Raw genomic sequence first — 61,799 nt, 5'->3', positions numbered from 1 at the left:
AAGACAAGAGTCTTAAGTACGTTCTCGAGTTAAGGAATAAGTGGACGTCGCGACCCCCACCTACCTCACAATATGGCCATGACGTGACACTTTGTTCATTTCGGTTGATTATTTCCAGGGAAGACACAAAGTAACGAAGGTTAACGACATGTTTTCAATTTCATGTGCTGCTATCCACAGCGCCAAATGATATTGACCGACCCAACTAAACTCAGTAATAGTGGAAAATGTTTTTCTTTTATAGGTAATGACAACGGATATATATATTTCTTATATATATATATATATATATATATATATATTACTAAATATGGATCATTAGCAATACTTGTAAGAAAATTATTTGTTTATCTTATATCTAACCAACTGTTATTTCATTCTCGGTTTTGATATATTTTGTGCTGAGTCTATCATGTAGTAGGATCTCTATCACATTTGCAGCATTTCCTTGTACTGAAGTGAGGTTCAAAATCAGAGAACCTTAGCGTTATAAGTATGCCAAGGTATATATATTCCTTAACAGATTCTGATTTCAATGCATTTTATTTTGTGGCATTCTCTCACTGTTCATCTAGAACACAATTATTTGCCCCGTTGCTGACCGAGATCATTCGTTAAGAAAGTGGTGGCATCTTAAGCAAACAACACATCCAAGAGATCCACAAGGAGACATACTAAATCCCATGGGAGGTCAACAGCAAGCGACGTAAACATTATTATAGACGACAGAAGACAGCCATGGCGCCATCTGTCATTAACCGACCCAACTAAAACAAGGCCAACGAGTGTTTTCTAAATGGTAAGATGTTCTTCACGTCAGTATGGATAGTCACATTTCCATACTCTTTATCTTCCTTGGTCATACCTTTCAAGTCCTTTTTTCAATTTTTTTTCATTTATTCTATTTGTTCATTCACTCTTGCACTATTCATTAAAAAACATGTTTATTAGGTTTATTCAATTCACCAGTTTCCTTCTGATTGTTGAACACGTTAATCACTTCACGTTAAAAACCATCCTTTATTAAAAAACCATGAGCCCTCGCATAGGAAATTTATTTGGCTCGCTAAACCCGTCAGAGAGATAGGGGTGCTGAAGGCCATAGCAGGTGATGCAGACAACAACAACCAAGGCCTTCCTGCCTCAAGGACGGACCACTGACAAACTTGACTCTAGAATTACATGGCCATTTTTTTTTTTCTTTTTACGCCACGATAGTTTACTGTCGTGGGAAATACCACACCATCAACGCTCTACTCTGGCGCCACACGCGTTCCATGAAAAGCTAATGAACTTAAGCATTAATGAGTTCAATATCTTCTTTGAGCACAGTTTTGCGTTTTATAGTAAGACTGACCAGTAATAGTATAATCAAAACCACTTTATAAATTACAGTATTTAACCACAGTAACCCTGTTCCCTTCATAACTTACGATATTATTCAGTCAATTACAAGTTACATTTTGGTTACACATGTACCATCTTTTTTTTCGACAACTTTCTCGACTTCCTATCAATTTACTTTGAATTACCAATCACACACACACACCTGCAGACAACATGCATAACCCTTCTCTTATCATCTCGCCAGTCGCTAACGTCCACATCCCACCTGAATGACACGCAATTTACCCATGTGAGGAAATGCTTCCATGAATACATACCACTCCCCTTCACTCGTTTACCTTAACCTCATGCCAGTTTTCACTCAGTTTCTCTTGGCATTTCTACATCCAGGATTCTTGTTCAAGCTCACTCACTCTCTTACATTATTTCCTCTTTAACCAGACCCAGCTCAAGCTAACATGCTCGCCTCCACGAAGAAAATATTAAAATTTCCACCTACCATGCCTCTCTGCACGTTCACACCCACTTCCTTCGAATGCATGTCATTTTACACAAAATCTAATAATACCCATATATATAAATATATATTTTTTTAGAAACAGAAGACGCTACCTCGCAAACGCGGGAGACAGCGACAAAGTATAAAAAAAAAAAAAATAAAAAAAAAAAAAAATAATATATATATATATATATATATATTGGAAAGGATCACAATTTAGCGCGTGATCCAAGTGTATTCCTACGAGTCCAAGGGGAAATGAAACACAATAAATTCCCAAGTGCACTTTCGTGTAATAATCACATCATCAGGGGAAATACAAGAAATTTAAGTCAGTTGATATACAACGAAGAGACGTAGTAGAACGCCATTTGGTAAGCAAGTGTCACTTGTTTACCAAATGGAGTCCTAGCTACGTCTCTTCGTTGCATATCAACTGACTTAAAATTTCTTTCTTGTATCTACCCTGATGATGCGAGTATGACACAAAAGTGCACTTGGTAACTTATCGCGTTTCATTTTCCCGTGGACTCATAGGAATATATATATATATATATATATATATATATATATATATATATATATATATATATATATATATATATATATATATATTTATGTAGGTTCTTCACCTTTACAGTTTGAGTAAGAATTAATTCAACAACAGTTTGGCCATTTTATTACGTACAAGTCATATATTGGCTTACAAGTCTGTCCTTATCTGAAATTAGCTTATGCTACTACAAATAACGTCTGGTCCTTCTCTTTAAATGTGCCAAAAATCCTCTGGCACAATTCTTCTTTAAAATTCATAACATGTAAAATATCAACAGCGTAATAGTATAACAGGAAAAAATACAATAACAGCTTGTTTTCAAGCATTTTAGTTATATGCAACTTTACATTTATATATGTAACCAAAGCTACATGCTCTTCACTAACCGCAAAAAAGGCACATTTCATCTGACATACATAGCTGTAATGTAGAAAATGCTCTCTCCAGTTAAACAGTCAAATGTTTATCACCTTAAACTTTATTTATCTGCAGCAAAATCGTATGTTTCCCACCATCAACTCCCACGCTCGCGTTACAAATCACGTTGCGTTTTCGAATGCTCCCCTCTCTCTCGTCACTACAAACTGATCCATGAAACAGCCATGAATACCCGACTGTAAACGCAGCAGGCTATTAAGACGAGGCTGAATGTCTGCTGACATGCAGTCCACTTCCTACAACCGTTGCGAACAAACACGTACGGCACACCACGACCATCTTTCACAAGTCGACATGGCGGATTCTACCAAACGCTAGTCTTTTGTTTCTATTCGTAAAAACCAGAACATTATTTTATAAGGAAGTTATGGAAAAGTTTGCTGATTGGATGAAAAGGTATGGGCTCTTTTTTTTATGTTATGTACATGATTAAAATTCAGTTTTTTACAACTTTCCGTATTTCATTTACAATTCTTCCCTTCCTGCAAATTGTAACAATATATTCGCAACTTATTACTATAACGGTGTGTGTGTGTGTGTGTGTGTGTGTATATATATATATATATATATATATATATATATATATATATATATATATATATATATATATATATATATATATACTCCCATGAGTCCACGGGGAAAATTAAACACAATAAGTTCCCAAGTGTACTTTCGTGTAATAATCACATCATCAGGGGAGATACAAGAAATATGAGTCAGAGTCAGTTGATATACAACGAAGAGACGAAGCTAGGTGTCTCCCCTGATGATGTGATTATTACACGAAAGTGCACTTGGGAACTTATTGTTTCATTTTCCCCGTGGCTCATTGTAATATACTTGATCACGCGCAAATTTGTGATCCTTTCCTATATATATATATATATATATATATATATATATATATATATATATATATCATGAAGCACTGCTGACAAATTTTACTCCACCGAAAACGACTTAAAAATCAATACTTACAAAATTACCATTGCCTGAATTCTAATTACGAGGCCCCAAGCGATGAAAAATCACTTGGCCACCCAAAATATCTACCACACGGTACTTTCCTATATACAACCGTGGATAAGCTACCAACAATTTAGATATTCCTCCAATAAACCCTGGCAACAACGAACCGAACCTCCAACAGCCCACTATAATCCATGAGAGTTGTATAGTTAAAAATCTTAGCCCAGTACTGATGCCTTGTGTAAGCAGAACTTTTAGCAGTGTCGAGCGTTTAGATTACAGGAACCAGCCACATCATGGCGGGCTGGGTTCCACGCGAAGCTGGATCACATTTTTTTTTCACATGTAGGACATGCAATTATCATAGTTTTGCATCAGCAAATACTATCACTCGTTTAATATGTACAGTATTATCAATAATGCCCCCATTTTACCAATGAGGTATTGTGCTGCTCCCGCAGCATCTATCACATACCAACCCACTCTCTGGCGATGTCAAAACCACAATCCTAGGCTGTACCCGTACGCAACGTGCTAAACCAACTCGTTCATTTACGGCTAAAAATGATCATATAATTCAAGTTTAAGCATTGGTTTTACGCTAATCCTATTAATATATATATTTGATGTTCACAAACAAAGGCAATTTTCTAATAGGCGGAGACCTGTGTACTTCCCCTCGACACTACTGAAGGATCAGCTTCTACATTCGACCCTGTATTAGTCTACGCTACTCAGCAACTGACCACTACGTCCTCAGGGTAGCTCGTCTATGACGGCCTCCTGAATGTCCTTCCTGCGGTGAGTACCGTCGCAGTAAGGGGGCTTGTTGGTCTGCTTGCACAAGCAGAGGGAGGCTTGCATGTCCTTCGGGGCCTTGAACAGCACGGGGTGCTGCTTGATCTTGAGACGGAACCTACTCCACAAATGCGTCCCGTCACAGAACGGCTGAAACATACATACAGGTTGGTATATAAGCATCCAAAGAACACATTATCATCTTATCAATTGACAGGTAGAGTAGTAATTAATATAAAAATAGGCAAACACATAAACAAGTCGAGAATCGTCAAATGTTTTATAATTATTTTTGATCAGGAATCTTTAACGGATGAGTATCGAGTTATAAAAATAAAAACTATATCCAGGATCTTATATAAGCATATAAACATCATTTACTAAACGATGTTTTTAAAGACCGATGTAGTTAATAATGTACGGAAAAAAATCTACTTGGATATCACCAGAGTAGGACAGCAACTTTAATTCAAAGTCGTGTATATCTGGATTTTTTTCCCCAGAAATACGAGTCTTTAACGAGTTGAGCACGAGTTGAAATCAAAATAATATCACCCACACAGACTGCACGAGGTGGCTCACCTGGTTCTTACTGTAGCCACAGGCACACCAGAGGTACCGCTTGCCTCCGACTAAGTTCACTTTGATTGACTTCTTAGAGTGGATCCTCCCCTTTTTCTTCCCTCCCAGCGCTGCCTCCTGCTGCTGCTCCTGCTGCTGCTGGCCTGCTGAGTCTGACGAGGTAGACGTGGCGAACGAGGCCGCAGTCTGTATGGGTTCAGAGGTTTGCAGAGGTAAAGCACATTAATGACACGTTTGGATACACGTGATGGAGCAGCCAATCTCACCCTTACATTCTTGCCTCGTTTTCATGGGCAAGCAAATGCTATGTCTACAAACTATGTTAGACAAAGGTCTTCCAAATAAGGTTACAGGGATATTACGATTATAAAGAGTTGGCTAAATCAATATTCGTATCCGGAATGACGCGGCAAGGGGCAAACACGGCAGACTTGCTATGTTGTAGTGCATTTGCTGGGTTACGGAGGGAAAAAAAAATCGTAGTCAAAATAAATCTACTTGAGAAATTTATGTTAGCTGTATGAAGTAAAAGGATAATCATCCATACAAAAGAATCAATAATGGAAACATTATTCAACGAACGATACAGCAAGAAATCAAAACTGTATTACCTATTTCTCTCTAGCTATCTATACTGTATATTTCCATCCCTGGCTTCAACTAGGAATTTTATCATAACTATCAAGCGCACAGGTAAATTAATTAGGCAATATTAAAAAGGCCAAGTGCTGAATTATAAATTATTGGAATACCTTGACAAGATGGCAATGTAATGGGTTCAGTCAATTACTCCTGAGTGGGGGCTGGTGGAGAGGTGCAAGAGGCCATAGTTAAGGGGGGCCCGAACTACGAAATAACAACACGGGGGCCCCGAGATCTCTCCCGGGTCCTAACACTAACCCCACCATCTATACACATCAAACCAATACACATCTTTACATTCATACACACTATCACGTCCATATAAACTAAAACTTTTCTACACATCAAAATACCGATACTCATCAATACAGTCATAAACATCAGTACTCACATACACGAGAAGAATCAAACACCACTTCATTCATATACATTCATACACATCGTCGACGACATTCACGTAAACCAGAATATCAATGAAACTCAGTAACGTCACACACACACACAAGTACATTCACATACAACAGCAAATTCACTTTTACCAGTACATCCTCGGACACCAGTTCATTCATTCACACCATTAGATTTAAACACACAACTACATTCACACAAACTAGTACATTCACATAAACTAGTACATTCACAAACAAAAGATATCAACATACACCAGTTAAATCACACACCAGTACATCCGCACACCAACACATCCACATACACCAGTACACCCCACACACCAGTACATTCATATATATATATATATATATATATATATATATATATATATATATATATATATATATATATATATATACCAGTACATTCATATACAACAGTAAAGCCACACACATCATTACGTCCACAAAACATTTGTACATTAATGTACATCAGGACACAACTAGTCCTTATAATCGTTAAAATTAACTTTTCCCGTAATAATTATAATGGTCGAAACAGCTATGGAAATAATCCCATTAAACGTCAGTGTAGTCTAAGATGCCCGAGCATACTGCTGTGTAACCATGACTTTCAATCATGATAACATTGAAATGAAAAAAATATAATCAGATTATCACCCAAATTGAAGCACTTTAGCAAAGTCATGCGAAATCTCTTGTGTATTTATGGCTACCACAGTATCATCTGTGGTTATTTCGGGAAATGTCGTATATATCAAGGGAAATACTACAAAGGAAAAAACAAGAAAGGTCTCCCACCACATTCCCCATAATGACTAGTAATATTTCATACCAAGGTTGTGGGGACCCCGGCCATGACGCTGACAACCAGGGATGACTTTCATTACGTGCTAATGTAATTCCTGTTTTTCCAATTACGTTACCATCCAGGACTAAGATATTCGAATCATTTTGCTACTGACAGTCTACTACATGCAAAGCAGTATGAAGCAATTTGAGATGTTTGGCAGTATTCATATATACCTATTTTGTCTTAAAAACGAATACAGTTCTCACAGACGAATCTTACCGAGGAGAAATACCTCGCAGAGGTGAGGGCTGGCAATCTCAAAAGACGCGTCAAGGTAGCCATCCTTCTTACGAGAACCGTTTACAAACCATACCCAGGTGAGACTAACCGTCACCGAAAACCAGCTCTACACGGCTCGTGCTTCTTGGGATCAAATATTATTTAAGGAAGTCAACACAGCCGTATTGATTCTCATGACGGTAGACTTGGTCACGTTTTCAGCTAGTCTATTTTCATTCAGATTTGTTTCCCGTATCAAAGAAAACGGAAATGAACCTATAGCTAACTGTAGCAATTTTGATGAATTATTATTCTATAATAATACTGAAAGCAACTTTTTTTTTATTTCTTTGCTTTGGCGGATTTATTCAAGTCACATATATGGTTACTTATTTCTATGAATGAGATGGGGGCTTTATTCTTTTTTCTGCCGTACGTTATCTTAGACTTTCCTTATCACTTACACTTTTTCTTCAAATAACTTTTCCAAATCATCCGCCCATCTAATATCGTAGAAATTCCTCTTCACATATTTCTAAAGTTGCTTATCACTTGCTTCCTTATTAAAAACAAAGTCCACTATAGACTTTCTCAATGTGACTCAGAAAATTCACATTATATGTCCGACGTTTCATGCTGTACAAGCCCTTCCTAAAGGCTGTAATTAAATTTGTTAATAAGCAGCACTTCCTAACTGATGTCCTCACAAAGATATTTTGGTAATTTGTCTTTGCATCGTGAGAATCATAGCTATTGTTTCAGTGTTTTCCATTTTCAGAACCCGGTATTTTGTTCGGCTTGAAATTCATCGGTCATAGGCCTGACCAACGCTGGAGACTGTGCAAGTTTCTATAGAATTTACTTGTACAAATTTTCTGACGCCAGCCTCCTACATGGAAAGCGTCGTTGCAAAGGGAGGCTCAGGACCTACGACCTAGTAGTTTGAGGGCCTGAAAATGCCACCTTTTCCAAGATGGGGCAGGTAAGAAACTCTTTGGTCCCAGGGTTTCATAATTATAAATACCCATAGGTAATGGAATCTTCTTTTGGAGTTTTCCCCCATCAGTAAATATTTTATCAACCAATTCCGCGGAACATCCTAAATATGTTGTTCGTCTCAGCTTAACTAACGCCATCTATGGAGGAGCCTTCAAATTTTTTGCAATAGCCGAGCAACGTCTCGTTCCCCAACCATCATGATTACCTTCTATATCGTCATCCCCGTTCATGACGTCATATTTCATAGCATGCCTGGTGACGAAGTTATCCGTTTTCCTACATCATATTTGCCATCAACTACATGTAATTAACATTTTAATCATTATTGGTACATAACAGCCCAAAATTTTTCAAGATATCATCATACGGAGGATTCAATGTTTACATTACGTCATAAAGTGGGCGGGGCTATGTCTATTTGCAGGGGAGGGGAAAGTATTGCCAAGTTGTCTATTTTCAAATTGGCTAAGAAGAGCAATCATCAGTGGTATCAATTATTTTTATATTCTCAGAGAGCACAAACTTACTTTTGCAGCCTCTATAGCAAAAACGAAATTTAGTGTCATTCGTCTAAGACGGAATTAATTCAAAGGGAAACATGGCATAATATAGGAATACGATAACGTTCAGACCAAGTCGATAGTCAAGCGAGAAACATAACTGACATCGAAACCTTTTCAGATTATTTCCATTATAGAATAACTTTCGGATGTTTCAAGACAGAAAACAAAATCCTCGGCAAATATCTAAGAATCAAGCAGCATTTCAATATTTGGGAACAAAATGCTCGAAAACAAAGCTTATATTTGTATTAGAAAAAAAAAATCGTACTATATACGCATAAATTATATGCATTTCACCATATCTCCTTTGAAAGGATGACAACATATATATATTGGGAAAACTATATAATATTCATATATCGCCATGTGACAGTTCTAAGATTATTTCCAGAGCTTCCGCATTCTGAATGCACTATATGGTGTTTTCAAACAGCCTACGCAAGGCAACCTAATGACATATGTGTGTCGTGTTGAATTTAGATTAGCTATTAAGATATACATTTTGCCATGAAATTAATACTGATATATATAGAATTGGATAGAGGTCTTTTTAACAACATAGAGTGGTATATGAGACACACTGCTACGTCTAAATAAGTAATGTCCTTGAAAAGTAAAGGTGAAAGTTTTAATATTCGTGCAGACAGAAAAAGTTTTATAATCGGAATATTCAGAACTTACACACTGACCTTCTTGAGGGATTTTCCCCTGAAAACTGGCAGAATTTGACTCCACAGATCTCCCCCTCTCGCATTGCCTTCAGCACTTGAAGACCTGCTTTGAACAGAATAAATATAAAGGTATCATATTAATTCCTTTAAAAAGAACGTCTGTTACACAAGGGTAAAAAGTATTTTGCCCTCCAACGCCACCAGGTCAAATGATATTAATCCTTTAAGCCTGACACTGGCTCTGGTGGGTCAAGTAGGGACGGCACCGGTAGGTCAAACGATATTAAGCCGGTAAAATGCTTTGTTTCATCGATAAAAGACGTCAACTCAACGTCAATGAGCAGCCGTAATATGCAGACATTCTCTTGGTTTTATGGCAGAAACGAGAAATGTGAGACGGGAGGCTAAAGTTGCCTTAGAAGATGGGGAGGGCCTTGAAGAATACGGAAAATGTAAATATGTAATGTACGTTCCACAGACCATCCCCTAACCTACTAGTAACATGGCGAAAATGTACAGACTGACGGGAAATATTGACAACATACGAACGCCATCTTGTCATCCAGAAACGAATGACGTTATGGGATAGCCAAAAGCCGTAAACCGCATTGGTTGAGTGTAAGAAAATTTGGATTTTGTGATAAAATGACGTCAACGAGCGTCTCGTACTGCTCACTCAGAGGGTTTGATGTTCTCTGATATGTTGGTGTCATTCACCGACAATACTGAAGTATGATATGCGCAAACCACGTTGGGAGGAAACAAATTTGCACAGTGACTGCGTCAGCCGCTGTTTGTAGTGTATGACAGCGTGAGGGTATAACGAACACCTGGGCTGTGGTATTTCTTACCTTTTATCTCGCTCTATATTTACGTTACTTCTTGTCCTTCATGGATGAGTTTTTCTTACTTTTTTTGAGCTGCCATCTAGGGCCACACTGACGTGAACTGTGGCGTCTAGCTTAATCATGTATCTATATTTACTGTATAATTCCATTCCCAAGGGTTAATCTCTGTCAAAGAGTCCTGCGGGACCATGGCTGCGCTATTTCCAGCAGCAGGAAAATGTAGACTCCTTTGGAATGAGAAGTTCCATGACGAGACTGTACACCTAATGTTATAGCCTCGCCGAAGTGACCTTTCATTCGCGGTGCAACCACAACTAGGAGGATTTCGATAACACCTGTGTGTACTTACTTCGTGCCCTAGGAGACTCTTCTACCTTTAAGAGGCTTCTGCAGCACCCAGGAAGCTGGCCACGTCTAGCGTTCGAGACCCGAGGCCATGAAGTGTTGTCAAGTGAGTGAGTCTATGTGCAAAGTGCAGGGCAACTGAATAGTAAGTGTTGGGTGTACTAGTTTCTGCTATTCCTCTGACTCCATCAAGCACGTTTCTCTCAATACCTCACTAATTCCTCGCTTCATGTTCTGATGTGGTCATTCCTGGCCAGCTTGTATGCGTCAAAAACAAAATTGGGCACCTACGTTTTATGTCTTTTCCACAGTGCCTCTATGTTGCCTCGTCTTGCTACGTATCTCCTTACATATTGTCCTCTAATTTTCTCAAGTATTATTCTACCATTAGGTGGCTGCTTTAACACCAGTTGTCTGTAGTCCATCATTTAATACATTCAAGCTTTCGCCTTCAAAAAGGCATCATCAGGAATAGTCCAGGAAAATCACAGAACAATATTACTCAAGAGAGTCCATCAGTAAGTATACTGAGGACCAAGCGAGACCGTTATGGTCTGGATGTGGAGCTGAGGTCAGGTTGGGCTCGTTCGATTCTCCCAGACCTTTGTAACGTACTGGTGGTGAGCCTGATGAGGTTTGACTGGTCTAGACCCCAGTTGCTCATGAGAGACGAAGGCTATTCGATTAATAGTAATCGAATAGTCATTTATTGACAGGGGTGATCATAGCCGAGCGGTTAGCATTTTCAAGTACCACTCAAAGGTCCCAGGTTCGAGTCCTTGCTGTAGAAGGGCATTATGTGTTCTATGAAAGTCCGAGTTCATTTGCCCTATATTCGTGTATCTATTTATCTATCTATCTATCTATCTATCTATATATATATATATATATTTTTTTTTATACTTTGTCGCTGTCTCCCGCGTTTGCGAGGTAGCGCAAGGAAACAGACGAAAGAAATGGCCCAACCCCCCCCCCCCTCCATACACATGTATATACATACGTCCACACACGCAAATATACATAACTACACAACTTTCCAAGGTTTACCCCAGACGCTTCACATGCCTTGATTCAATCCACTGACAGCACGTCAACCCCGGTATACCACATCGCTCCAATTCACTCTATTCCTTGCCCTCCTTTCACCCTCCTGCATGTTCAGGCCCCGATCACACAAAATCTTTTCACTCCATCTTTCCACCTCCAATTTGGTCTCCCTCTTCTCCTCGTTCCCTCCACCTCCGACACATATATCCTCTTGGTCAATCTTTCCTCACTCATTCTCTCCATGTGCCCAAACCACTTCAAAACACCCTCTTCTGCTCTCTCAACCACGCTCTTTTTATTTCCACACATCTCTCTTACCCTTACGTTACTCACTCGATCAAACCACCTCACACCACACATTGTCCTCAAACATCTCATTTCCAGCACATCCATCCTCCTGCGCACAACTCTATCCATAGCCCACGCCTCGCAACCATACAACATTGCTGGAACTACTATTCCTTCAAACATACCCATTTTTGCTTTCCGAGATAATGTTCTCGACTTCCACACATTTTTCAAGGCTCCCAAAATTTTCGCCCCCTCCCCCACCCTATGATCCACTTCCGCTTCCATGGTTCCATCCTCTGACAGATCCACTCCCAGATATCTAAAACACTTCACTTCCTCCAGCCTCTCTCCATTCAAACTCACCTCCCAATTGACTTGACCCTCAACCCTACTGTACCTAATAACCTTGCTCTTATTGACATTTACTCTTAACTTTCTTCTTCCACACACTTTACCAAACTCCGTCACCAGCTTCTGCAGTTTCTCACATGAATCCGCCACCAGCGCTGTATCATCAGCGAACAACAACTGACTCACTTCCCAAGCTCTCTCATCCCCAACAGACTTCATACTTGCCCCTCTTTCCAAAACTCTTGCATTTACCTCCCTAACAACCCCATCCATAAACAAATTAAACAACCATGGAGACATCACACACCCCTGCCGCAAACCTACATTCACTGAGAACCAATCACTTTCCTCTCTTCCTACACGTACACATGCCTTACATCCTCGATAAAAACTTTTCACTGCTTCTAACAACTTGCCTCCCACACCATATATTCTTAATACCTTCCACAGAGCATCTCTATCAACTCTATCATATGCCTTCTCCAGATCCATAAATGCTACATACAAATCCATTTGCTTTTCTAAGTATTTCTCACATACATTCTTCAAAGCAAACACCTGATCCACACATCCTCTACCACTTCTGAAACCACACTGCTCTTCCCAATCTGATGCTCTGTACATGCCTTCACCCTCTCAATCAATACCCTCCCATATAATTTACCAGGAATACTCAACAAACTTATACCTCTGTAATTTGAGCACTCACTCTTATCCCCTTTGCCTTTGTACAACGGCACTATGCAAGCATTCCGCCAATCCTCAGGCACCTCACCATGAGTCATACATACATTAAATAACCTTACCAACCAGTCAACAATACAGTCACCCCCTTTTTTAACAAATTCCACTGCAATACCATCCAAACCTGCTGCCTTGCCGGCTTTCATCTTCCGCAAAGCTTTTACTATATATATATATATATATATATATATATATATATATATATTCCAAATATAATGTCCCTTGGTAAACAATGAGCCCTCTCCCCTAAGTAACTTAATTGTAACACTGCATTGTGCTCTGGTCTGTGTTATTAACTTACAATTTAATGGTTGTTGTATTCAACCAACACCCAGAGATTGGCTGTATAAGAAAAACGTGAATCTATCCTACAAACATCACAAGTTATGAGCGTAAATGATTATAAACACATTCATTGAGCAGCAGACGCCCCCCCCCCCCCCCCCGTGCGTTCAAGGTTATATGTGACGATGGATATCAGGAATTCATAGACGAGTGTGGTAAGAAAGTATACAGATGATTTAGATATGAATACCTGTAAACCTTTCACGTAACTAAGGAGGCGGTAATAACGTCAGCCGTGAACATGACGCAACGTATTTATCAATTCTACTTTCAAACGTACCTATGGTGTTGCTTTCAACTACTGGGATTCGTAAGTCATTCATTATGTTAACAAACCTGGTGAAGAAACAGTCCCTCGCCTCACTGGAAGTAGACGTTTGCCCAAGAATTTGTATCCAATACTATCGATGAATTCCTATCAATATATGTATTTCTAAAAGTTGTATAAACTAATTATCGGCGTATGAGCTGACATGCGCCTGTGACTGACCCCTTTAAGTTACTAAGTTAAAATTTTCCTAGCATAAGTAAGTTAAAATTTTCCTAGCATACGTTAAAATTTTCCTAGCATAAGTTAAAATTTTCCTAGCATAAGTTAAAATTTTCCTAGCAATAACATACCAAACAGGACACAATTGGATTATGATGACTGACCTGTCAATCTTGTCAGCTGTACACATGAACTTTAATAGCTTAACTTGTAATCATTCGTTCGCTGCTGGAGAAAAAGTTCCAATAAAAAAAAAAAAATAAATCTAAATGTCTAACGAATTATCTTAATTCACTGTTCCTTCTCAAAATACTTTTCATGCATTATTTTCTACAGTGTCACATGATGCCTTTGGTTTCTTCTACCGTTATGTGAGAAGATAAATTCAAAAACAAAATTCGAACGAGCCAGCGGCATCAGGAGCCAACAGTGGCACGAGCTCACGTTTAGTTCTATTTTGGCCCTGGTCGGGTGGGCCAGCGTCCGGGCCATCTTGTACACTACCCTGCCACCCGTGGGACTTCTCTTGATTAAAAAAAAAGACAAGGTTAGTTGTGAACCTGATATTTTACCAGTTTTTCTTATCAATTAAGGTCATCTTCAGCAGAAGCCTAGGCGCGATAAGGTCTGCGTCAGGTGAAACTCAGTTGGATATGTCGACGTATAAATGACACATCGGGAATATGATTATTGTAAAATGCATGGTAAAGAGATATAAATATCCGGGTAAGGTCATGAATCAGGAATGAATGGACATCTCTTTCATTTTGTGGAACAAATTCCAAGTGAAATACATTATGCAAGCGACTATGTTAACGTTGTATGTATATACCAAAGCAAGGCCACACGATTTGTCTTAAATCTAGAGCTTCAAAGTTTTCAGTGCTTGAAAGTAAATACTAAATTATCGACTTAAGAACATATTACGTGGTAATAATGCGTATAATTTTATTCAACTGACCACGGAAGTATTAGTAAAAAAAAAAAAAATATCGGTACAGCAACACCTTAGCCGACACTGTTCAGCCTAGATTCATGTTTACATTACATAATGTATGGGAATGGCGGGAGACAGCTCTTGGCATTCATGACAATTTCCAGTTATCCTTATAAGATCTAGACGAAACATTTTATACCAAGACAATGATCTTACAGACCAGTTTCTCTACAGGAAAGTCCTTAAAAGCCAAGTTACTTAATTTTTCTTTTTTTTACACTGTTGGCTCCAGTCATGAACAAATGTCCACATCTAAGGCCAGCCTAAATTGAAATATACAAAGGATTATTAAAGGAAAAAATAAAAAACAAGGGAAAGTACTTAAAATTTTGGAGGAAGTGGAAAAACCTGGCTTGAAATGTGCCAGGTCATAGTTACTGGGAAAGACATAAGATATTTTGGAACGGTTTTTGTCGTGTTTATATGAATGAGTGATACCTACAGCCTAGATGGGCCAATGAGACTCGTGTTTGTCTGGAAAGTGTTGCTTTTGGTGAGTGTATGTCCAATGGAATGGAGTTCAGAACCGAGTTAAGAGGGCGGTTGTTTAGCGTTTGACCGGGTAATTTCAGTGTGTGTGCGTGTGTGTGTGTGTGTGTGTTTTGACTGCTAGGTTGAGGAGGTGGGGTGGGATCTGTTTGTAGAGATTGCTGATACGCGAGGCAGGGGAAAGCTTTTAATCTCGACTCCGGAGTTGGTGGTTACTTATGAAGTGGTTTGGAAGGGAGGAGCTTAGTTCTCTCTCTCTCTCTCTCTCTCTCTCTCTCTCTCTCTCTCTCTCTCTCTCTCTCTCTCTCTCTCTCTCTCTCTCTCTCTCTCTCTCTCTCCATACGTTGAAACCATTTCAGCACACCCTGGCCAGCTCTCTCAATCACACTAAGCTCACTACGACACTTGGCTGTTTTACTATGGTTGCCTTACACAACCAGTCCTCCTCACACTAAATTCTGTCCGCTGTTTAAACGAAGGCTAGGTTATCCTTCCACACATTTCTCAGTGCATCCAGGACCACCGGAGCCTCCTTCTCCCAACCTTTCACTCACTTCAGCTCCCGCGTTTCAGTCCACTGCCACGTTGCACCCCCAGGTACTCAAAGCATTCCATTTCTTCCAGGTTTGCCCCTAGTTAAACTCACATTCAACCCATCTCGTCTCGTCCCCTCTGCTACGTCTCATTACTGTACGTTCGCAATAACTTTCAACTTTCTCCTTTCAAACACACTCTTCCACACTCAGGCACCAGCTTCAAAGGTCTTTCCCGAGTTTGCCACCAGAGCCGCGTTATCTGCAGACAGCAACTGGACTCACCTCCCGGGATCCCCCGCCTCCAACTTACTGCACATCCGCCCCTCACCTCCCTCACCGTCCCACGTCAGCGAATAGTTTAATCAGCCAGGGTGACATCTTACATCGTTGACACACACACACCTTACTTCTCGTGGAACCACTTACCCTCATGATAGCAAACACGTTTTGATTTCCCAATAAAAATCTCACACTGCATTTAGTAGCTTTCCTCCTACACCATACATTCGTATCACCTTTGACAAGGCAGGGCTGTCAATCCCTTCATAATCTTTTTCCAGGCCCTTGATAAATGCTACGTATATAGCTATCTTTCTCCAAGTACTTATACAGATTTCTCCAAGTACTTATACAGATTTTTCAAAGTAAGACCCTGATCCACTCCTCCTGTACCACTCCTAGATCCTTTTTATTCTCCCCAGCCTGATGTTCTGTGCATGCCACTACCCTCTTAATCACTACCCTCCCACACAACTTACCAGCTACCCTCAGCAGACTTATGTCTCAGTAATTTGAGCATTCATCTTTGTCCCCCTTTCCCATTTCTTAAGCGCCTCATCTTGGACCATATACTAATAATCCTAATTAACCAAACACTGACATTGTCATCCATGTTTTTTGAGATATTCAACTGCAATCCCATCCACTCCTTCTACCCTTCCACGCTTTGCCTTATGCAAGGCTTTCACAACCTCCTCCCTTTTCACCAGACGGTTTGAATTCTCTCGCTGCGCATATCACCTCGTCTAAAACTCAAAAGGACGCGCACTTTTATAGAAAACATCATGCTCTCCAATCAGCAAGGATTCGAACCCTGTAACAGGCCAATTGAGAAGTAAATGCTCGGTGTTTTCGTTTTGGTAGTTGCACCATGAGTCTTGCGATATGCTGAAATGGTGTTTGTTATCTTGTGGAATGGTTGATGTCCAAAGTATAGACGGGAAAGTGTGACTCGTGTTTGTCTGGGGAGTGTGCATGCCGAGGGGTTTGTCTGGTGGAATGGAGTTTAAGACGCAGCTGGGAGGGCGGTCACTCAGTGCTTCTCGGATTATTTCAGTGGGGTTGAGTTGCATTAGCTGTGGGTAGAGGGATCTGTGTGTAGAGGTTACTAGTAAGGTGTGAGACACGGGTAAGCTTTTTATTTCTATTTGGGGTTTGGTGGTTAATTACGAGGTGGTTTGGGTAGGAGGGGGTCCAGTGCTGGAGTGCCGATCATGTTACGGTGGAGGTGTATTGGGAGGATCTTTTATATCACTGTTGAGGGTGTGTGATTGTTAGGCAGGCCAGTGATTGCTCAGGAGTGCACTCTTTCGTGCAGTTAGCAGCTATATTATATTTGAGAGGGTGGAAGACTTGGACAGGATATCGCAGTAGGGTACACAAAATTTTGTTAAGTTTAATGCCTCCAAGACTCAGTTTTTACCCATCTCTCTAACGACAACTCCTCTCCTCTCTCCTTTGATGGTTCTGTAATTCCACCTCTTGACTCAATGTAATATACAAGGTATTACTGTAACATCCACTCTTTCTTGGAAACCCCTCATTACAGGAATAGCTCAGTCTGTCTCTATGAAACTGGGTGTCCTGTTTAAATGTCGAAACCTTGTCTTCTGAACAGCCGCTCCGTTTATACATGGGACTGATTTGTTCTTGTATGGAGTACTGCTCTGTATCCTTACTTGACAGAGTTGAGGTAACAGCGGTCCGCCTTATAAACTATCCTAGGCTACCTTTCAAACGTGACCCCCTTGCCCTACGCCGCAATGTTGGTTCACTTTCCCTCTTCTATAGGTATTACTTTTGTTTTTGCTCCCGGAAGCTGGCTGCTTGTGTGCCCACATCACTAACTAGACCACGGTAAGCTGCTGCGTCACATGATTATTGTGTGGCCATCAGCAACTCATGGGTGGGCCGTGCTGATACCTGCTTCTTTCCTTACACTTCGAAGCTTTGGAACTCTCTGCCCTCTCATGTCTTTCCCAGTAACTGCGACCTGGCACATTTCAAAAGAAAGGTTTTTTCACCCCCTCCAAAATTCGTAAATACTTTCCCCTTGTCTTTCTTATTTCCGTTTCATAATTCTCTACATGTCAATTAAGGCTCGGCCTTGATGTGGACTTTCGTCCGTGAGTGCAGCTTTCTACATGAAAAAGATATCTATACAGAGATGTTCCCGGACTCCTTCTGCCTGAGGTTACAGCACGAGTGAAAAGTCACCAAATCGGCGATAAATTTGAGAAAGTTGAGGGCTTTAAATACCTGGGAGTGGATGTGGCGGCGTATGGAACCATAGGAGATGACGTGAGCCATAAGGTAGGTGAGGGGACAAAGCTCCCGGGTGCAGTGTGGAACGTCACCTCAGTTTCCATCATTACGTTCTGGTAGTGGAGCAAAATCTTTTATTCTTTTATTTCTGAAAATACAGAGGAAGGAATATAAGTATGTTGGATTCAGTTTAGGGAAAATGCCATAACCTAATAGCAAGAAAAGACATCTGATATTAAGTTGTGATCGACAGAATGGGGTGATAATGCAGAAAATCAAATTATAAGAAAAAGACAATGTGAAATGTGTAGGAGCCATTCACCTGGCTCATGAGGTCCTATTTTTGTTAGCGATGGAAATTTCGGGAATATATATATATATGTCCACTTTCATGCTCTGTCGATGCGTCAATCTAAAAATTGTTTATCTGCAGCAGCATGAGAGATAGCGCATGCGCAGTGTGCGGATGCCCGGCCAGCCAGCGCTGTGGCAAATGTCATCTCACCTTCTACTGCAGTAAGGAACACCAGAAGCAACACTGGAAGACACACCGCACTGAGTGCAGCCCTTATAGGTAAACACACAAGATGTTATTGAGATAAAACAAAAAAAAATGTGTTATTTTGATAAAGCTTATGAACAAAGATGTGTTGTTACATAGCCTAGTCACAAATGTATCCGTGTTCAATGGCTACAAAGATATCTGTGTTCCTTAGCCTAGCACTTTCACACATTACAGTGTCCATGACTGTCTTGTGGCTGATTGGATGAGGAAGTTGGTGTGTGTGTGTGTGTGTGTGTGTGTGTGTGTGTGTGTGTGTGTGTGTGTAGTCCTGTCGCCGTCCTACATATGTCTTTGACCACGACGGTATATGACACGCGGGTTCAAGGTAGCCCGTCGCCTCTGTTTTGACCCTTACTACCCTGCCCCTCCTCCTCGTCTCTTCCCCAAGGGTATGCCAGTCAAAGGAGCTGGGGCGGTACCTGGAGGCGTCACGCGACATCCTCCCCGGCGAAGTTATCCTGAAGGACTCGCCCCTCGTGCTGGGTCCACGACAGGTCTGTTGTCACCTCAGTCCCACATTGTGGTTGACCACAAAAACTCATGTGGTATTATCTGGGTCTAATATTACAATGGCTGTAACTAGAGCTCTAAGATACTACTAACCCTAATTCTAGAGATGAAAATTGACCTTAATTACCCATTCAAATAGCCCTTAACATCGTTAACTTGAATTCATAGTTCATAAATTCGACAGCACTCCACGGAAATAATTCATTTTCTTTATGACATGTAATCTATCACTAAGTCTAGAGGGTAAATCAGGAGCGTTGCACCTGGAGTAATATGTCCGGCAGCCGAGGGCATTACACTTGACTAACTAACACCCTTGTGTTCCCCTGTGGTGCAGGTGACGGAGCCGGTATGTCTGGGCTGCTTCGCCCCCGTCAACGGCTCCTACTCTTGCACCCTCTGTGGATGGCCTCTGTGTGGCCCCGAGTGCCAGACGGTCGTCCTCCACAACCCAGAGTGCCAACTCTCCAGGAACAGGTCTGTCTCCTTTTTTTTCCCCCCCCCATAAAATATGACTGCTTGCGCCAGACTTTCTAAAGTGGCTTTTATGTAAATATGTATTTTACATATAGAACCTGTCATTCCTTTTTACGCTTCGTGTCAACATCTATTCCCATTTCTCACTTTTCTGCAGCCTAATAGTATATTCTAGAAAAGTTCCTGTGATTTATCACTCGTTTTTCTCATCATGTTTGATTAGATACAGTTACTCTTTAAGTTGCATACTGTCACAAACTTAGCTTAATGCTTTACATGGGTTCGTCATTACCTGGCTTATTCAACCAATTACACCATTATAAGTTGCCTGTAAACAAATGTTTTATTCTTTTAATCAATTCACAAGTATAGGTCTGTTATGTGACAAAAAGAGAGCAATGAAATATCACCATTAGTGAAGTCTATATTTATCACTTAATAATGGTACAGTGATGGATATCTTAATCTACTGGAAGCACTCGAACTTAGCATCGAAAATAACAAATGAAAGCGTTATCGCCTATCCAAACCGCGCACATGCATCGTTTCTAATGACTTAAACATAACAAGTAATAGGTGCATCGTTTCTAATCAAACATAACAAACAGTAGGTCTAACGATTTATTTTGATCCTGCCTGTCTTCCAGACCGGTCAAAGTTCAGGTGAACAAGTTCATGGAAGTGAACCAGATGTATGAGTGTATCATGCCGCTGCGCTGCCTGTGGCTCAAGGAAAAGGAGCCCGCAAAGTGGACGGCACTCTCCAGCATGGAGGCCCACCTGGAGCAGCGACGCACCACAGACGTACACGAGGTCAACCAGGCCAACGTGGTGGACTTCATGAACCACTACCTGAAGGTCGTGACCTTCACGGGTGAAGAGATACACAGAATATGTGGCATAATCGACGTCAATGGTTTCGAGATCCCTGGACCGAATGCCATCGGTCTCTACGGAAAGGCCTGCCTGCTCGAGCACCACTGCATCCCCAACACAACCAGGACCTACGACTCGCACTTCAACATCATCGTCAGAGCGGCGGTGAAGATCCCGAAGGGGAGCCACATCTCCACGTCTTACACGGATCCCATGTGGGGCACGGCCAACCGACAGTTACACCTGAGGACGAGTAAGTACTTCTCGTGTGTGTGCGAGCGATGCCAAGATCCCACGGAGATGGGACCCACCTGAGCAGCCTGCGGTGCTGCCACTGTCCCTCGGGGCTGGTGCTGCCCTCGCCCCTCGCCACTCAGCCCTCAGGCCTGGGTCTGCAACTCTTGCTCACTCTCTCTCAACCTCAGCCAAGTGGAACAGTTCCTGCAGCAGACGGGAGAGAAACTAGTCAGCCTCAAAGGTTCTCTGCCGGCATCGGAGGCCTTCCTGAAGGCGACGACGCAAAAACTTGCGGAGAATCATTACTATAGGAGCGACGTGAAGCTGGCGTTGGCACAGATGTACGGCCGCACCGGTATCGAGCAGCAGGCGGAGCTGCAGCACCTCACCAAAGACCTGCTCCTCAGGAAGGAATCTCTCTGCCGTGAAGTTCTAGCACTTGCTGATATATTTTGTCCAGGTAAGTTCTCTAACTATACCACGTACAGGCATAAAGCATTTCTTTTCACTAGTTTCTTTCATCTCTTGGTTTAATAGTATCTCATTATTAGGAAGACTGAGTAAAACCTCACATTTCTAATTTTAGGATCGTCATAAATACATACTGTAACACGGACTTATGTTAAGGTAATTTTTTATCCAAATTTACAGGAAACCGGGTTCAATCAAAATCAACTTATAAATTCCTCTACAATTATCCATAATGAAATTATGTTCACTCGGTTATCATAACCCTTCAATATCAACAATCAAATCACGCACGCTTAGGCTGCAGTGAGCAGTAATTTTCCAATCGTACCTTTGCTGTATCAAAATGATGCAATAGTTTCCGCCGATATCATTTTCTTTCGTATTAGCGGTGACTGACGAACCACTCACTAATATCCAGATATTTGGGTAGGACGTGTTCTGGCTCGCATGCTTGAATAACTCCGGGAAAAGTTGGAATGCTGCAAGATCACATGATAATCTTGATTGCCTTTTTAAAGTACATCACGTGGATAAGAAGTATTTCCTGTCTAGACCTAGAACATCGACAATCTGATAGAGAATTTTACATTCAGTATAATTCTACTTGTAATAATTAACACACCACCTTTGTCCTGCATGAAAACCATTGTCATTTAACTTTTCAAAAGTCCATCTTTGGGTTTTGGCTTCACCGTAAAAATTCAGATCACTGGTGGACCAAATTTATGACTCCATAACGCCTCAAATTTATCTCGCGTGGTAACATTAAATGCCAACCAGTGCGTGAAAGAGTAAACACAAAAATTCGTCACTATTCTTATTTCTTTCCAACAACTGGGATGGTCTTAACTTGGTCCTAAAACGAAGCAGGAAATGGGCTACTAATATTGCGGTTACTGGATTTGCATACAGAGGCAGTGTAGAAAGAAAATCAGTTTAAGCTGTGGTATGTCTAAAACTACTCAAAGTTGTAATTTCAGAATATTATCCTTCGACAACTAGTTATATATATATATATATATATATATATATATATATATATATATATATATATATATATATATATATATATATATATATATAATTATTAATACTATTATCATTATTATTTTTATACTTTGCCGCTGTCTCCCGCGTTAGCGAGGTAGCGCAAGGAAAACAGACGAAAGAATGGCCTAACCCACCCACATACACATGTATATACATAAACGCCCACACACGCACATATACATACCTAAACATTTCAACGTATACAAACATATACATACACAGACATATACATATATACACATGCACATATTCATACATGCTGCCTTCATCCATTCTCGCCGCCACCCCTCCACACATGAAAATGGCACCCCCTCTACCCCCGCGTGCGCGCAAGGAAGCGCTCAGAAAAGACAACAAAGGCCACATGCGTTCACACTCAGTCTCTAGCAATCATGTGTAATGCACCGAAACCACAGCTCCCTTTCCACATCCAGGCCCCACAAAACTTTCCATGGTTTACCCCAGACGCTTCATATGCCCTGGTTCAATCCATTGACCACGTCGACCCCGGTATACCACATCGTTCCAATTCACTCTATTAGTTGCGCGCCTTTCACCCTCCTGTATGTTCAGGCCCCGATCGCTCAAAATCTTTTTCACTCCATCCCTTCACCTCCAATTTGGTCTCCCACTTCTCCTTATATATATATATATATATATATATATATATATATATATATATATATATATATATATATATATATACCTCGTTAAGCGAGAGACCTATTAAGTATAATAGATATAAATGAATGAATGATATATATATTATATATATATATATATATATATATATATATATATATATATATATATATATATATATATATATATCATTCATTCATTTATATCTATTATACTTAATAGGTCTCTCGCTTAACGAGGTAGCGCCCACACACTCACATATACATACCTATACATTTCATTGTATAGATGCACAGACATATACATATATACACATGTACATATTCATAGTTGCTGCCTTCAGCCATCCCGTCGCTACCCCGCCACACGTGAAATTGTACCCCCCCCCCCCCCCCCCCCCCGCGAGCGCGCGAGGTAGCGCTATTAAAAGACAAAAAAGGCCACATTCGTTCACACAGTCTCTAGATGTCATGTGTAGTGCACCAAAACCACAGCTCCCTTTCCACATCCAAGCCCCACAAAACTTTCCATGGTCTCTCTCTCTCTCTCTCTCTCTCTCTCTCTCTCTCTCTCTATATATATATATATATATATATTGTAAACAAATTACTTGAAATTTTGCGGGATCCATCCAAGATGTAAAGTTTCATTGAGAGGTCAAGCTTTGAAATATATGTAGAAACAAAAACAATCTGAGAGGTGATCCATTACATTTTTTTCTGAATGTTCTGCATTTTGGGGAAATAAGTAAAACGTTAAGGCCTACAGCTACGTTGTAGGAAAATTTGTGGATACTAACAGAAATTAAGTGCTACTACACCTATACCAAGTGTCTTTTAGAATATTATTAAGAGCATACACTCATAGGATATGGAAGGAGGCGATCACCATCAAACTTTGAAGTTATAGTTACAATGTACGGTCCAGCTTTTAATAATGACTTACCTTGTTATCTGGGCACCACTTTACAGCCTTGACACGTTAAATGCAGCAGGCTACACACATTCAATGTCTTGATTTACGCTGCAATTCTTTTCTACAGGTGGAACTTGTAAACAGGAAAAACCACTTCCTGCACGTATTCAAGAGGGATACTTATTATGTCAAACTTCAATTTGACATTTCACGTCAAATGTCCCCTGGTCTTCGAAAATCTTTTCCACTTATGATGCCTTCAACTACAGTTACACACAGGTTATGCATGGACACTGTAACGTCACAAAGTGTATGCTTGATCACTCCTCAGAACATTTCCACACTGACAGTGTTCACTTGACACATATTTTAGATATTATTACGGTGTTATGCCCTACAGGCAATCGATAAACCTTTATCTGTAGAAGCATTATGATATACACATCACACAGCGCGCAAATGAATATAAAGGGAGATATTTGCAGAAGTGATAGAAGCGATTAAATCACTTGGGGGTAAACATTCCCAACGGACACACTGGATTTATGGCGTTTATTCCCCACTGCGCACGCGCGGGGGACCAATGTCACGTGACCACGGATTGTCACGTGACTTCGGTGTTTGTCACCTGCCTTTGCGGTAATTCGTTACCCAGTCAAACAACGAGACCTTTTAGGCTTAGCCATTAATCGCACGAAATGCCGTTCGACTAGTTGGGAGCTCGAAAACTGAAGTTAGGTTTAGCCATTACTCGCACGGAACGCCGTTCGACTAGCTGGAGCTCGAAAACTGAAGCAGTTTGAGAATGGAGTTGTCTTGTGGTGAATAATAACCCATTGACTGAAGAAAACTGTAAAATTCCTACACCCCCGTCCCCCCCCCCCCCCAACCTGCTCGGACATGGGAAGAACCCTGTGATCTCCACAACCTGTAGCCTGGTCCCTCTGGTGCCTGCGTTTCTAGCTCTCATTTGACGTAACGCGCGTTAAAATTCAGGTACCTGAATTTCAGGTAAGCTTCCCGGTTACCGACAGTCCAGGGAGCCGAACTCACGGCTAGGCAAAGTAAAGCCACGGGGGGAGTCCACGGCTATGGACCCCCCCCCCTCCTCCTCCTCTTAGGATAGATCTGCTTAGAACGTACAAGACTTTTCGATGTTACTCTTGTAAATCGGATGATATTTTTTTTTTCTTTGCCTCGTTTTCATTTTGAATCACTCGTTTCTGCCTCTTACCCCCACCCAAACCCCCTAGATTCCCACAATTTCCCTTAATTCTTATAAGATGGGAGGGAATATATCAAATACGAATGATGTGTGAGAGAAATGAGTCACAATCATTCGAATATCAGATACCATCCGAAAAACATATCGCTCACGAAACAATCTCTATAGGGCAAAAATTGTAATTACCTTAGATTTTCTTGATAGGACAGAGCCACAGATGGACCATATTGCTATTGCGGTGTACACTGAGGAGTGGAACGGTGGGGTAGGAGTAAATGTTGATGGATTATACAGCTCGTGCGGAATTATCATATCGTCATGCGCAATGATCATTTCTTGGACGAAGAGTATTGCTTAATGATATAATCATCCTGCAACTTCATTGTGGAAGCGAATTTGTATCATAGGCACCCAGCATTCCTTCTGTTTACTGAGCCACCCGTGTTCTGACAATACTAAAAGTTTATCATAAAAGTTCAAACCCATATGAAAGGTTAAATATCGTACATTTCTCCCTGCCACGTTATAGGACAGTTTTGTGCAACGCTTTTCATTCTTCTGGTCAATTAGATATTACGAATTCACAATATTCACAGATGCTGTTGTCATACGCAAATTACTGTTTTACTGTACAAAGGCTTTCATTTTACTATACGCTTGCTAAAATGTTATTCTGGTTACTGATCTGTATATACCCGTTGCTATGTCAGTGCTACATCCCGGATGCTGTCTGTATTAACCTTGTCCTCGTTTATCTTATTTCATTCATCCAGGACTCGTAAACTATAAAGATATTTCTCTATGTATTCATTGACACTTTTCTTGCTGCATCTCATGTCGTTAGGCTGTTCTACCCCATATTTCAAACTACCATGAACTGTCCACGTCAATTATTTAAATAATCTTAAGATCACCTTATTCTTCTCTCTTCTAAGATGGACATATTTCAAGCTTTTACAGTGGGACCTTTTCTTGGGTTAATTTACTCGAGCACTGGGCTCCCTATACTCTTTGCCGTAAGCAAGTTTACATTGTCAAGTTCAGTGTAGACTACAAAGTTTACCATTTCAGCAGAGTCTTTTACTAAGTTTACCATAACTAAGGTTATTTTCACAAAGTTAACTAGGCCAATTGAGTGGTTTGACTAGTTTACCTCGTCAACATGTTAGTTTACCTTAGTTGCTGACAAGACTTGGGTTACAGAATCACCTTAGTGAACTTGATTTACCCTGATTACCGAATTGTCAGTACTAGGTTTAGCAAGAGTACCAGTGTTACATAGTGTACCTTCCTTGCTCTGGTAACTGCTTACCTTAGTTACTGGGCTGTCTCTCGTGCTTCAGGAGAGAGCAGGTTGCGTGGGTTACTACAATATGAACTTCAGGCCTCTTGTAGAGAGAAGTACCGTCGCCTGCCCAAGAAACTCAAGACTTCGCCCGATGCTAAGGCCATGCTTCAGGTGGGTGTACCACGTCTCACTAGACAGATAAGGCAATAAAAAGAAATTACAGTTAATATAATTTACCGCGTTTTTCATCGCACTGGCAATATACTTTCACAATAACCACAATGTAGACAATTTTTATTTAATCGTTATATGCCCCCTTTATCACTTGTGGTGTCAGCAAAATCATTTCCATTATTGTAAAGAATGGGAAGTATATATATATATATATATATATATATATATATATATATATATATATATATATATATATATATATATATATATATATATTTGGACGATTTTTGCAGGGAAAAAATGCAATTGAGTGGCAGATGTATAAAAGAAAGACACAGGAGGTCAAGAGAAAGGTGCAAGAGGTGAAAAAGAGGGCAAACGAGAGTTGGGGTGAGAGAGTATCATTAGATTTTAGGGAGAATAAAAAGATGTTCTGGAAGGAGGTAAATAAAGTGCGTAAGACAAGGGAGCAAATGGGAACTTCAGTGAAGGGCGCAAATGGGGAGATGATAACAAGTAGTGGTGATGTGAGAAGGAGATTGAGTGAGTATTTTGAAGGTTTGTTGAATGTGTTTGATGATAGAGTGGCAGATATAGGGTGTTTTGGTCGAGGTGGTGTGCAAAGTGAGAGGGTGAGGGAAAATGATTTGGTAAACAGAGAAGAGGTAGTAAAAGCTTTGCGGAAGATGAAAGCCGGCAAGGCAGCAGGTTTGGATGGTATTGCAGTGGAATTTATTAAAAAAGGGGGTGACTGTATTATTGACTGGTTGGTAAGGTTATTTAATGTATGTATGACTCATGGTGAGGTGCCTGAGGATTGGCGGAATGCGTGCATAGTGCCATTGTACAAAGGCAAAGGGGATAAGAGTGAGTGCTCAAATTACAGAGGTATAAGTTTGTTGAGTATTCCTGGTAAATTATATGGGAGGGTATTGATTGAGAGGGTGAAGGCATGTACAGAGCATCAGATTGGGGAAGAGCAGTGTGGTTTCAGAAGTGGTAGAGGATGTGTGGATCAGGTGTTTGCTTTGAAGAATGTATGTGCGAAATACTTAGAAAAGCAAATGGATTTGTATGTAGCATTTATGGATCTGGAGAGGGCATATGATAGAGTTGATAGAGATGCTCTGTGGAAGGTATTAAGAATATATGGTGTGGGAGGCAAGTTGTTAGAAGCAGTGAAAAGTTTTTATCGAGGATGTAAGACATGTGTACGTGTAGGAAGAGAGGAAAGTGATTGGTTCTCAGTGAATGTAGGTTTGCGGCAGGGGTGTGTGATGTCTCCATGGTTGTTTAATTTGTTTATGGATGGGGTTGTTAGGGAGGTAAATGCAAGAGTTTTGGAAAGAGGGGCAAGTATGAAGTCTGTTGGGGATGAGAGAGCTTGGGAAGTGAGTCAGTTGTTGTTCGCTGATGATACTGTGCTGGTGGCTGATTCACGTGAGAAACTGCAGAAGCTGGTGACTGAGTTTGGTAAAGTGTGTGAAAGAAGAAAGTTAAGAGTAAATGTGAATAAGAGCAAGGTTATTAGGTACAGTAGGGTTGAGGGTCAAGTCAATTGGGAGGTAAGTTTGAATGGAGAAAAACTGGAGGAAGTAAAGTGTTTTAGATATCTGGGAGTGGATCTGGCAGCGGATGGAACCATGGAAGCGGAAGTGGATCATAGGGTGGGAGAGGGGGCGAAAATTCTGGGAGCCTTGAAGAATGTGTGGAAGTCGAGAACATTATCTCGGAAAGCAAAAATGGGTATGTTTGAAGGAATAGTGGTTCCAACAATGTTGTATGGCTGCGAGGCGTGGGCTATGGATAAAGTTGTGCGCAGGAGGATGGATGTGCTGGAAATGAGATGTTTGAGGACAATGTGTGGTGTGAGGTGGTTTGATCGAGTAAGTAACGTAAGGGTAAGAGAGATGTGTGGAAATAAAAAGAGCGTGGTTGATAGAGCAGAAGAGGGTGTTTTGAAATGGTTTGGGCACATGGAGAGATTGAGTGAGGAAAGATTGACCAAAAGGATATATGTGTCGGAGGTGGAGGGAACGAGGAGAAGTGGGAGACCAAATTGGAGGTGGAAAGATGGAGTGAAAAAGATTTTGTTTGATCGGGGCCTGAACATGCAGGAGGGTGAAAGGAGGGCAAGGAATAGAGTGAATTGGATCGATGTGGTATACCGGGGTTGACGTGCTGTCAGTGGGTTGAATCAGGGCATGTGAAGCGTCTGGGGTAAACCATGGAAAGCTGTGTAGGTATGTATATTTGCGTGTGTGGACGTGTGTATATACATGTGTATGGGGGTGGGTTGGGCCATTTCTTTCGTTTGTTTCCTTGCGCTACCTCGCAAACGCGGGAGACAGCGACAAAGCAAAGGAAAAAAAAAAAAAATATATATATATATATATATATATATATATATATATATATATATTTTTTTTTTTTTTTTTTTTTTCATACTATTTGCCATTTCCCGCGATAGCGAGGTGCGTTAAGAACAGAGAACTGGGCCTTAGAGGGAATATCCTCACCTGACCCCCTTCTCTGTTCCTTCTTTTGGAAAATTAAAAAAAAAAAAACAAGAAAGGGGAGGATTTCCAGCCACCCGCTCCCTCCCCTTTTAGTCGCCTTCTACGACACGCAGGGAATACGTGGGAAGTATTCTTTCTCCCCTATCCCCAGGGATAATATATATATATATATATATATATATATATATATATATATATATATATATATATATATATATATATATATATATTATTTATTTTATTATACTTTGTCGCTGTCTCCCGCGTTTGCGAAGTAGCGCAAGGAAACAGACGAAAGAAATGGCCCAACCCACCCCCCATACACATGTATATACATACGTCCACACACGCAAATATACATACCTACACAGCTTTCCATGGTTTACCCCAGACGCTTCACATGCCTTGATTCAATCCACTGACAGCACGTCAACCTCGGTATACCACATCCATCCAATTCACTCTATTCCTTGCCCTCCTTTCACCCTCCTGCATGTTCAGGCCCCGATCACACAAAATCTTTTTCACTCCATCTTTCCACCTCCAATTTGGTCTCCCTCTTCTCCTCGTTCCCTCCAACTCCGACACATATATCCTCTTGGTCAATCTTTCCTCACTCATTCTCTCCATGTGCCCAAACCACTTCAAAACACCCTCTTCTGCTCTCTCAATCACGCTCTTTTTATTTCCACACATCTCTCTTACCCTTACGCTACTTACTCGATCAAACCACCTCACACCACACATTGTCCTCAAACATCTCATTTCCAGCACATCCATCCTCCTGCGCACAACTCTATCCATAGCCCACGCCTCGCAACCATACATCATTGTTGGAACCACTATTCCTTCAAACATATCCATTTTTGCTTTCCGAGATAATGTTCTCGACTTCCACACATTCTTCAAGGCCCCCAGAATTTTCGCCCCCTCCCCCACCCTATGATCCACTTCCGCTTCCATGGTTCCATCCGCTGCCAGATCCACTCCCAGATATCTAAAACACTTCACTTCCTCCAGTTTTTCTCCATTCAAACTCACCTCCCAATTGACTTGACCCTCAACCCTACTGTACCTAATAACCTTGCTCTTATTCACATTTACTCTCTCTCTCTCTCTCTCTCTCTCTCTCTCTCTATATATATATATATATATATATATATATATATATATATATATATATATATATATATATATATATAGAATGTAAGAAAGTAAATTCTCGATTAATATGGGTAAAACTGAAAGTTGATGGAGAGAGATGGGTGATTATTGGTGCATATGCACCTGGGCATGAGAAGAAAGATCATGAGAGGCAAGTGTTTTGGGAGCAGCTGAATGAGTGTGTTAGTGGTTTTGATGCACGAGACCGGGTTATAGTGATGGGTGATTTGAATGCAAAGGTGAGTAATGTGGCAGTTGAGGGAATAATTGGTATACATGGGGTGTTCAGTGTTGTAAATGGAAATGGTGAAGAGCTTGTAGATTTATGTGCTGAAAAAGGACTGATGATTGGGAATACCTGGTTTAAAAAGCGAGATATACATAAGTATACTTATGTAAGTAGGAGAGATGGCCAGAGAGCGTTATTGGATTACGTGTTAATTGACAGGCGCGCGAAAGAGAGACTTTTGGATGTTAATGTGCTGAGAGGTGCAACTGGAGGGATGTCTGATCATTATCTTGTGGAGGCTAAGGTGAAGATTTGTATGGATTTTCAGAAAAGAAGAGTGAATGTTGGGGTGAGGAGGGTGGTGAGAGTAAGTGAGCTTGGGAAGGAGACTTGTGTGAGGAAGTACCAGGAGAGACTGAGTACAGAATGGAAAGAGGTGAGAACAATGGAAGTAAGGGGAGTGGGGGAGGAATGGGATGTATTTAGGGAATCAGTGATGGATTGCGCAAAAGATGCTTGTGGCATGAGAAGAGTGGGAGGTGGGTTGATTAGAAAGGGTAGTGAGTGGTGGGATGAAGAAGTAAGAGTATTAGTGAAAGAGAAGAGAGAGGCATTTGGACGATTTTTGCAGGAAAAAAATGAAATTGAGTGGGAGATGTATAAAAGAAAGAGACAGGAGGTCAAGAGAAAGGTGCAAGAGGTGAAAAAAAGGGCAAATGAGAGTTGGGGTGAGAGAGTATCATTAAATTTTAGGGAGAATAAAAGGATGTTCTGGAAGGAGGTAAATAAAGTGCGTAAGACAAGGGAGCAAATGGGAACTTCAGTGAAGGGCGCAAATAGGGAGGTGATAACAAGTAGTGGTGATGTGAGAAGGAGATGGAGTGAGTATTTTGAAGGTTTGTTGAATGTGTTTGATGATAGAGTGGCAGATATAGGGTGTTTTGGTCGAGGTGGTGTGCAAAGTGAGAGGGTGAGGGAAAATTATTTGGTAAACAGAGAAGAGGTAGTAAAAGCTTTGCGGAAGATGAAAGCCGGCAAGGCAGCAGGTTTGGATGGTATTGCAGTGGAATTTATTAAAAAAGGGGGTGACTGTATTATTGACTGGTTGATAAGGTTATTTAATGTATGTATGACTCATGGTGAGGTGCCTGAGGATTGGCGGAATGCGTGCATAGTGCCATTGTACAAAGGCAAAGGGGATAAGAGTGAGTGCTCAAATTACAGAGTTATAAGTTTGTTGAGTATTCCTGGTAAATTATATGGGAGGATATTGATTGAGAGGGTGAAGGCATGTACAGAGCATCAGATTGGGGAAGAGCAGTGTGGTTTCAGAAGTGGTAGAGGATGTGTGGATCAGGTGTTTGCTTTGAAGAATGTATGTGAGAAATACTTAGAAAAGCAAATGGATTTGTATGTAGCATTTATGGATCTGGAGAAGGCATATGATAGAGTTGATAGAGATGCTCTGTGGAAGGTATTAAGAATATATGGTGTGGGAGGCAAGTTGTTAGAAGCAGTGAAAAGTTTTTATCGAGGATGTAAGGCATGTGTACGTGTAGGAAGAGAGGAAAGTGATTGGTTCTCAGTGAATGTAGGTTTGCGGCAGGGGTGTGTGATGTCTCCATGGTTGTTTAATTTGTTTATGGATGGGGTTGTTAGGGAGGTGAATGCAAGAGTTTTGGAAAGAGGGGCAAGTATGAAGTCTGTTGGGGATGAGAGAGCTTGGGAAGTGAGTCAGCTGTTGTTCGCTGATGATACAGCGCTGGTGGCTGATTCATGTGAGAAACTGCAGAAGCTGGTGACTGAGTTTGGTAAAGTGTGTGAAAGAAGAAAGTTAAGAGTAAATGTGAATAAGAGCAAGGTTATTAGGTACAGTAGGGTTGAGGGTCAAGTCAATTGGGAGGTGAGTTTGAATGGAGAAAAACTGGAGGAAGTGAAGTGTTTTAGATATCTGGGAGTGGATCTGGCAGTGGATGGAACCATGGAAGCGGAAGTGGATCATAGGGTGGGGAGAGGGGGCGAAAATTCTGGGAGCCTTGAAGAATGTGTGGAAGTCGAGAACATTATCTCGGAAAGCAAAAATGGGTATGTTTGAAGGAATAGTGGTTCCAACAATGTTGTATGGTTGCGAGGCGTGGGCTATGGATAGAGTTGTGCGCAGGAGGATGGATGTGCTAGAAATGAGATGTTTGAGGACAATGTGTGGTGTGAGGTGATTTGATCGAGTAAGTAACGTAAGGGTAAGAGAGATGTGTGGAAATAAAAAGAGCGTGGTTGAGAGAGCAGAAGAGGGTGTTTTGAAATGGTTCGGGCACATGGAGAGAATGAGTGAGGAAAGATTGACCAAGAGAATATATGTGTCGGAGGTGGAGGGAACGAGGAGAAGAGGGAGACCAAATTGGAGGTGGAAAGATGGAGTGAAAAAGATTTTGTGTGATCGGGGCCTGAACATGCAGGAGGGTGAAAGGAGGGCAAGGAATAGAGTGAATTGGAGCGATGTGGTATACAGGGGTTGACGTGCTGTCAGTGGATTGAATCAAGGCATGTGAAGCGTCTGGGGTAAACCATGGAAAGCTGTGTAGGTATGTATATTTGCGTGTGTGGACGTATGTATATACATGTGTATGGGGGTGGGTTGGGCCATTTCTTTCGTCTGTTTCCTTGCGCTACCTCGCAAACGCGGGAGACAACGACAAAAATATATATATATATATATATATATATATATATATATATATATATATATATATATATATATATATATATATATATATATTCCTATGAGTCCACGGGGAAAATGAAACACGAAAAGTTCCCAAGTGCACTTTCGTGTAATAATCACATCATCAGGGGAGTCACGAGAGAAATGCAACAGTCAGTTGGTATACATGGAAGAGACGAAGCTAGGACGCCATTTGGTAAGCGTGATTGTCCAAAACATACAACGAGAGTTCATAAACTTATCATTTTACAAATCTTATCAACAATAAAGTTATCTAATTTGTATAGACCATCAATAATAATAAGATTATAATTCTTTGTGTACTTAATAATAGAAGATTCAATTATATTTCTCTTGGTAATAGAGTTAGAGTAAATAACTGAGATGGCGTTACTCCAGTCAGTACAATGATCATAGTTTTTAACATGATTAAACAAGGCATTTGATTCTTTTCCCGTTCTTATACTATATTCATGTTGCTTAAGTCTAACAGAATGATCCTTACCAGTCTGACCAACATAAAGTTTATCACAGTTTCCACGAGGCACTTTATAGATGCATCCAAGAGAATTTTCGTGTTTTATTTTCCCCGTGGACTTATAGGAATATCTTGATCACGCGCAAAGTTGTGATCCTTTCCAATACAATATATATATATATATATATATATATATATATATATATATATATATATATATATATATATATATATATTATATTTTATTTATTTATTTTGCTTTGTCGCTGTCTGCCCGCGTTAGCGAGGTAGCGCAAGGAAACAGACGAAAGAATGGCCCAACCCACCCACATACACATGTATATAAATACATGTCCACACACGCAAATGTACATACCTATACATCTCAACATATACATATAGATACACACACAGACATATACATATATACACATGTACATAATTCATAGTCTACCTTTATTCATTCCCATCGCCACCTCGCCACTCTTGCAATAACAACCCCCTTCCCCTCATGTATGCGAGGTAGCGCTAGGAAAAGACAACAAAGGCCACATTCGTTCACACTCAGTCTCTAGCTGTCATGTAATAATGCACCGAAACCACAGCTCCCTTTCCACATCCAGGCCCCACGGAACTTTCCATGGTTTACCCCAGACGCTTCACATGCTCTGGTTTAATCCACTGACAACACGTCGACCCCGATATACCACATCGTTCCAGTTCACTCTATTCCTTGCACGCCTTTCACCCTCCTGCATGTTTAGGCCCCGATCACTTATATTTATATTTATTTAATTTATTTTGCTTTGTCGCTGTCTCCCGCATTAGCGAGGTAGCGCAAGGAAACAGATGAAAGAATGGCCCAACCCGCCCTCATACACATGTATATACATACACGTCCACACATGCAAATATACATACCTATACATCTCAACGTATACATATATATATATATGCACACACAGACATATACATATATACACATGTACATAATTCATACTGGCTGCCTTTATTCATTCCCATCGCCACCCCGCCACACATGAAATAACAACCCCCTCCCCCTCATGTGTGCGAGGTAGCGCTAGGAAAAGACAACAAAGGCCACATCCGTTCACACTCAGTCTCTAGCTGGCATGTAATAATGCACCGAAACCACAGTTCCCTTTCCACATCCACGCCCCACAGAACTTTCCATGGTTTACCCCAGACGCTTCACATGCCCTGGTTTAATCCATTGACAGCACGTCGACCCCAGTATACCACATCATTCCAATTCACTCTATTCCTTGCGCGCCTTTCACCCTCCTGCATGTTCAGGCCCCGATCACTCAAAATCTTTTTTACTCCATCTTTCCACCTCCAATTTGGTCTCCCACTTCTCATTCCCTCCACCTCTGACACATATATCCTCTTGGTCAATCTTTCCTCACTCATTCTCTCCGTGTGACCAAACCATTTCAAAACACCCTCCTGCTCTCTCAACCACACTCTTTTTATTACCACACATCTCTCTTACCCTATTATTACTTACTCGATCAAACCACCTCACACCACATATTGTCTGTCCTCAAACATCTCATTTCTAGCACATCCACCCTCCTACGCACAACTCTATCTATAGCCCACGCCTCGCAACCGTATAACATTATTGGAACCACTATTACTTCTAACATACCCATTTTTGCTTTCCGAGATAATGTTCTCGACTTCTACACATTCTTCAATGCTCCCAGAACTTTCGCCCCCTCCCCCACCCTATGATTCACTTCCGCTTCCATGGTTCCATCCGCTGCCAAATCCACTCCCAGATATCTAAAACACTTAACTTCCTCCAGTTTTTCTCCATTCAAACTTACCCTACTGTACCTAATAACCTTGCTCTTATTCACATTTAGTCTCAGCTTTCTTCATTCACACACTTTACCAAACTCAGTCACCAGCTTCTGCAGTTTCTCACATGAATCAGCCACCAGCGCTGTATCATCAGCGAACAACAACTGACTCACTTCCCAAGCTCTCTCATCCGCAACTGACTGCATACTTACCCCTCTTTCCAAAACTCTTGCATTCACCTCCTTAGCAACCCCATCCATAAACAAATTAAACAACCACGGAGACATCATATACCCCTGCCGCAAACCTACATTCACTGAGAACCAATCACTTTCCTCTCTTCCCACACATACACATGCCTTACATCCTCGATAAAAAGTTTTCTCTGCTAACAACTTGCCTCCCACACCATATATTCTTAACACCCTCCACAGAACATTTCTATCAACTTTATCATATGCCTTCTCCAGATCCATAAATGCTACATACAAATCCATTTGCTTTTTTAAGTATTTCTCACATACATTCTTCAAAGCAAACACCTGATCCACACATCCTCTACCTATTCTGAAACCACACTGCTCTTCCCCAGTCTGATGCTCTGTACATGCATTCACCCTCTCAATCAATACCCTCCCATATAATTTCCCAGGAATACTCAACAAACTTATACCTCTTTAATTTAAGCACTCACTTTTATCCCCTTTGCCTTTGTACAATGGCACTATGCAAGCATTCTGCCAATCCTCAGGCACCTCACTATGAGTCATTCATACATTAAATAACCATACCAACCAGTCAACAACACAGTCACCCTCTCGTTTAATAAATTACACTGCAATACCATCCAAACCCGCTGCCTTGCCGGCTTTCATCTTCCACAAAGCTTTTACTACCTCTTCTCTATTTACCAAATCATTCTCCCTAAACCTCTCACTTTGCACACCACCTCGACCAAAACACCCTATATCTGCCACTCTATCATGAAACACATTCAACAAACCTTCAAAATACTCACTCCATCTCCTTCTCACATCACCACTACCTGTTATCACCTCCCCATTAGTCCCCTTCACTGAAGTTCCCATTGATTCCCTTGTCTTATGCATATTATTTACCTCCTTCCAAATCATCTTTTTATTTTCCCTAAAATATAATGAAACTCTGTCATCCCAACTCTCATTTGCCCTCTTTTTCACCTCTTGCACCTTTCTCTTAACCTCCTGCCTCTTTCTTTTATACATTATTTCCCTGCAAAAATCATCCAAATGCCTCTCTCTTCTCTTTCACTAATAATCTTACTTTTTCATCCCACCACTCACTACCCTTTCTAATCTGCCCACCTCCCTTGTTTCTCATGCCACAAGCATCTTTTGCGCAAGCCATCACTGATTCCCTAAATACATCCCATTACTCCCCCACTCCCCTTATGTCCTTTGTTCTCACCTTTTTCCATTCTGTACTCAGTCTCTCCTGGTACTTCCTCACACAAGTCTCCTTCCCAAGCTCACTTACTCTCACTACTCTCTTCACCCCAACATTCTCTCTTCTTTTCTGAAAACCTCTACAAATCTTCACCTTCGCCTCCACAAGATAATGATCAGACATACCTCCAGTTGCACCTCTCAGCACATTAACATCCAAAAGTCTCTCTTTCGCGTGCCTATCAATTAACATGTAATCCAATAATGCTCTCTGGCCATCTCTCCAACTTACATATGTATACTTATGTATATCTCTCTTTTTAAACCAGGTATTCCCAATCACCAGTCCTTTTTCAGCACATAAATCTACAAACTCTTCACCACTTCCATTTACAACACTGAACACCTCATGTACACCAATTATTCCCTCAACTTCCACATTACTCACCTTTGCATTCAAATCACCCATCACTATAACCCGGTCGTGTGCATCAAATCTACTAACATACTCTCTCAGCTGCTCCCAAAACACTTGCCTCTCATGATCTTTCTTCTCATGCCCAGGTGCATATGCACCAATAATCACCCATCTTTCACCATCCACTTTCAGTTTTACCCATATCAATCTAGAGTTTACTTTCTTACACTCTATCACATACTCCCACCACTCCTGTTTCAGGAGTAGTGCTACTCCTTCCCTTGCTCTTGTCCTCTCACTAACCCCTGACTTTACTCCCAAGACATTCCCATACCACTCTTCCCCTTTACCCTTGAGCCTCGTTTCACTCAGAGCCAAAACATCCAGGCTCCTTTCCTCAAACATACTACCTTTATTTATTATATTTTATTATACTTTGTCGCTGTCTCCCGCGTTTGCGAGGTAGCGCAAGGAAACAGACGAAAGAAATGGCCCAACCCCCCCCCATACACATGTATATACATACGTCCACACACGCAAATATACATACCTACACAGCTTTCCATGGTTTACCCCAGACGCCTCACATGCCCTGATTCAATCCACTGACAGCACGTCAATCCCGGTATACCACATCGCTCCAATCCACTCTATTCCTTGCCCTCCTTTCACCCTCCTGCATGTTCAGGCCCCGATCACACAAAATCTTTTTCACTCCATCTTTCCACCTCCAATTTGGTCTCCCTCTTCTCCTTGTTCCCTCCACCTCCGACACATATCTCTCCTTTTTCTCATCTTGGTTACATCCACACACATTTAGACACCCCAATCTGAGCCTTCGAGGAGGATGAGCACTCCCCGCGTGACTCCTTCTTGTTTCCCCTTTTAGAAAGTTAAAATACAAGGAGGGGAGGGTTTCCAGCCCCCCCGCTCCCATCCCCTTTAGTTGCCTCCTTCTACAACATGTGAGGAATGTGTGGGAAGTATTCTCTCTCCCCTATCCCCAGGGATAATATATATATATATATATATATATATATATATATATATATATATATATATATATATATATATATATATATATATATATATATAATAACCACTGAACTAACGATAGGCCGCCAGCAACCAAGTGACGAGGTTTCGCTGCAAGACCAATGTAATCTGGTAATAACTGTTTGAATTTATTGAATATAATGATATCAAGTCCATGTAAACTATGTTATCATTATATACCCTGGGATCGAGTATGCCAGGATAAGAAAGGAGGAACATAGAAACTGAAATAAAAAGAATATTGTGGACCAGGCAGGAGAAAAATCCAAACTTTTCCATTGATCTATTTGAGAGTCGTCAGTTAATGATCAACTACTCACGGCTATGGGACGCTGAGGGAACACTTGTTGAGGTTGATATAAGGATATGTGAGGAACTGAATAAAAAGTTCAAAAGTGATTGCTCAGTGAAAAACAACATAATCGTAATGTCAGTAAAATGGAATAGGGGAGGGAGGGGGGGGGTTGGAAGTAAGATACAAAGACATTAACAAAACTAATTGGGTTTGATCCATACTAGACTGAAGGTTTGGATGAAATTTCACCATAAATTATAAAGATGTGTGCAGATACGCTTGATATACTGACCAAGATGTTACTGGAGACAGTCACGGTGCCAAATAAGTGGAAAATGGGCAAATGACATTTCTTTTCGTAAGAAAGCAGATGAGGAGCAGGCAGTGAACTACAAATTGGTCTCTGATGTGTGGTTGATGGGGCTCTGAAATGATTATTAGCATATGAATGACATTCTACACAGGAGAAATTACCTTAATGAAAACGGCATGATTTTAGGGAAAGGAGGGCATATATAACGAACCTTTTAGAATTCTTTGAGAGTGAGCTCTGTCTCAAACAAAAGAGGAATACTAGGTGCTTTGTAAAAAGACTGCCATAAAGCATTTGACATTGTATTATGGACGACTAGGCATTAATAAGGGAGGAAACTCCTTTAATGGATGAAAGTTTATCTATGCAGAATTAATGGATTAAAGTCTATCTAAGTGGAAGGGAACAAATGACATGTCTGAGGAGCCATCTCCAAATGGGCTGAGATGACCAGCAGAGTGCCACACAGTTAATGCTATCCTTTCTGCTAATTAAATCCCTTCTCTTCCCCTCAAATGAAGATGTTAATATGAAACAACGAAAGTCTTTGCAGGAGATATTTCTTCTTGACATGGTTTTACAAATTTATCCATGTATGTGTACCTCTATCCGTCTGTCCTCTGACCGGCAGGAATGTGTGTCAGCATTGAAGGAGGCAAGCACAATCCTTCTTCGTGAGTCAACATTGCAGGAGGAATATCAGCTGGGACTCCAGGCTGAGATGGAACTTGGAGATGTCACTTCGCTCCTAAAAAGGCTCCATTGAAACATGTAGGCAAGCAGCCCTCTGAAAAATGGAAGTGTAAGAAGGCAAAATGTTAGGGATGTATGACAGAGATGCAATGTAGATGCAGGATGGGTGAAGAAGGAAATAGGTGGGAACTGTGAGGGTATATGTCAGGGAAAATGTATGAAGTGCTGCTGGATGTGCCTGGAGGATATGTAAGGAAGTGCTGCTGGAAGTATGTGGGGGAAGCAAGAAAAGATGCATGGAAGTACTATTGGATGTGTGAGGGGACTTGTTGGGGGAAGTTTAAAGGGCATGATGGTGGAAGGATGTTGAGATGTAAAAAGAAAAATATAGAAATGGGAAAGGTTTGTGCTGGATGAAAAGAAATTAATGGGACTGAGAGAAACAGTAAGATAGAGGTGAATTTGCAAGATGAAGCATGGGATACAAGTCAGAGCATGCCCTCAAGCAGACAAGAGGACAGACATACACAGGCATATGCCATACTTTTACATTCACACTCAAACCTGTGTGTGTGTGTTTATACATCTATTTAAGTACAGACATAAAACACATACATAAAGTTAAGAGACAGGGCAACATGATTGTAACATTCAACCCATAGGACACAAACAGTAATCATGATTAATGATCACATGCAAGTAGATTGACTGTTTTGATAGTGTAACTCTGGACTGTTTCATCAACTTCAGAGGAAGTTGATGAAAGCCACACAAGAAATAATTGTTGTAAGAGAGAGTTCCTTGGAAATGGATTGAAAGGCACATACGTGAGAGGGAGCAAAGTACATTGGGAAGAGGGTTTTTCAAAATGGATGATACAAAGCATTTTAAAAGTATACTTTATTAATATTTAATTACCCCAGGACCAGTTTCTTTGAGCGAGTCCTAATGTAACTCATGACCTTTCTAAGGGTCCATGCAGTTCAAGGTTGCACTACTTCCAGTAACAGGGGCATGTATCCCCCTTTGGATTAAGAAGGTTTTTGACAAGACTATGCTCCCAATGATACATCCTACTCACAGGGGACTTTTTACTTGCAGTGTAACCTCGACCAGGCCGAGTCTAGTGACACCTATTAAAAGGATATGAAAAATTAAGGTAATGTTACGTCTCACAAGAGGACTTGGTCTGGCTGAAGGGGTCAATTAAATTACAAAAGAAATTTGATGAAAACGAATGTAATAAGAAAAGGCAAAACCCCAGATTGTTATGTGTGGAAAAGAACGTACATGAATCATTCTTTGAAGATGAATTAATGGTTAACTTGGAGCCTAACTTTTAAAAATTCACTAACTTAAGTGTTTCTATAAGGTACAATATATATTATAAGAATGAGAGTTTCAGAATTGATAAGAATACTTTCTGTATTTCAGCACTCGATACAGAGTGGGAACCAATGGCTGTAGACCCCCTTTTTCATCAGCTACAGTACATGTTCATCTTTGGTTAGGTTTCCTGGCATGATAAAACATGTCCAGCAAAATGTAAAGTAATTCACAAAATTTAGGTCTTTGTCTTACCCCTACTTAAATATGAACACTGAAGATGGAAGATCCTGCATCACCATCACTGACTGATGATTGATTGAAGCTTGTTTTATTAAATGTTTCATGATCACAAAATAAGTCATCCTGCTATTCCAGGAAACTGAAAATCTTGTCATTTTGAAAGTTTGGGAACAAGTTCAAGCTGTGTCAGGACATCAACAGGCTAGGTCATATGCTCTATTGGTTGTGTTATGTTTATACAGGACATCCTCTCTGTCCAAGCAAGGGGCTGGTTACTCAATCAGGCTTCATGTATGCTCCCATTAGACATTTATCTAATAAGAGGCATTCCCATCCCTTATACCAAAATGAAACCTGCCTTTAAACCATCCCTAATTCATTTTAGTTTGTCCTTCTGAAACATGCCTGACTCAAAAATGCTTACCAATTAGCATCTACAATATATTGCATAATACTGGATTTTGTGCTTGTATGCTTCTGCAATTCACAAGTCATTTGAATGAGTTATAAAATTTGTCACTAGAAACCAAATGCTTTAGTGTCCACATGTCAGGATTATATGCAACATTATACCATCCTCTAAAACCATGCCATATACATATTGCTGAGCATTCATGTCTTACAGAATTAATATTTAGGATTAACTGTAGGTTATTCCATTTGCACAAAGCTCATGGATCTAAGTTTGCTCGCAAGGCATTGGCACTTCTACCATACGACTGGGTGCCTAAACCAACCCAAACTGAAAATTTAACTAGAAAAAGCCCTTTGCTGGAGGGGGGCAATATCAATCACAGAAGTCTTTTTTTTTTCATGCACTTCATGGTTTGATCAACCTTGTCAAGAATTTCTGGGGCTGCCAATGTCCACATAGGCAAATAAAACCATTATAAAAATACTGTGGATAGTTTATTCCTGTACTACTGGCACACACAGTCTTGCTGAACTCTTCCTTCAAAGTCATAAGCACTACCTAACTGTAAGTTACCCTGTATGATGCTAAGACAAAGTAAACAGACTGCCATCACAGAAGGAACCCACTAAATAAGGCTGTCATAATTGCTATAGATAGTATATTTCAAATACTGATCACATTATGACTCAACTTTCCAGAAAGGAATAATAATGTTTCACAACACATGTTTACGTATTAGATATTTTTTCAGCATATGAATTCATCTATATTTGCCTCATATGAAAGATTCTACATATTACATGTACTGAATATAAACAACATAATGTACTGTTTAGGTCAAAAGACACTACATAATAGTGGAACAGTGACACAGGATATATATCTGAGATTGGACAAGAACTTTGTATTACTTAATAAAATGTAGTGACTAAAACAGTCTTACTCTGGAAGATGTTTCCATACAGAACTTTCAAATGAATGATAAATCAAAAGTGGTTCTGTATAACTGTATTTATATTTATTATAGAAAGTCGTTTTATTAGAAAATAAAGTATTACAATACAATCCAGTGCATAAAAACCCCAAATATAAATTTTGGGCTGATCCAGACCTATCATGATTCCAGGGTTAATGCAATGGTAGATCTGGACTCACTCCCATCACAGCCAAAATGTAAATATTCACAAGAATAACAGTACAGTGAAAGGAAGGCAAATTTCCCCGTGTTCCGCCTTCATCAGCATACAAACAATTAAAACCATCGATATGGTAAGAGTGTACTAGATCTTTACAACTTGTATGCGATATTTCATTCCTTTAACAGGTGATGTGGTTCACATACTCATTTACTCTTTTCTCATGAACAGCTACTTAGACTGCATTACATATGCAGTCATGGATATGCCCATCTGATCTGTATCTGCCAAGAAATATGCAGTATTTATCCATATAACCACATCTGTTTAATGTTTTGCATAGCATATTATTCTTAGCTTTGATCTTGAAAAAATATTAAACTAGAGAGCTTCATAATTATGAAATACAATAAACATATTCAGATCATTAAACACAGCACCATTTCATCTTAAATAATGAGTAACACAAAAACAAATTGTGCAAAACATTATTCACAACTTTGATGAATATATTGTCAACCAAATGAAGTTAGACAATGTATACAAGTGCACATTCAGACTTGTATACACAAATAGAATACACACATACACCCTCATGTATGGAAGAAGCTTATACACTCACCTAATTTTTCCTATCATACTCATTTGCTTTTATCAGATAATCAAATATTATTGTTACTGATACACTGAAACAACAGATTATTTGCAATGCTCCATTTGCTTTATTGAATATATGGTGGAAAGATGGAGTGAAAAAGATTTTGTGTGATCGGGGCCTGAACATGCAGGAGGGTGAAAGGAGGGCAAGGAATAGAGTGAATTGGAGCGATGTGGTATACCAGGGGTTGACGTGCTGTCAGTGGATTGAATCAAGGCATGTGAAGCATCTGGGGTAAACCATGGAAAGCTGTGTAGGTATGTATATTTGCGTGTGTGGACGTATGTATATACATGTGTATGGGGGGGATTGGGCCATTTCTTTCGTCTGTTTCCTTGCGCTACCTCGCAAACGCGGGAGACAGCGACAAAGTAAAAAAAAAAAAAAATATATATATATATATATATATATATATATATATATATATATATATATATATATATATATATATATATGAATGTAGGTTTGCGGCAGGGGTGTGTGATGTCTCCATGGTTGTTTAATTTGTTTATGGATGGGGTTGTTAGGGAGGTAAATGCAAGAGTTTTGGAAAGAGGGGCAAGTATGAAGGCTGTTGGGGATGAGAGAGCTTGGGAAGTGAGTCAGTTGTTGTTCGCTGATGATACAGCGCTGGTGGCTGATTCATGTGAGAAACTGCAGAAGCTGGTGACAGAGTTTGGTAAAGTGTGTGGAAGAAGAAAGTTAAGAGTAAATGCGAATAAGAGCAAGGTTATTAGGTACAGTAGGGTTGAGGGTCAAGTCAATTGGGAGGTGAGTTTGAATGGAGAAAAACTGGAGGAAGTGAAGTGTTTTAGATATCTGGGAGTGGATCTGGCAGCGGATGGAACCATGGAAGCGGAAGTGGATCATAGGGTGGGGGAGGGGGCGAAAATTCTGGGGGCCTTGAAGAATGTGTGGAAGTCGAGAACATTATCTCGGAAAGCAAAAATGGGTATGTTTGAAGGAATAGTGGTTCCAACAATGTTGTATGGTTGTGAGGCGTGGGCTATGGATAGAGTTGTGCGCAGGAGGATGGATGTGCTGGAAATGAGATGTTTGAGGACAATGTGTGGTGTGAGGTGGTTTGATCGAGTGAGTAACATAAGGGTAAGAGAGATGTGTGGAAATAAAAAGAGCGTGGTTGAGAGGGCAGAAGAGGGTGTTTTGAAGTGGTTTGGGCACATGGAGAGAATGAGTGAGGAAAGATTGACCAAGAGGATATATGTGTCGGAGGTGGAGGGAACGAGGAGAAGAGGGAGACCAAATTGGAGGTGGAAAGATGGAGTGAAAAAGATTTTGTGTGATCGGGGCCTGAACATGCAGGAGGGTGAAAGGAGGGCAAGGAATAGAGTGAATTGGAGCGATGTGGTATACCGGGGTTGACGTGCTGTCAGTGGATTGAATCAAGGCATGTGAAGCGTCTGGGGTAAACCATGGAAAGCTGTGTAGGTATGTATATTTGCGTGTGTGGACGTATGTATATACATGTGTATGGGGGGGGGTTGGGCCATTTCTTTCGTCTGTTTCCTTGCGCTACCTCGCAAACGCGGGAGACAGCGACAAAGTATAATAAATATAAATAATATATATATATATATATATATATATATATATATATATATATATATATATATATATATATATATATATGTGTGTGTGTGTATTTTTTTTCATACTATTCGCCATTTCCCGCATTAGTGAGGTAGCGTTAAGAACAGAGGACTGGGCCTTTGAGGGAATATCCTCACCTGGCCCCCTTCTCTGTTCCTTCTTTTGGAAAATTAGAAAAAAAAATGAGAGGGGAGACTTTCCAGACCCCGCTCCCTTCCCTTTTAGTCGCCTTCTACAACACGCAGGGAATACGTGGGAAGTATTCTTTCTCCCCTATCCCCAGGGATAATATATATATATATATATATATATATATATATATATATATATATATATATATATATATATATATATATATTTTTTTTTTTTTAAACTATTTGCCATTTCCCGCATTAGCGAGATAGCGTTAAGAACAGAGGACTGGGCCTTTTTTGGAATATCCTCACCTGGCCCCCTCTGTTCCTTCTTTTGGAAAATTAAAAAAAAAAACGAGAGGGGAGGATTTCCAGCCCCACGCTCCCTCCCCTTTTAGTCGCCTTCTACGACACGCAGGGAATACGTGGGAAGTATTCTTAATCCCCTATCCCCAGGGATATATATATATATATATATTTTTCTTTTAAACTATTCGCCATTTCCCGCGTTAGCGAGGTAGCGCTAAGAACAGAGGACTGGGCCTTTTTTGGAATATCCTCAACTGGCCCCCTCTGTTCCTTCTTTTGGAAAAAAAAAAAAAAAAAAAAAAAAATATATATATATATACATATATATATTTCTTTTTCTTTCTTTTAAACTATTCGCCATTTCCCGCATTAGCGAGGTAGCGTTAGGAACAGAGGACTGGTCCTTTTTTGGAATATCCTCACCTGGCCCCCTCTGTTCCTTCTTTTGGAAAATTAAAAAAAAACGAGAGGGGAGGATTTCCAGCCTCCCGCTCCCTCCCCTTTTAGTCGCCTTCTACGACACGCAGGGAATACATGAGAAGTATTCTTTCTCCCCTATCCCCAGGGATATATATATATATATATATATATATATATATATATATATATATATATATATATATATATATATAAAAGGGGAGGGAGCGGGGGGCTGGAAATCCTCCCCTCTCGTTTTTTTTTTTTAATTTTCCAAAAGAAGGAACAGAGGGGGCCAGGTGAGGATATTCCAAAAAAGGCCCAGTCCTCTGTTCTTAACGCTACCTCGCTAACGCGGGAAATGGCGAATAGTTTGAAAAAAAAAAAAAAAAAAAAAAAAAATATATATATATATATATATATATATATATATATATATATATATATATATATATATATTTTTCTTCTTCTTTTAAACTATTCGCCATTTCCCGCATTAGCGAGGTAGCATTAAGAACAGAGGACTGGGCCTTTGAGGGAATACCCTCACCTGGCCCAATTCTCTGTTCCTTCTTTTGGAAAATTAAAAAAAAAAAAAATGAGAGGGGAGGATTTCCAGCCCCCTGCTCCCTCCCCTTTTAGTCGCCTTCTACGACACGCAGGGAATACGTGGGAAGTATTTTTTTTGCTTTGTCGCTGTCTCCCGCGTTTGCGAGATAGCGCAAGGAAACAGACGAAAGAAATGGCCCAACCCACCCAGATACACATGTATATACATACGTCCACACACGCAAATATACATACCTACACAGCTTTCCATGGTTTACCCCAGACGCTTCACATGCCCTGATTCAATCCACTGACAGCACGTCAACCCCGGTATACCACATCCATCCAATTCACTCTATTCCTTGCCCTCCTTTCACCCTCCTGCATGTTCAGGCCCCGATCACACAAAATCTTTTTCATTCCATCTTTCCACCTCCAATTTGGTCTCCCACTTCTCCTCGTTCCCTCCACCTCCGACACATATATCCTCTTGGTCAATCTTTCCTCACTCATTCTCTCCATGTGCCCAAACCATTTCAAAACACTCTCTTCTGCTCTCTCAACCACGCTCTTTTTATTTCCACGCATCTCTCTTACCCTTACGTTACTTACTCGATCAAACCACCTCACACCACACATTGTCCTCAAACATCTCATTTCCAGCACATCCATCCTCCTGCGCACAACTCTATCCATAGCCCACGCCTCGCAACCATACAGCATTGTTGGAACCACTATTCCTTCAAACATACCCATTTTTGCTTCCCGAGATAATGTTCTCGACTTCCACACATTCTTCAAGGCACCCAGGATTTTCGCCCCCTCCCCCACCCTATGATCCACTTCCGCTTCCATGGTTCCATCCGCTGCCAGATCCACTCCCAGATATCTAAAACACTTTACTTCCTCCAGTTTTTCTCCATTCAGACTTACCTCCCAATTGACTTGACCCTCAACCCTACTGTACCTAATAACCTTGCTCTTATTCACATTTACTCTTAACTTTCTTCTTTCACACACTGTACCAAACTCAGTCACCAGCTTCTGCAGTTTCTCACATGAATCAGCCACCAGCGCTGTATCATCAGCAAACAACAACTGACTCACTTCCCAAGCTCTCTCATCTCCCCTATCCCTGGGGATAGGGGAGAAAGTATACTTCCCAGATATTCCCTGCGTGTCGTAGAAGGCGACTTAAATGGGAGGGAGCGGGGGGCTGGAAATCCTCCCCTCTCTTTTTTTTTTTTTTTCTCCAAAAGAAGGGACAGAGAAGGGGGCCAGGTGAGGATATTCCCTCAAAGAACCAGTCCTTTGTTCTTAACGCTACCTCACTAATGCGGGAAATGGCGAATAGTTTGAAAAAACAAAGAAAAAAAAAATATATATATATATATATATATATATATATATATATATATATATATATATATATATATATATTGAAAAATGTATGTGAGAAATACTTAGAAAAACAGATGGATTTGAATGCAGCATTTATGGATCTGGAGAAGGCATAATATAGGGTTGATAGAGATGCATTGTGGAAGGTATGAAGAGTATATGCTGTGGGAGGTAAGTTGCTAGAAGTAGTGAAAAGTTTTTACTAAGGATGTAAGGCATGTGTAAGAGTTGGAAGAGAGGAAAGTGATTGGTTCCCAGACAATGTTGGTTTGCGGCAGGGGTGTGTGATGTCTCCATGGTTCTTTAATTTGTTTATGGATAGGAGAGTTAGGGAGGTGAATGCAAGAGTTTTGGAGAGAGGAGCAAGTATGCAGTCTGTTGTGGATGAGAGGGCTTGGGAAGTGAGTCACTTGTTGTTCACCGATGATATAGTGCTGGTGGCTGATTTGGGTGAGGAACTGCAGAAGTTGGTAACTGAGTTTGGTAAAGTGTATGAAAGAAGAAAGTTGAGAGTAAATGTGAATAAGAGTAAGATTATTAGGTTCAGTAGGTTGAGGGACAAGTTAATTGGGAGGTAAGTGTGAAGGGAGAAAAACTGGAGGATGTGAAGTGTTTTAGATATCTGAGAGTGGACTTAGGAGCAGATAGAACTGTGGAAGAAGCAGAAGTGATTCACAGGATGGGGGAGGGGGGTAAAGGTTCTGGTAGCGATGAAGAATGTGTGGAAGGAGAGAACCTATCTCTTAGAGAGCAAAAATGGATATGTTTGAAGGAATAGTAGTTCCAACAATGTTATATGGTTGTGAGGCATGGGCTATAGATAGAGTGGAATTGGGGAGGATGGATGTGTTGGAAATGAAATGTTTGAGGATAATATGTGGTATGAGGTGGTTTGCTTGAGTAAGTAATGAAGGGGTAAGAGAGATGTGTGGTAATAAAAAGTGTAGTTGAGAGAGCAGAAGAGGGTGTGTTGAAATGGTTTGGACATATGGAGAGAATGAGTGAGGAAAGATTGACAAAGAGGATACATGTGTCAGAGGTGAAGGGAACATGGAGAAGCAGGACACCAAATTAGAGGTGGAAGGATGGAAAGAAAAAGATTTTGAGCAATCGGGGCCTGAACATACAAGGGGGTAAGAGGCGTGCAAGAAATAGAGTGAATTTGAATGATGTGGTATACTGGGGTCAACATGCTGTCAATGGACTAAACCAGGGCATGTGAAGTGTCTGGGGTAAACCATGGAAAGGTCTGTGGGGCCTGGATGTGGATAGGGAGCTGTGGTTTTGGTGCATCACACATGACAGCTAGAAACTGAGTGAGAACAAATGTGGCATTTTTTTTCTGTTTTCCTGGTGCTACCTCGCTGAAGTGGGGGGGTAGTGATGCTATTTTCTGTGGGGTGGGGTAGCAACAGGAATGAATGAAGGCAAGCATGAATATGTACATGTGTATATATTTAAATGTCTGTGTATTTGTATGTATATGTTGATAAATAAATGTATGTACATGTGCGTGTATGGGCGTTTATGTATGTATATGTGTGTATATGAGTGGATGGACCATTCTTCGTCTCTTTTCTAGCACTACCTCACTGACGCAGGAAACTTATTGAGTATGACAGTAAATGATGATAATAATGATAATAATAATAATAATAATAATAATAATAATAATAATAATAATAATAATGATAATGATAATAATATTATTTCTTTTTATTTATTTTGCTTTGTCGCTGTCTCCCGCGTTAGCGAGGTAGCGCAAGGAAACAGACGAAAGAATGGCCCAACCTGCCCACATACACATGTATATACATACATGTCCACAAACGCACAATATACATACCTATACATCTCAATGTACACATATATATACACACACAGACATATACATATATACACATGTACATAATTCATACTGTCTGCCTTTATTTGTTCCCATCGCCACCTCACCACACATGGAATAACAACCCCCTCCCCCCTCATGTGTGCAAGGTAGCGCTAGGAAAAACACCAAAGGCCCCATTCGTTCACACTCAGTCTCTAGCTGTCATGTAATAATGCACCGAAACCACAGCTCCCTTTCCACATCCAGGCCCCACACACTTTGCATGGTTTACCCCAGACGCTTCACATGCCCTGGTTCAATCCATTGACAGCACGTTGACCCCGGTATACCACATCGTTCCAATTCACTCTATTCCTTGCACGCCTTTCACCCTACTGCATGTTCAGGCCCCGATCACTCAAAATCTTTTTCACTCCATCTTTCCACCTCCAATTTGGTCTCCCACTTCTCCTCATTCCCTCCACCTCTGACACATATATCCTCTTAGTCAATCTTTCCCCACTCATTCTCTCCATGTGACCAAACCATTTCAAAACACCCTCTTCTGCTCTCTCAACCACATTCTTTTTATTTCCACACATCTCTCTCACCCTTACATTACTTACTCGATCAAACCACCTCACACCACATATTGTCCTCAAACATCTCATTTCCAGCACATCCACCCTCCTGCACACAACTCTATCCATAGCCCACGCCTCGCAACCATACAACATTGTTGGAACCACTATTCCTTCAAACATACCCATTTTTGCTTTCCAAGATAATGTTCTTGACTTCCAAACATTCTTCAAGGCTCCCAGAATTTTCGCCCCCTCCCCCACCCTGTGATTCACTTCCGCTTCCATGGTTCCATCCGCTGCCAGATCCACTCCCAGATATCTAAAACACTTCACTTCCTCCAGCTTTTCTCCATTCAAACTTACCTCCCAATTGACTTGACCCTCAACCCTACTGTACCTAATAACCTTGCTCTTATTCACATTTACTCTTAACTTTCTTCTTTCACACACTGTACCAAACTCAGTCACCAGCTTCTGCAGTTTCTTACATGAATCAGCCACCAGCTCTGTATCATCAGCGAACAACAACTGACTCACTTCCCAAGCTCTCTCATCCACAACAGACTGCATACTTGCCCCTCTTTCCAAAACTCTTGCATTCACCTCCCTAACATCCCCATCCATAAACAAATTAAACAACCATGGAGACATCACACACCCATGCCACAAACCTACATTCACTGAGAACCAATCACTTTCCTCTCTTCCTACACGCATACATGCCTTACATCCTCGATAAAAACTTTTCACTGCTTCTAACAACTTGCCTCCCACACCATATATTCTTAAAACCTTCCACAGAGCATCTCTATCAACTCTATCATATGCCTTCTCCAGATCCATAAATGCTACATACAAATCTATTTGTTTTTCTAAGTATTTCTCGCATACATTCTTCAAAGCAAACACCTGATCCACACATCCTCTACCACTTCTGAAACCACACTGCTCTTCCCCAATCTGATGCTCTGTACATGCCTTCACCCTCTCAATCAATACCCTCCCATATAATTTACCAGGAATACTCAACAAACTTATACCTCTGTAATTTGAGCACTCACTCTTATCCCCTTTGCCTTTGTACAATGGCACTATGCAAGCATTCCGCCAATCCTCAGGCACATCACCATGAATCATACATACATTAAATAACCTTACCTACCAATAATAACATATAAATGTATATATATACATTTATTTTATTTATTTTGCTTTGTCGCTGTCTCCCACTTTAGCGAGGTAACGCAAGGAAACAGACGAAAGAATGACCCAACCCACTCACATACACATGTATATACATACACGTCCACACACGCACATATACACACCTATACATCTCAACGTATACATATATATACACACACAGACCTATACATATATACACATTTACATAATTCATACTGTCTGCTCTTATTCATTCCCATCGCCACCCCGCCACACATGAAATAACAACCCCCTCCCCCATATGTGCGCGAGGTAGCACTAGGAAAAGACAACAAAGGCCACATTCGTTCACACTCAGCCTCTAGCTGTCATGTATAATGCACCTCAACCACAGCTCCCTTTCCATATCCAGGCCCCACAGAACTTTCCATGGTTTACCCAGACACTTCACATGCCCTGGTTCAATCCACTGACAGCACGTCGACCCCGGTATACCACATCTCTCCAATTCACTCTACTCCTTGCATGCCTTTCATCCTCCTGCATGTTCAGGCCCTGATCACTCAAAATCTTTTTCACTCCATCTTTCCACCTCCAATTTGGTCTCCCACTTCACCTCATTCCCTCCACCTCTGACACATATATCCTCTTTGTCAATCTTTCCTCACTCATTCTCTCCATGTGACCAAACCATTTCAAAACACCCTCTTCTGCTTTCTCAACTACACTCTTTTTATTATCACACATCTCTCTTACCCTTTCATTACTTACTCAATCAAACCACCTCACACCACATATTGTCCTCAAACATCTCATTTCCAGCACATCCACCCTCCTCCGCACAACTCTATCTATAACCCACGCCTCGCAACCATATAACATTGTTGGAACCACTATTCCTTCAAACATAGCCATTTTTGCTTTCCAAGATAACGTTCTCGACTTCCACACATTCTTCAATGCTCCCAGAACTTTTGCCCCCTCCCCCACCCAATGATTCACTTCCACTTCCATGGTTCCATCCACTGCCAAATCCACTCCCAGATATCTAAAACACTTCACTTCCTCCAGTTTTTCTCCATTCAAACTTACCTCCCATTTGACTTGCCCCTCAACCCTACTGTACCTAATAACCTTGTTCTTATTCACATTTACTCTCAGCTTTCTTCTTTCACACACTTTACCAAACTCAGTCACCAGTTTCTGCAGTTTCTCACCCGAATCAGCCACCAGTGCTGTATCATCAGCGAACAACAACTGACTCTCTTCCCAAGCTCTCTCTCATCCACAACATACTGCATACTTGTCCCTCTCTCCAAAACTCTTGCATTCACCTCCCTAATAACCCCATCCATAAACAAATTAAACAACCATGGAGACATCACACACCCCTGCTGCAAACCAACATTCACTGAGAACCAATCACTTTCCTCTCTTCCTACACGTACACATGCCTTACATCCTTGATAAAAACTTTTCACTGCTTCTAACAACTTGCTTCCCACACCATATATTCTTAATACCTTCCACAGAGCATCTCTATCAACTCTATCATTGGCCTTCTCCAGATCCATAAATGCTACATACAAATCCATTTGCTTTTCTAAGTATTTCTCACATACATTCTTCAAAGCAAACACCTGATCCACACATCCTCTACCACTTCTGAAACCACACTGCGCTTCCCCAATCTGATGCTCTGTACATGCCTTCACCCTCTCAATCAATACCCTCCCATATAATTTCCCAGGAATACTCAACAAACTTATACCTCAGTAATTTAAGCACTCACTTTTATCCCCTTTGCCTTTGTACAATGGCACTATGCAAGCATTCTGCCAATCCTCAGGCACCTCACCATGAGTCATACATACATTGAATAACCTTGCCAACCAGTCAACAACAGTCACCCCCTTTTTTAATAAATTACTCTGCAATACCATCCAAACCCGCTGCCTTGCCAGCTTTCATCTTCCACAAAGCTTTTACTACCTCTTCTCTATTTACCAAATCATTCTCCCTAACCCTCTCACTTTGCACACCACCTTGACCAAAACACCCTATATCTGCCACTCTATCATCAAACACATTCAACAACCCTTCAAAATACTCACTCCATCTCCTCGCATCACCACTACTTGTTATCACCTCCCTATTAGCCCCCTTCACACATGTTCCCATTTGATCCCTTGTCTTACGCACTATATTTACCTCCTTCCAAAACATCTTTTTATTCTTCCTAAAATTCAGTGATACTCTCTCACCCCTCTTTTTCACCTCTTGCACCTTTCTCTTGATCTGCCTCTTTCTTTTATATATCTCCCAGTCATTTGCATTATTTCCCTGCAAAAATTGTCCAAATGCCTCTCTCTTCTCTTTCACTAATAATCTTACTTCTTCATCCCACCACTCACCACCCTTTCTAATCTGCCCACCTCCCACGCTTCTCATGCCACAAGCATCTTTTGCGCAAGCCATCACTGCTTCCCTAAATACATCCCATTCCTCCCCCACTCCCCTTATGTCCTTTGTTCTCACCTTTTCCATTATTTTTTATTATACTTAATCACCGTCTCCTGCATCAGCAAAGTAGTGCAAGGAAACAGACAAAAGAATGGCCCAACCCACCTACATACACATGTATACACATAAACGTGCACACACTCACATATACATATCTATATGTTTCAACATATACATACAAATACATACTCAGACATATACATATATAAACATGTACATATTCATACTTGCTGCCTTCATCCATTCCACCCTGCCATACATGAAATAGCACACCCTGCATAAGGTAGCGCTAGGAAAAGACAAATAAAGTCCACACTCAGTCCCCCAGCTGTCGTGTAATGCACCAAAAACACATCCAGGCACCACAAAACCTTCCATGGTTCACCCCAGATACTTCACATGCCCTGGTTCAATCCATTGACAGCATGTCCACCCCGGCATACCACATCATTCCAATTCACTCTATTCCTTACACTCCTTTCACCCTCCAGTATGTTCAGGTCCTGATCACTCAAAATCTTTTTCACTCCATCCTTCCACCTCCAATTTGGTCTCCTGCTTCTCCTCGTTCCCTCCACCTCTGACACACATATCCTCTTTGTCAGTTTTTCCTTGCTCATTCTCTCCATGTGACCAAACCATTTCAACACACCCTCTTCAGCTCTCTCAACCACACTCTTTCTATTACCACATATCTCTTTTACCCTTTCATTACTTAATCAAACCACCTCACACCACATATTGTCCTCAAACATTTCATTTCCAACACATGCTCCCTCCTCCACACAACCCTATCTATACTATAGCGCATGCCTCGCATCCATATAACATTGTTGGAACCACTGTTCCTTCAAACATACCCATTTTTACATTCCGAGATAATGTTCTCGCCTTCCTTACATTCTCCAACGCTCCCAGAACCTACTGTCCCCTTCCCCATGCTATGACTCACTTCCACTTCCATTGTTCCATCCACTTTAGCACTAAATCCACTCCCAAATATCTAAAACACTTCACTTCCTCCAGTTTTTCTCCATTGAAACTCACCTCCCAGTTAACTTGTCCTTCAACCCTACTGAACCTAACAACTTCGCTCTTGTTGACATTTACTCTCAGCTTTCTTCTTTCACACACTTTACCAAACTCTTTCACTAACTTCTGCAGTTTCTCACCCAAATCAGCCACCAGCGCTGTATCATCAGCAAACAACAACTGACTCACTTCCCAAGCTCTCTCATCCACTACAGACTGCATACTTGCCCCTCTCTCCAAAACTCTTGCATTCACTTCCCTAACCACCCAATCCATAAACAAATTAAACAACCATAGAGACATCATGCACCCCTGCTGCAAACAGACATTCACTGGGAACCAATCACTTTCCTCTCTTCCTACTTGTACACATGCCTTACATCCTTGATGTAAGGCAACTTATCTTCCACACCATATACTCTTAATACCTTCCACAAAGCATCTTTATCAACCCTATCATATGACTTCTCCAGATCCATAAATGCTATATACAAATCCACCTGTTTTTCTAAGTATTTCTCACATACATTCTTCAAAGCAAACACCTGATCCACACATCCCCTACCACCCACTTCTGAAACCACACTGCTCTTCCCCAGTCTGATGCTGTGTACATGACTTTACCCTCTCAGTCAATACCCTCCCATATAATTTTCCAGGAATACTCAACAAACTTATACCTCTGTAATTTGAACACTCACCTTTATCCCCTTTGCCTTTGTACAATGGCACTATGAATGCATTCCGAATATCCTCGGGTACTTCACCATGATTCATAAAATACATTGAATATCCTTACCAACCAATCAACAACAAAGTCATCCACTCTTTTAATAAATTCCACTGCAATACCATCCAAACCCGCAGCCTTGCTAGCTTTCATCTTCCACAAAGCTTCCACTACCTCTTCTCTATTTACCAAACCATTTTCCCTAACCCTCTCACTTCGCACACCACCCTGACCAAAATACCATATATCTGCCACTCTATTATCAAACACATTCAACAAACCTTCAAAATACTCACTCCATCTCCTCACTTCATCACTATTTGTTATTACCTCCCCATTTGCCTCTTCACTGATGTTCCCATTTGTTCTCTTGTCTTACGCACTTTATTTACTTCCTTCCAAAATATCTTTTTATTCTCCCGAAAATTTAATGATTCATTCTCACCCCACCTCTCATATGCCATCTTTTTCATCTCTTGTACCTTTCTCTTGACCTCCTCCCACTTTCTTTTATACATCTCCCAGTCATTTGCACTACTTCCCTGCAAAAATCTTCCAAATGCCTCTCTCTTCTAACTTCTTACACTAACAATCTTACTTCTTCATCCCTCCCACCACTCACTACCCTTTCTAATCTTCCTACCTCTCACCTTTCTCATGCCACAAGCATCTTTTGAGCAAGCCATCACTGCTTCCCTAAATACATCCCATTCCTCTCCTACTCCCCTTACGTCATTTGTTCTCAACTTTTGCCATTCTGCACTAAATCTCTCCTGGTACTTCCTCACACAGTCTCCTTTCCAAGCTCACTTACTCTCACCACTCTCTTCTCCTTAACATTCTCTCTCTTTTCTGAAAACCTCTACAAAATTTCACCTTCACCTCCATAAGATAGTGATCAGACATCTCTCCAGCTGCCCCTCTCAGCACATTAACATCCAAAAATCTCTCTTTTACATGCTTATCAATTAACATGTAATCCAATAACGTCCTCTGGCCATCTCCCCTACTCACATACGTATACTTATGGATATCTCTCTATCTAAACCAGGCATTCCCAATCAGCAGTCCTTTTTCAGCACACAAAACCACAAGCTCTTCACCATTTCCATTTACAACATTGAACACCCCGTATACATCAATTATAACCTCAACTACCACATTACCCACCTTTGCATTCAGATCATCCATCAATATAACCTGGTTTCGTAAATCAAAGCTGCTAACACACTCACTCAGCTGCTCCCCAAATACTTGCCTCTCATGATCTCATAACCAGGTGCATAGGCACCAATAACCACCCATCTCTCTCTATCCACTCTCAGTTTTACCCATATCAATCTAGAGTTTACTTTCTTACACTCTATCACATACTCCCACACCTCCTGCTACAGGAGGAGTGCTACTCCTTCCTTTGCTCTTGTCCTCTCACCAACCCCTGACTTTACTCCCAAGACATTCCCAAACCACTCTTTCCCTTTACCCTTGAGTTTCATTTAACTCAGAGCCAAAACATCCAGGTTCCTTTCCTCTACCATACTTCCTATCTCTCCTTTTTTCTTATCTTGGTTACATCCACATACATTTAGATACCCCAGTCTGAGCCTTTGAGGAGGATGAGCACTATTCACATGACTCCTTCTTCTGTTTCTGCTTTTAGAAATTTGAATACAAGGAGGGGGTTTCCATCCCCCGAGTCCTGCCCCCTTTAGTCACCTTCTTTGACAAGCAGGGAATATGTGAGAAGTATTCTTTCTCCCCTATCCCAGGGATATATATATTTTTTTTTTTTTTTTATACTTTGTCGCTGTCTCCCGCGTTTGCGAGGTAGCGCAAGGAAACAGACGAAAGAAATGGCCCAACCCCCCCCCATACACATGTATATACATACGTCCACACACGCAAATATACATACCTACACAGCTTTCCATGGTTTACCCCAGACGCTTCACATGCCTTGATTCAATCCACTGACAGCACGTCAGCCCCGGTATACCACATCGCTCCAATTCACTCTATTCCTTGCCCTCCTTTCACCCTCCTGCATGTTCAGGCCCCGATCACACAAAATCTTTTTCACTCCATCTTTCCACCTCCAATTTGGTCTCCCTCTTCTCCTTGTTCCCTCCACCTCCGACACATATATCCTCTTGGTCAATCTTTCCTCACTCATCCTCTCCATGTGCCCAAACCACTTCAAAACACCCTCTTCTGCTCTCTCAACCACGCTCTTTTTATTTCCACACATCTCTCTTACCCTTACGTTACTCACTCGATCAAACCACCTCACACCACACATTGTCCTCAAACATCTCATTTCCAGCACATCCATCCTCCTGCGCACAACTCTATCCATAGCCCACGCCTCGCAACCATACAACATTGTTGGAACCACTATTCCTTCAAACATACCCATTTTTGCTTTCCGAGATAATGTTCTCGACTTCCACACATTCTTCAAGGCCCCCAGAATTTTCGCCCCCTCCCCCACCCTATGATCCACTTCCGCTTCCATGGTTCCATCCGCTGCCAGATCCACTCCCAGATATCTAAAACACTTAACTTCCTCCAGTTTTTCTCCATTCAAACTCACCTCCCAATTCACTTGACCCTCAACCCTACTGTACCTAATAACCTTGCTCTTATTCACATTTACTCTTAACTTTCTTCTTCCACACACTTTACCAAACTCAGTCACCAGCTTCTGCAGTTTCACACATGAATCAGCCACCAGCGCTGTGTCATCAGCGAACAACAACTGACTCACTTCCCAAGCTCTCTCATCCCCAACAGACTTCATACTTGCCCCTCTTTCCAAAACTCTTGCATTTACCTCCCTAACAACCCCATCCATAAACAAATTAAACAACCATGGAGACATCACACACCCCTGCCGCAAACCTACATTCACTGAGAACCAATCACTTTCCTCTCTTCCTACACGTACACATGCCTTACATCCTCGATGAAAACTTTTCACTGCTTCTAACAACTTTCCTCCCACACCATATATTCTTAATACCTTCCACAGAGCATCTCTATCAACTCTATCATATGCCTTCTCCAGATCCATAAATGCTACATACAAATCCATTTGCTTTTCTAAGTATTTCTCACATACATTCTTCAAAGCAAACACCTGATCCACACATCCTCTCCCACTTCTGAAACCACACTGCTCTTCCCCAATCTGATGCTCTGTACATGCCTTCACCCTCTCAATTAATACCCTCCCATATAATTTACCAGGAATACTCAACAAACTTATACCTCTGTAATTTGAGCACTCACTCTTATCCCCTTTGCCTTTGTACAATGGCACTATGCACGCATTCCGCCAATCCTCAGGCACCTCACCATGAGTCATACATACATTAAATAACCTTACCAACCAGTCCACAATACAGTCACCCCCTTTTTTAATAAATTCCACTGCAATACCATCCAAACCTGCTGCCTTGCCGGCTTTCATCTTCCGCAAAGCTTTCACTACCTCTTCTCTGTTTACCAAATCATTTTCCCTAACCCTCTCACTTTGCACACCACCTCGACCAAAACACCCTATATCTGCCACTCTATCATCAAACACATTCAACAAACCTTCGAAATACACACTCCATCTCCTTCTCACATCACCACTACTTGTTATCACCTCCCCATTTGCGCCCTTCACTGAAGTTCCCATTTGCTCCCTTGTCTTACGCACTTTATTTACCTCCTTCCAGAACATCTTTTTATTCTCCCTAAAATTTAATGATACTCTCTCACCCCATCTCTCATTTGCCCTTTTTTTCACCTCTTGCACCTTTCTCTTGACCTCCTGTCTCTTTCTTTTATACATCTCCCACTCAATTGCATTTTTTCCCTGCAAAAATCGTCCAAATGCCTCTCTCTTCTCTTTCACTAATACTCTTACTTCTTCATCCCACCACTCACTACCCTTTCTAATCAACCCACCTCCCACTCTTCTCATGCCACAAGCATCTTTTGCGCAATCCATCACTGATTCCCTAAATACATCCCATTCCTCCCCCACTCCCCTTACTTCCATTGTTCTCACCTTTTTCCATTCTGTACTCAGTCTCTCCTGGTACTTCCTCACACAGGTCTCCTTCTCAAGCTCACTTACTCTCACCACCCTCTTCACCCCAACATTCACTCTTCTTTTCTGAAAACCCATACAAATCTTCACCTTAGCCTCCACAAGATAATGATCAGACATCCCTCCAGTTGCACCTCTCAGCACATTAACATCCAAAAGTCTCTCTTTCGCAGGCTTGTCAATTAACACGTAATCCAATAATGCTCTCTGGCCATCTCTCCTACTTACATAAGTATACTTATGTATATCTCGCTTTTTAAACCAGGTATTCCCAATCATCAGTCCTTTTTCAGCACATAAATCTACAAGCTCTTCACCATTTCCATTTACAACACTGAACACCCCATGTATACCAATTATTCCCTCAACTGCCACATTACTCACCTTTGCATTCAAATCACCCATCACTATAACCCGGTCTCGTGCAACAAAACCACTAACACACTCATTCAGCTGCTCCCAAAACACTTGCCTCTCTTGATCTTTCTTCTCATGCCCAGGTGCATAAGCACCAATAATCACCCACCTCTCTCCATCAACTTTCAGTTTTACCCATATTAATCGAGAATTTACTTTCTTACACTCTATCACATACTCCCACAACTCCTGTTTCAGGAGTATTGCTACTCCTTCCCTTGCTCTTGTCCTCTCACTAACCCCTGACTTTACTCCCCAGACATTCCCAAACCACTCTTCCCCTTTACCCTTGAGCTTCGTTTCACTCAGAGCCAAAACATCCAGGTTCCTTTCCTCAAACATACTACCTATCTCTCCTTTTTTCACATCTTGGTTACATCCACACACATTTAGGCACCCCACTCTGAGCCTTCGAGGAGGATGAGCACTCCCCGCATGACTCCTTATATATATATATATATATTTTTTTTTTTTTTTTTTTTTATACTTTGTCGCTGTCTCCCGCGTTTGCGAGGTAGCGCAAGGAAACAGACGAAAGAAATGGCCCAACCCCCCCCCATACACATGTATATACATACGTCCACACACGCAAATATACATACCTACACAGCTTTCCATGGTTTACCCCAGACGCTTCACATGCCTTGATTCAATCCACTGACAGCACGTCAACCCCAGTATACCACATCGCTCCAATTCACTCTATTCCTTGCCCTCCTTTCACCCTCCTGCATGTTCAGGCCCCGATCACACAAAATCTTTTTCACTCCATCTTTCCACCTCCAATTTGGTCTCCCTCTTCTCCTCGTTCCCTCCACCTCCGACACATATATCCTCTTGGTCAATCTTTCCTCACTCATTCTCTCCATGTGCCCAACCCACTTCAAAACACCCTCTTCTGCTCTCTCAACCACGCTCTTTTTATTTCCACACATCTCTCTTACCCTTACGTTACTCACTCGATCAAACCACCTCACACCACACATTGTCCTCAAACATCTCATTTCCAGCACATCCATCCTCCTGCACACAACTCTATCCATAGCCCACGCCTCGCAACCATACAACAT

General features: G+C 41.0%; 1 protein-coding gene and 1 pseudogene across 4 annotated transcripts; one reads left to right on the top strand and one right to left on the bottom strand.

Annotated features, from left to right (window-relative positions):
- Nucleotides 1-2,508: 2,508 nt before the first annotated feature.
- On the bottom strand, nucleotides 2,509-24,868 carry LOC139748631 (uncharacterized). Of its 4 annotated transcripts, none has more exons than XM_071661826.1 (5): nucleotides 24,350-24,868; nucleotides 18,571-18,724; nucleotides 9,568-9,655; nucleotides 5,193-5,378; nucleotides 2,509-4,760 (listed from the first exon to the last, which is right to left on the bottom strand). In XM_071661826.1, exons 2-5 carry the CDS (start codon nucleotides 18,681-18,683, stop codon nucleotides 4,569-4,571), a joined length of 579 nt encoding a protein of 192 aa, XP_071517927.1. In that variant the 5' UTR covers nucleotides 18,684-18,724; nucleotides 24,350-24,868; the 3' UTR covers nucleotides 2,509-4,568. The 4 variants fall into 4 exon arrangements, with proteins under 4 accessions (XP_071517927.1, XP_071517928.1, XP_071517930.1 ...); XM_071661827.1 differs by having other exon boundaries at nucleotides 9,568-9,652; nucleotides 24,350-24,867; XM_071661829.1 differs by lacking the exon at nucleotides 9,568-9,655 and having other exon boundaries at nucleotides 24,350-24,864.
- On the top strand, nucleotides 14,403-42,614 carry LOC139748630 (SET domain-containing protein SmydA-8-like; annotated as a pseudogene).
- Nucleotides 42,615-61,799: the final 19,185 nt, after the last annotated feature.

This window comes from Panulirus ornatus, chromosome 5 (genome assembly GCF_036320965.1).
Source record: "Panulirus ornatus isolate Po-2019 chromosome 5, ASM3632096v1, whole genome shotgun sequence".
Classification (NCBI taxonomy): domain Eukaryota; kingdom Metazoa; phylum Arthropoda; class Malacostraca; order Decapoda; family Palinuridae; genus Panulirus; species Panulirus ornatus.
Note: the sequence above shows the minus strand (reverse complement) of the source record. Positions and strands in the feature narration are given on the sequence as shown.

Coding starts and splice junctions, on each gene's coding strand:
- LOC139748631 (XM_071661826.1), bottom strand. CDS start 18,683: ATGATGGAAACTGAGGTGACGTTCCACACTGCACCCGGGAGCTTTGTC. Junction 9,656..18,570: donor GCCGCCACATCCACTCCCAG/GTATTTAAAGCC, acceptor TTCTGTTCAAAG/CAGGTCTTCAAGTGCTGAAG. Junction 5,379..9,567: donor GGGGAAAATCCCTCAAGAAG/GTCAGTGTGTAA, acceptor GAACCCATACAG/ACTGCGGCCTCGTTCGCCAC.